Source organism: Benincasa hispida, chromosome 2 (genome assembly GCF_027475165.1).
Source record: "Benincasa hispida cultivar pf3 chromosome 2, pf3_genome.v1.1, whole genome shotgun sequence".
NCBI classification, from domain to species: domain Eukaryota; kingdom Viridiplantae; phylum Streptophyta; class Magnoliopsida; order Cucurbitales; family Cucurbitaceae; genus Benincasa; species Benincasa hispida.
In genome coordinates, this window is record NC_143479.1 from 1558971 (window position 1) to 1631059 (window position 72089).

Consider the following 72089-nt stretch of genomic DNA (forward strand, 5'->3'; position numbering starts at 1 on the left):
CTTATACGATAGTGCCATCGCACTACCAAATGTGTAACTTTTTTGGACCAATCTCCAGTCCTTAGGTCAATATCATGCAGTACGGGTTCAGTATTACAAGGCGATGGGATATCCTACTGAAAACCGAATTGTCTCATCACCCTGTCAGAAAGATGCCACTCACCAATGTGAAAACATATGAGAGGACTCATCGTCCGCCATATGTTTTGACCATTCGTACAAAAATTAGGCAAAGTATGCACAATAATTTTGTACGGCTCCCAAATAACCTAAAACACAAAATATTATATTAATACACCTTAAATTTTTCAGTAAAAAAAGTGTTTAGTTCGAAAGATTGTGTTGATATATATTAAGCTCAATTAGAAAACAATTTGTATGTGCTAAGACCGTTAGCAAAAAATTTTCTCCATAACATAGAGATGTTTAAAACTTTCGTAACTCAAAACAAATGACTTAAAGTTTCTCATAAAGAAAAAGCTCAAATTTGGCACCTACGTTTAGGGCACATCAATCTCAATAGGATTGAGAGGTTAGTGAAGAATGGACTTCTAAACGAGTTAGAAGAAAATTCTTTACTTCTGTGTGAGTCATGCCTTGAAGGCAAAATCACTAAAAGACCTTTTACTGGAAAAGGTTATAGGGCCAAAGAGCCTCTAGAGTTAGTGCATTTAGACCTTTGTGGTTTGATGAATGTATAAGCCAAGGGAAGCTACGAGTACTTCATCACTTTCACTGATGATTATTCGAGGTATGGGTACGTTTATTTAATGCAACATAAGTTTGAATCCTTTGAAAAGTTCAAAGAGTTCAAGGCCAAAGTTAAAAATTCATTAAGTAAAACGATTAAAACGCTTCGATCTGATCGAGGTGGAGAGTTTTTGGATTCTGAGTTCCAGAACTATATGATAGAATATGGAATCGTTTTCTAACTCTTAGCACCTAGTACACCTCAACAAAATGGTGTAGTAGAGAGGAGAAACAGAACCTTGTTGGAAATGGTTCGGTCGATGATGAGTCATGCTTTCTTACCGTACTCATTTTGGGGTTTTGCAGTAGAGACTACCACTTGCATCCTAAACTGTGTTCCCTCCAAGAGTGTTGCCAGAATACCTTTGGAGTTGTGGAACGGGTGTAATGCTAGTTTATGTCACTTCCACATCTGGGGTTTCTCACCACATATGCTTGAGGCTAATCCTAAGAAATTGGAACTACGTTCGAGGTTGTGCCTATTAACAAAGTATTTGTATCGACAAATGCTACTTTTCTTGAGGAGGATCATATAAGGGAGCACAGTCCTAGAAGTAAAATCTTGTTGAGTGAGCTTTCCAAAGAAACTACTGAAACTTCAACAAGAGTTGTTGAAGAGTCTGCTACCTCAACAAGAGTTATTGATGGAAGTTCATCTAGTAGATCAAATTCACCTCAAGAGTTGAGGGAACCTCAACATAGTGGGAGGGTTGTGAACCCACTTATTCGCTATATGGGTTTAACTAAAATCCTAGCTATGGTAGCTGATGGTGAGGTTGAGTATCCAAAGTCTTACAAGAAGGCAATGGAGGATGTTGACAAAGGGTTATACCCAGGTAGAGGGAGTTAACTATGAGGAGACTTTCTCACCTGTTGCCATGCTTAAGTCTATCCGCATCCTCCTATCCATTGCCTCATGTTATGACTATGAGATATGGCAAATGGATGTCTAGACTATTTTTTCTGAATGACAATCTTAAGGAGACCATTTATATGGTGCAGCCCAAGGTCAAAAGCAAAAGGTTTGCAAGCTGAATTGGTCATTTTATGGATTGAAACAGGCATCTCGATCTTGAAACATAAGGTTTGATATTGCGATCAAATCTTATGGCTTTGACCAAAACATTGATGAGCCTTGTGTCTACAAGAAGATTGCCAACAGTTTAGTAGTTTTCCTAGAGTTGTATGTAGACAATATCCTATTCATTGGGAATGACATAGGTTTACTGACTTCAGTTAAGAACTAGCTAGCGACCCAATTCCAAATTAAAGATTTGGGAGATGCTCAATTTGTTCTTGGGATTTAGATTTTTCGGGATCAAAAGAACAAAATACTAGTACTATCTCAGGCATCGTACATTGATAAGATGTTGATCAAGTATTGGATACAAAACTCCAAGAGGGGCCTATTGCCTTTTCGGCATGAAAGTTACTTTGTCTAATGAACAGTGTCCTAAGAAATCTCAAGAGGTTGAGGAAAAGAGACGGTCCCCTATGCATCTGTTGTTGGTAGTTTGATGTACACGATGTTATATACTAGACCTGACATCTGCTACGTTGTAGAGATAGTCAGTAGGTATCAGTCTAATCCATGACAGGGTCACTAGACAGCAGTCAAGAACATCATCAAGTATCTTCGGAGAACGATGGACTACATGCTTGTGTATGTTCTATGGATTTGATCCTTACAGGATATACAAACTCTGATTTTCAGACTGATAAGGATTCTAGGAAATCCACTTCAGCATCAGTGTTCACCATTAAGGGAGGGGTTGTAGTTTGGCGAAGCACCAAGCAAGGGTGCATTGCTGACTCCACCATGGAGGCTGAGTATATAGCGACTTGTGAAACTTCTAAGGAGGTCGTTTGGCTCAGGAAGTTCCTAACTGATCTGGAAGTTGTTTCAGACATATCTAGGCCCATCACTATTTATTGTGATAATAGTGGTGCTGTGGCGAATTCTCAAGAGCCTCGGAGTCATAAGCGTGGCAAGCACTTAGAGCGAAAATACCATCTCATCCGAGAGATTATGCATTGAGGGGACGTGATTGTCACGAAAATAGCTTCAGAGCACAACCTTATTGATCCATTTACGAAGGCTCTCACGGCTAAAATGTTTGAGGGTCACCTGCAAAGTATGAATCTATGGGACAGACCACGGCAGGAAGTGGGAGATCTTGTACTGGTCGTTTATGCTCTAGTTTATTGTTTTGTGTACTTGTAATGATATTATCTTGTACACTCCACTAGCTTTAGGAAAAGTGGGAGATTGTTGGGTTGATGTCTTAAATCTCGTAGGGTCTAGTAGTTTGTAAACACATGTATAAATAAACGTTTTGTGATTTATAATATGAGATATTTTATTCATTCCAGTCTATGAAATATGAGATATTTTAGTTGCTTTAACCACAAACCAATAAACTAAGATCCATGATTATCTTGTAACTTAAGCATGTATGTGAATACATACAGGTGGATCGTGCTTTAAGTGATAACCTAAATGGTTTGTAGTATATGGATAAAGGAGGGAAACCTTATCCTGGTGACATTACGAATGTGGCCCGCTTTGTAGGTGTTACAAATATTGTAAAGTGCTACAAAAAATCTGATCCTGATCATTCATGTATTAGACATACGAGCGGAGATACTCTATACAAAGAAGTTTGTATAAGATGAGACCACAAATTGTTTAGTCTTGTTATATAACTGCGTTCATAATTGAGACTTTCATTTCACTAGGATGACTATAGGTAACATGACCTTAATTTTGAGTGAGTTGTGAACTCTTGCCTATGAGGGCAGTCCTTTGATTTGTATAGGTGAGAGTGACCAGATCGCCGACTCAAACCTACCACTTTTGGGATTCGTCTGATTGGGGAGTTGAGAACTCAGCTACATAAGACGGAATTCACTTTTTCCTCGAAGTAGGGGTAAATAGATAAATTGCTCCTTTAAAAGCTGATTTTGGGGCTTAAACAATGTGACATCACACCTTCTCTTGGCCTAAGAAGGGTTTAATCATAGTGGGACTATGATATATTGTTCATTAGAGAAATCGGTGATACTTAAGAAGTTAGATGTAACTACAGGGGAAAAACGGTAAATTGGCCTGACTGTATTATGAGCGATTTGTGAAGGGTCATCGTACTATTGATTAGTTATATCCAATGGATGCAAAAATATATCTGTAGTGTGAAGAGTGTTGTTGTCAGTCTTTAGTGAAGTGCCCGACAGTTAACAGATGGTGGATTTTGTGCTTAAAAAGTTCAGTTAGTTATGTGGAGACATGCAAGTGGAGGCATCCTATACAAAAAGTTTTTAAAGACCATACCACAACATGATTAATCTCTCTTTATAACATCGTTGACTAAAAAGATTAACATTTCATAGCATGACCATAGATAACTCAATCTCAATCCTAAGTGAGTTATGAACTCCTGTCTATGAGGTAGTCCTTTGATTTGTATGGATGAGAGTGACCCAATTCGCCGATTTAATAAACCTATTATTTTGGAGATTTTTTCAAGTAGGGAGTTGAAAACATAGCTACCAAGATGGAATTTGCTCATTCCCATCTTTAAGGTAGATGAATTGCTTCCTTAAAGGCTGATTGTGGGTCTTAAACAATGAGGTTTCACCCTTTTATTGGTCCAAGAGGGATTTAGTTTATCGTTGGACTATAAACTGATTGTTCCTTAGAGAGATTGGTGGTACTTAAGGATTAAAAGGTAATTACAGGGGTCAAATAGTAATTTGACCCAGATGTAGTTACGAGTAATTCATGAAGAGTTGACTTATTGATAATTGGTTTTATCCACAGATACAAAAATATTCTACAGTGTGAAGAGTGTAGTTGTGAATCTTTAATAGAGTGACCCACATTTAATGAATATTGATAAATTTAATTAAAGAGTTTAATTAATTAATCTTGAATTATCGGAGCTTCTAATCTGTAGGACCATTAGGTCCCCTTGTTAGCTCACTAAGGATAAAATAAGGATTATTTAGTTTTGAAAAATTTTGAATTGTTCAAATTATAAGGGAATTTATGTTAATTGTGAAGGGATTGAATCCCAATACAGAAGTGTTTTATCGCTTTTTGTATTAAATTGGGATGGAAAAATCATTTAATTAATTTTACATAATTAAAATAGGTTATGCATATAAATTTTCAGTTAAAAAAAAATTACCTTCGAAAACCAATTTCTTCAAAAGAATCCTCTGCATGATCCTCCAAGGTCACGAACGAACACCATCAAGAGATCTTCTCTGCTATTCTCTTTGGACAAGGAGACTGTTGGGAACCTTTGTGGAATTGAAGGAAGAATTCAGAGAACCCTTTCTCTTTATGTGACTTGATGGAGAATTGGTGTGAGGTTGTGAGGGAAAGGCAAAGAGGGAAAAGGTAATTGCCCCTCTCCCATGTTTCCCTCTATTCCACTTTCCTACAATGCATGAGAGTTTAAAATTAAACTAATATAATGAAATTAATTAATTAATTAATTAATAATTAATTAATAAAATATATAATATTTAAATTAATTAATTTCAATCATATTCTAAATATGCATCTCTCACATAACCTATAGTTTTAATATGAATCTTATTCAATTAATTATAACCTATAGTTTTAATATAAATCTAATTTCTATTAATTTAATATTTGAATCTTATTCAAATATTAATACTCTCATGTTACATAGTTTAATTTTGAAACTAATTCAAAATCAACTATATATTATGCTAATTGTATTGATGCATGGAAAATGGAGTAAATAAATATGCATTTATCGTTCGTTCTCCATGCGTCGCTGGTCATGCATTGGACTAAGGGGTATGCAATATGCGTCGAAGAATCCAATCGATGACCAAATTCCTGCCATAAGTTTTCTTGCTCTCTCGCCAAGTATAACGAGATCGCAAGTTTCTCGGATGATCCGAGGTCAAACTCAGGGACTTGTAGCTAAATGTTATGAAGTAAAGTGTTTGCAACGAAGAATAAAAGAATATTGAAGGTTATGGGCTATACGCTACTCCTACTCCTAACTAACAGATTAAGCATTGGAAGTATGACTATGAGAGATAGAGACACGACAACTGTTAACGCGTAATAAAATGCATGGAAAAATAGATAAAATGGCAGGGATGACTTCACCGTATCACTAAGCTTGATCGCAAGGGTAACCCCAGTCAACATAAGCTATGCGATTATGTTACACACACTAAACAAAGACGCATGTGATATATATGCGATAGTGTCGAGAGGCCTTATGTCTAAGTCTCTATTCTTGCTCATGTGCTCCCACACATAAACAAGATGACCGCATACCACTATATCCTACTTCTGGATGCATGCGATGTGACCACATACTTTCATATCCTATCTATAGGGTGCACATGCTGTGTAATAGCAAACAGAGCTTATCTCTAAGCCTCTATTCTTGCCTATGCGATCCCATATGACTCTCTCAAGCCTAGATTTGGTTTTTAGACTACTCTCTCAAGTATGCCTAAATGATGAATGATACGCTCATAAGACAAGGTAATCACATAAACATGGTTGACATAAGATTATTCCTATCTCTAGGAACACTACTTATTTTGCTTAATGAGTTCCACCACTTACTCTCCTGGGCAGTTAGCTACCGCTGATCAGCTCATAAACAAGCATTGCTACAACATCACACTAAGCAAATAGGATTTTCTCACAATATTCGCGCAATGCACACCTCTCGGTGGTTTGCTACTTGCTTCATATGTCTATGCCGCATGATTAAGTATGCGATACTCTAGCAATCTTACTTAGTCTTTGTAGTGAAAGTAAAGGTGATAAGAAAATGAAGATGGAATCGAAGGAAATAAAGAAATGCATTGATTACAAAATGTATTAGTCTCTTAACCCACAATGTAATACAATATAGAGATAGAAGAGATATAGAGGGTCAGATGGGCAATGCCTTGCTTCCATCAGATATGTGTCAAGGCTATCGATGGTGCCATGGATGGGCGGTGGAGTAGTCTCTCTCGAGATCTATCTCCGGCGGAGCTCCGGTCATTATTTGGAATGGTAGGAGGAATGAAGAACTCTCAAGACTATCTTCTCACGCTTTCGTCTGGATCATAAGGGTCTGCTCGAAGGCAGAAGCTTGGATGATTTCAAGTTATGCTCTAAAGCTTCTATTTATAGAGCTTGATCGTCGACAGCATTAATGGTCCTTCTCTGAAATTCTGGAGCTAACGAGGTGATGGACCTGCTCTGAATCTCTACTGCTAACGGCGTGGTAGGTGAAATGTCAACATCACCTTTTGATACTCCCAAGGTATGCATTCATGTTTGGTTTCCGAAGTATCATCACATTCCACCTCCCTTGCGTTCATCCCTCTAACATGGCAATATGAGAAAAGTTTCTTCATAATCGACCCCTTCTATTTGGGTATAACCTTTTGTCACAAGCCTTGCTTTGAAGGTTTGAACCTTTCCATTTACACTTCTTTTCCTCTTATAGATCCGCTTACAACTTAAAGGTTTTACACCATTAGGTCGATCTATAAGATCCCAACCTGAATTGGAACATATAGATTCCATTTCAAGATCCATGATTCTAACCCATTCATCTTTATCAACATCTTCCATTGCTCTTTTAAAAGATAGTGGATCCTTAATGCCATTATTAGATATGATGACATGGACTTCTGTTAAACCCATATATCTCATAGGACGGGATATAAGCCTCCCATTACGATGAGACTCTTTCAACTCTTGAGAATGATTTTGACTAGATGTATTAGCACCATCAACAACTCTTGCTGATGTACCAACATTATCAACATCTTTCATTGAAGTATTGTTATTTTCATTGGAAATTTCACAAACTAATTTATTGCGTAGTTTGTGATCTCTTATGTGATCTTCCTCCATGAATGTGGCATTTGTCGATATAAATACCTTATTTTCCTTTGAATCATAAAAGAGACCACCCTTAGTTTCCTTGGGATAGCCTATAAAGAGACAAACCTTGAACATGGTTCAAATTTCTTTTGGTTTGTTGTCAGCACATGTGTTGGACATCCCTAAATTTTGAAATATCGTAAACTCCCTTCATTTCCTTTCCATAATTCAAAAGATGTTTGAGAAAAACTTTTGGATGGAACATTATTCAGGATATGTACAGTAGTCTCTACTACATAACCCCAAAAGGAATCAAATAAATGAACATAGCTCATCATAGACCGAACCATGTTCAACAAGATTCTATTTCTTCTTTCTGTTACACCATTATGTTGAGAGTTGGGATGTGATTCCATGTTCTATCATATAATATTGAAATCCCGAGTCCATATATTCTCCACCTCGATTAGATCAAAGTGCCTTAATTTTTTTACCTAATAAATTTTCAACTTTAATCTTATACTCTTTAAGCTTTCTAAGAGCTTCAGACTTGTGTTGCATTAGGTAAAGATACCCAAATCTTGAATAATCATCTATAAAAAAAAATGGAATATTCAAAACCTCCTCTTGCCAAACATTCATCGTACCACATAGATCTAAATTTTACAAGTTCTAAAGGTTCTTTAGCTCTATAGCCTTTTCCAGAGAAAGTTTTTTTAGTCATCTTACCTTTAGGCATGACTTACATACTAATAATGAACTTTCCTCTAACTCATTTAGAAGTCCATTCTTTATCAATTTCTCAATCCTATCGAGATTTATGTGACCTAGTCTTAGTGCCAAAGTTGGGCATTTTCTTTAGAAGAATGTTTCTTCTTTTATTTTTATTCATTGCCGTTTTGAATAATTTAGTATTGAGGGGCATTTTTTATGCTAATGGTCTTAGCACATATAAATTATCTTCTAAAGTTGCTGAAAAAAATCTCAACACCATTCTTGAAAATAAACGATTTATTTATAAAAAAAAAATGAAATTGAATACATTTGTTCGATAAGACAGCAACTGAAATCAAGTTCCTTTTGATACCAAGAACTATAAATACATTATATAATAATAAAAAGGATTATTAGACAGATAATTTTATGCTCCCCATGGCAATGGTTAAGACGACCCCTCCGGTTCTGACCCTCATGGTCATCTCAATAGCTTCCAGCTACCTCCAGAGCTAATTCCCTTCAAAGAAAAACATACATGTTCAGTGGCTCCTGAATCAATTGTCTAGGTAGAACTATCATTTTTCACCAAACAAGTTTCTAAGACAAGCAAATCATATTTACCTTCTTTGGCTTTCTTCTTTTTAGCCAAGTACTTTGGGCAGTTCCTCTTTCAGTGCCCATCTATGTTGCAATGGAAACAAATTCCCTTTGCAGGCTTGGTCTTCTTGCCCTTCTAGGCAACAGCAGAAGGGACAACTTTATTCCCCTTTCCAAATTTTTTCTTCTTCGACTTTTTTGAACTAGAAGAAGGTCCAGACTTAGTCCCAGAGGTCAAACCTCTATGAAAGCTCCTAGAAGAGCTAATAAAATTTGCTTCTCATGCTGCATTTTGACTTTCATATGGGACTCAAAGGTTTGTAGCTCATTGAGAATGGTAGTTAGGTTGTAGTCTAGCTTGTTCATAACATCATTACTATGGAATCGGAGGAAACTTTTTGGAAGAGTCTCAAGAATAAAGTTGATCTGTTGATAACGGGCAGAAATGCATGTTATTACAGCGCAAAGTTATAAAACAATGTAGGATTGCGTTGATAAAAATATACAATATTATGTTCAAAAGCATTAAGTTCACAACATTGCGATCGCATGCATCCATCGCATTAAAACAGATAACTTATGTATTTTTGTGCAGAAAATGCATTGACGCAAGGCGAAAATGCGATCCAAAGAAATTAATATCCGAGCGCATTAAGAGATTACGTTGACGCAAGGCTATGCGACCACTTGCGCTCGTGAATATCTGCTCAAGAAGGTTGCCGCATAGAGCCGGCGCATCTGGATGAAAAGCGTAATAAATCACGATGGGACAGAAAGCTGATGATGGTCGATTCCAAATTAAGTTGACAAGCTGTTAACGACCTACTGTAGCAAGTACACTCAACTTTTCGGTGACAAATATTCGGCACATCAGACAGAAAATTAATGACATCCGATCAGTGCAATCATAAGAGAGAATAAGCCTTTCACCCCAAAGCTCTATAAATACCAAAGGCCACCTTCAGTGAAGGAGTTCGTTCAGTTAGATAATTTTCCCTATAGATAGAAGTAGCCTTATTCATAGTTTTCTTTTACTTAGAAGGCGGAAGCGAGTGAAGGGAGATTATACTGAGAGATCGTTCCAGTGGACTTGGAAGAGTACCAGAAGTGTCGAAACCAGAGAGAGGGTCGATTTTTGCGGAAGCAAGAACATCTTTTGGGCAGAATAGAGGTAACACAGTGTAAAAACCTTGGAAAGCAAGGAATTGCTACCAGGCTCTCTACCATTATTTCCATTATCATTTTGTACTCTGAATTTATTTATAGAAATGAAAATTGCATCTTTATATTTTTTCACTCTCTGTACATTACGCGTGAGTAACTAAATATGTCGAATGGGTTGAGAAGCACTTAGCTAGCATAATTGGGGATCTTCATTCTATGCGATTATCTTGTATTATGTATGCGTCATTCGTCCATTAGAGATACTCGGAAGGGTAGTGTAAGGATAGAATCTAGGCTTGGAAAAGTCATATTAGAATCTAGGCTCGGAAGAGTCAGATTAGAAACGCATAATCAAGAGATAGAAGCTTAGGAATAAGCTATGTTTGCTATTAACGCATTGCATGCATCCTAGAGATAGGTTATGATTGTATGCGGTCACCATGTCCTTATGTGCATCTTGCATCATCACATAGGCAAGAAGTAGAGACTTAGGAATAAGCTCTATAGACATTATCGCATTCATCGCATGTGTCCTAAAATTAGGAGCCATCGCATTTGCATTGGAAAATAATTTGCTATCACATGAGTGTATCATGATCGCATAGTTTAAACGCATTCTCGAGAAACGCTAGCTAAAGACCTTCTCAACCTACATATTCAGTGCATCTATTGCATAATCACTCTTTTCTCAAATTCGCCGCATACTTTTTATACCTTAAACAACAAACCAACCAAACCATTGATTTAATTGTTACCGTAAAGTGATCTAAAAATTACCACCGCATATTGTTTTCCTTAGTCCCTGAGTTCGACCCTGGGCTTACTAGGAAACTCAGTAGGATTTATACTTGGGTCCTACTGAGAAAACTTGTTTACACAATGCATTTTCCACCAACGCAATCCTTTCTATTATTTCATCACATAAAATAACGCATCAAGTTTTTGGCGTCGTTGCCGAGGACTTCGGCAATACATCATGTTAACGGCAATTTTCTGATTTTCTTTGCAGCTTTCAATCTCTGGCGAATTACGACCCAGAGATTGAAAGAACGTTCTGACGAAGATTGAGAGATAGCCGCCAATAACAACAACAAGAGAAAGATAACATGGCGGAACAACCGGGAAATGGAGCACCAAATGAAAATAATGTCATGGCGAATCCCATCCAATTGGCGAACAACCGCAATAGGCCCATTCAGGACTATGCGTCACTTAATCTCTACGATTTCTCCCTAGGAATCATGAGGCCCGCTCTTGATGGATAAAGATTCGAAATGAACCCGGTGATGCTACAGATGATCCAAACTGCCAGACAGTTTGGTGGAAGGCGTGGCGAGGACTTGCACTCCTACCTCCGGAGTTTCATAAAGATCTGCAACACTTTTATGTTCCCTAATATCTCCACCAAGGAAGTTCGACTAACTTTGTTCCCGTTTTCGTTGTGTGACCTGGCACGAAAATGGGCGTACTCTCTCGAACTGGGGGAGATTACCTCATGGAACAAGTAGTAAAGAAGTTTATGAAGAAATACTTCCCTCCAATGGAGAATGCCGGAAGAAGGAAGTTGACGACTCACTCAGCGATGCTTGGGCGAGGTTTAAGAGGTTGGTAAGAGATTGACCGCATAACGGCTTACCAGACTGTTTACAAATGAAGATCTTTTATCACGAATTAAACCCCGCTTCGTAGACCACTGCCAATGCAACAGCAGCTGGAGGTCTGCTGGATAAAACTTATGATGAGGCCAAAAACATCCTTGATCGCATTTCTAAAAATCATGAAGACTGGAGAGAAAGCAATCAAAGATTGAGAATCAAGGACAGTGACACGAACAATGGTGTCATCGCATCCCTTCAAAGTCAAATGACTGCGATGATGAACTTGATACAGGGAATCACAATCAATAGCCCATCAACGCACGGTGGCAAAGTGAATGCAATCAACCAGACGATCGCAAGATGTGCTACTTGCGGTGAAGGACACACAATGGAGGAATGCCCGCAAAACCCACAGTCAATTTATTTTGTGAAGAATAATTCGTTTTCTAACACGTACAACCTTGGGTGGAGAAACCACCCCAACTTTGCATGGAATAATCAACAACAAAATTTTCAATCAGTGGCGCAAAAAGAAGGGCCATCTGAATTTTTTCCACGAACCAACGGTTAAACGAGTAATCAAGCCAACAATTCGCAGGCGCCGCAATCTTCCTCTTTGGAAAGTTAGTTAAAGCAATATATTGAAAAGAATGAAACAGTGCTTCAAAACCAAGCGATGTTTTTCCACAACCTGGAAATTCAGATAGGCCAGATTGCGGGCGAACTCAAGAACAGACCACAGGGGGCCCTACCAAGTTCAACGGAACTCCCACGCAACCCGGGGGAATAGGTAAAGAGCAATTTCAAGTGCTGATATTGCGTAGTGGAAAGACTGTGGTGGAGTAGAAGAAGAAGCCTAGCCGGACTGCTCCAATTGTGCTGGAACCAGAGATTGCGGCGACTCGAAAAGAAACAGAAGAAAAAGAAGCGATGAACCCAGAAATTGCGTCCATCTCGAAGCCAAAAGAATAGGGGACCATAAGAAAACAGCTGCCACCATTCCCACAGAGACTCAGAAAGAAGAAAAATGATGAGGTATAGTATTAACGCTTCATGACTATGTTAAAACAATTGAATATTAATATTCCATTCACTGAAGCAATTGAGAAGATGCCCGTATACGCGAAGTTTCTAAAGGATATGGTGACAAAGAAGAAAAGCACTGGTAAGTTCGCTATGGTGGCTTTGACGCGAGTTCAAAATCTATAATCCCACCGAAAATGCGCGACCCTGAGAGTTTCATTATACCTTGCTCCATTGGAGGATTATACATCGGGCAAGCGCTATGTGATCTTGGGGCCAGCATTAACTTGATGCCCCTGTTGATTTTCAAGCAGCTGAATGTGAGGCAACTTGCGCCCACGACAGTGACTCTTCAATTAGCGGATAGAGCTCTTGTGCATCCAGAGAGGAAGGCTAAGGATGTGCTGGTTATGATCGACAAATTTATATTACCAGCAGACTTCATCATCCTAGACTACGAAACTGACAAGGATGTGCCCATCATCCTAGGGCGACCATTTTTATCAACCAGTCGTGTCCAGATTGATGTGCACAAAGGAGAGATCACCTTGAGCGTGAATGGACAGAAGCTCAGGTTTGACATTATCCGAGCCATGAAATATCCTGATGAAGAAGACCTTAATGAATCCGACGATGAACAAAGTTTGAATGACGAAGAGAAGCCTGAAGATGAAAACGAAGATGAGGATGCGATCGCATCCATTGTAGCATGCAATGCGATCACGAAAAAAACAAACAAGGAAGATGAGATGATCATATCCAAAGAAGACAATCTGACACTGAATGAAGAAAGAAAAACAACAAAACCATCTTTAGAACAACCACTAACAATAGAGCTGAAGACCCTTCCTAACCACCTAAAGTATGCATTTCTAGGGCATAATGAAAAGCTACCAATAATCATTTCCTCTGCACTTAACGAAGACCAAGAAAATACGCTGCTGAGCATTCTAAGAAAGTATGTAAAAGCACTTAGCTGGACGCTCACAGACATTAGAGGAATCAGCCCCGCATACTGTATGTATAGGATTCGTCTTGAAGAGAATCACAAAGGATTGATTGAACATCAGCGCAGACTCAACCCTACGATGAAGGAGGTCATAAAGAAGAAGACAATCAAGTGGTTAGACGTGGGCATCATCTATCCAATAGCAGACAGCACATAGGTCAGCCCCGTGTAATGCATGTCGAAGAAAGAAGGGATGACGGTAGTCCCTAATGCAAATAACGAGCTGATACCGCAAAGAACCATTACCGGATGGCGGATTTGCATGGACTACCACAAACTAAATGCGGCAACAAAGAAGGATCATTTCCCGTTACCTTTTATTGACCAAATGTTGGATCGTCTAACTGGAAATGACTTCTACTGCTTCTTGGATGGGTATGCCAGTTATAACCAGATCATGATCGCTCCTGAAGATCAAGAAAAAACCACATTCACCTGCCTGTATAGAACATTTGCGTTTCGACGCATGCCGTTTGGCCTCTGCAATGCGTCGAGCATTTTCCAAAGGTGTATGATGGCCATCTTTTCGGAATATCTTGAAGACTCTATAGAAATATTCATGGACGATTTCTCTGTGTATGGGCACACATAGATGTCTGTCTTGACAACTTGGAGAAGATATTGAAAATATTTGAGGAGACGAACCTCATGCTTAATTGGGAGAAATGCCATTTCATGGTGAATGAGAGCATTGTCTTGGGCACAAGGTCTCTAGGGAAGGGTTGAAGGTGGACAAGGCAAAAATTGAAGCGATTGAAAAGCTCCCACCTCCAACGAGTGTAAAAGTTGTCAGAAGCTTCTTGGGACATGCTAGATTTTATAGACATTTTGTCAAGGACTTCTCAAAGATTGCACGACCACTGAGTGCATATTTGGAGGCAGATAGAAAGTTTAATTTCGATGACCAATGCCTCAACGCATTCATGATTTTGAAGAACACATTAATGACCATGCATGTGTTGAACGCACCAGACTAGACAATGCTCTTTGAATTAATGTGCGATGCAAGCAGTTATGCGATGGGAGTAGTGTTGGCACAGAAGAGAAAAACAATACTACATCCCATCGCATATGCGAATAAAACCCTGAATCCTACTCAAACAAACTACACCACCATAGAAAAAGAATTGTCTACGGTGATACGTTGGAGAAATTCAAAGCATATTTGCTGGGAATAAAAGTACTCATCCACACTGACCACTCGACGGTAAAATATTTGATGACAAAGAAGGATGCGAAGCCGAGGTTGATTAGATGGGTTCTCCTCCTCCAGGAATTCAATATGGAAATCATTGATCGCAAAGGGATGGAGAACCAAGTTGCAGATAATTTATCTAGATTAGAAAATCCAGAGGTTGACTGCAATCAGTCAGAAGTGAGCACAACGTTCCCAGACGAGCAGCTATTTCAGATTGAAGAATTACCATGGTATGCAGATGTGGTAAATTATTTGGTTTGCGAGAAATTTCCCGAAGATTATACCGACCACCAAAAAAGGTGGCTCAGACATGAATGCAGATCTTATTATTGGGATGAGCCAAATCTGTATAAGATGTGGTCTGACCAGATTCTGCAACTGTTGTACCGGATGCTGCTCACCAACGCATATTATCACAATGTCATGATTCACCATATGGCGGGCACTTTGGAGGCCAGCGCAGAGCAGCGAAAGTATTACAAAGTGGGTATTATTGGCCAACACTATTCAAGGATACAAGAGACTACACAATGAAGTGTGACTAGTGCCAACGCACGGGTAATATTTCATGGAAGCATGCAATGCCCATGAACATCATTTTAGAATTGGAATTGTTTGACTTCTGGGACATTGATTTCATGGGACCATTCCCACCATTGAATGGTCACAAGTATATTCTGTTAGTCGTCGACTACGTTTCCAAGTGGGTAGAAGCAGTAGCATGCGCCGTAAGCGATGCGGCGGTAGTCTCCAAATTCCTGAAGAAAAATATTTTCACTCGTTTTGGCACTCCACGTGCCATAATAAGTGTTGAAGGTTCCCACTTTGTCAATTACATAGTCAACAACTTGCTGCTCAAATATAATATCCTCCACAAAGTGGCTACCACAGACGAATGGTCAGGCTGAAGTGTCCAGCTGGGAAATTAAGCTGATATTAGAAAAGGTGGTAAAGCCTTCGCGAAAAGACTGGACAACAAAACTGGACGATGCGCTGTGGGCATACAATACCGCCTATAAGACACCTATAGGCATGTCTCTGTATGCGTTGGTGTTTGGTAAAGCATGTCATTTACCACTTGAGCTAGAGCACAAAGTGCTGTAGACGGTAAAAAAGGTTAACTTCGACTTAAAGGCAGCAGAGGAAGCAAGAAAACTCTAATTGGTCGAGCTGGATGAATGGAGAACGCAAGCTTATGAGAATGCCAAAATTTACAAAGAACGAGCAAAACGTTGGCATGACAACCAACTATGTGGAAAAAATCTCCACGTAGGACAAAAGGTCTTGATTTTCAATTTGCGGCTACGGTTCTTTCCCGGCAAATTAAAGTCACACTGGTCCGGACCCTTTATAATTAAAGAAATATTCCCGCATGGTGTGGTTGAACTGATTAATGAGGAAGGGACCCGTACATTCAAGGTTAATGGGCAAAGAGTCAAGGCATATTGCGGGGGTGATTTTCATCGGGAAAAAACCTCTGTAGACTTGAGAAATCCGAAATGAAGGAAGATCGAGTGGCCCCTGCGCTGGCATGTGACAGAAAATCATCTGGAGTGCAAGTCTTTTGGAATATCCTTTTCTTATCAATGTTTCATGAACTCTCACTACTCTTATGTTATTTCGATTGCCGTTATCTTTGCATCTTTATATCAAAAAAAAAAAAAAAATTTGTTAACTTTGTTTTTTTTCATTATTTAACCCTCTCAATGTTTTCTTTGCAACGATCGAGGTGAACGATTACGGAGGCACTACGCGAACGGCGCAATTACTTTATTCCGTCACTGCAATCAAAAGAGAACAATTCGCTGCAAAAAAGGATGCGTTCACAAATAATGCGGGCGACAGTGCAAATTTGGGGGTTGTATCTTTCCTTGACTTTATTTATTCCAAATTTTGCACTATCGCATCACATTTTAATTCTAAAGATTTTATCATCGCATCCTCTTTGGTCGGCGCAATTATTTAATATTGATTAATTTAGTAACTCACCGCATTATTTCTTTTTGTCAATTATGATTTCAATGATGAAACGTATGCCTCTATTTTTTCATATATGCTAGAGTCAACTTAATTTTAGGACAGTCACTTCATGAAATATTTATAGAAGTCAGTGGTCTAATAGCTTTCTTTCAAACTGACTTTTTACGAAACTTAAGAGCATCGCATGACTTCTTTCAATCTTTTAGCAATGAGGACATTGCCGCATTTTAAATTTGGGGGGTGTAACATTCATGTTTGACCTTGCTACTTTTAGCTTACAAAAAAAAAATCATAACGTTGCGATTAGATCCTACTCGTAGTTGGATGTCCGCATGACACCCGTGGGAGCAAGCCAAAAAGAAGGTAGGAATCGTGATCAACGCATAAATAAATGATCGCAACTTCGCTGTCAAATAAGCATGAGTTTGGACTGAGAAAAAGCAACTTGCTCATAGTTGGATATCCGTATGACACACGTGGGGGCAAGCCAAAATGAAGGCTAGGCACTTGGATAAACACAAGGTCATAGAAAAATAAATAAATATATGTCTAAAATATGCAAGGATAAAAATCATTTGAAAATACCCCAGTGAAAAAGTTTTTTTATGAAATAAATCATGCTATCCCCTAGAATTTGGTAAAGTCTTTTTGAAGGTTAAACTTGTGGTCCCTAAATTTTAGAAATATTTTAAGAAGAGACCTGGATAAAAATTAAGGAGATTTTGGTGCATAGGATTTGAATAAGGCATCTTCGAGAAATCTAGGAAAGAAGAAATCTTTAGTTTATGCTTGAGGACAAGCATTGTTTAAATTTGGGGCTGTGATAACAGACAGAAATGCACGTTATTACATTGCAAAATTATAAAACAATGCAGGATTGCATTGATAAAAATATACAATATTGCGTCCAAAAGCATTAAGTTCAGAATATTGCGATTGCATGCGTCCATTGCATTAAAACAGCTAACTTATGTATTTTTGTGCAGAAAATGCATTAATGCAAGGCGAAAATGCGATCCAAAGAAATTAACGTCCAAGCGCATTAAGAGATTGCATTGACGCAAGGCTATGCGATCACTTGCGCTTGCGAATATCTGCTCAAGAAAGTTGGCGCATAGAGCCAGCGCATCATGGTGGGCGCATCTGGGTAAAAAGCATAATAAATCACGATGGGACAGAAAGCAGGATGACGGTCGATTCCGAATTAAGTTGACAAGTCGTTAACGACCTATCGTAGCAAGTACACTCAACTTTTCGGTGACAAATATTCGGTGCCTCAGACAGAGAATAAATGCCATCCCATTAGTGCAATCATAAGAGAGAAGAAGCCTTTCACCCTGAAGTTCTATAAATACTGAAGGCCACCTTCAGTGAAGGAGTTCGTTCAGTTAGATAATTTTCCCTATAGATAGAAGTAGCCTTGTTCATAGTTTTCTTTTACTTAGAAGGCGGAAGCGAGTGAAGGGAGATTATACCGAGAGATCGTTCTGGTGGACTTGGAAGAGTGCCAGAAGCGTCGAAACCAGCAAGAACATCTTTTGGGCGGAATAGAGATAACACAGTGTAAAAGCCCTGAGAAGCAAGGAATTGCTACCAGGCTCTCTACCCGTATTTCCATTATCATTTTGTACTCTGAACTTATTTATAGAAATGGAAATTGCATCTTTATATTTGTTCACTCTCTGTACATTACGCATGAGTAGCTAAATCTGTCGAATGGGTTGAGAAACACTTAGCTAGCATAATTGGGGATCTTCATTCTATGCGATTATCTTGTATTATGTATGCGTCATTCGTCCATTAGAGATACTCGGGAAGGTAGTCTAAGGATAGAATCTAGGCTTGAAAAAGTCAGAATAGAATCTAGGCTCGGAAGAGTCAGATTAAAAACACATAATCAAGAGATAGAAGCTTAGGAATAAGCTCTATTTGCTATTAATGCATCGTATGCATCCTAGAGATAGGTTATGATTGTATGTGGTCACCTTGTCCTTGTGTGCATCTTGCATCATCGCATAGGCAAGAAGTAGAGACTTAGAAATAAGCTCTATAGACATTATTGCATTTATCGCACGCGTCCTAAAATTAGGAGCCATCTCATTTGCATTGGAAAATGATTTGCTGTCGCATGAGTGTAGCATGATCGCATAGTTTGAACACATTCTTGGGAAACACTAGCTAAAGACCTTCTCAACCCGTTCCGCCACATATTCAGTGCATCTATCACATAATCACTCTTTTCTCAAATCCGCCGCATACTTTTTATACCTTAAACAACAAACCAACCAAACCATTGATTTAATTATTACCACAAAGTGATCTAAAAATTACCACCGCATATTTTTTTCTTTAGTCCCTGAGTTCGACCCTAGGCTTACCAGGAAACTCAGTAGAATTTATACTTGGGTCCTACTGAGAAAACTTGTTTGCACAACACATTTTCCACCAACGAAATCCTTTCCATTATTTCATCGCATAAAATAACGCATCACCTGGCTGGCTTTGTCAATAACCGACCGGTTCATCTCAGGCACATTAAAGTGGATCATCATGTTAAAAACATGATCTCTAACAGAGGTCCTTTCTTGCATTCGGGCATTAAAGATGAATTTTAGGGCATCGTGCTTGATTTGTGTGGACGGCTATCCAAACATATCACGCAACAATTACATGATCTCTTGAGTAGAGACCATGTTCTTGTGCTTTTTGGCTAGAACTTCAGACAAGCTAGCCAAAACAGATGCACGGGCCTTTTTGTTGGCCTTAATCCATCTTTCATATGCCTCACGAATATTTCATGCAACATTAATAGAGGTGGGTATTTGAGGACATTCCTCAATTAAGACAAATTTCATATTGTCAATTATCAGCATGATATTAATTGTGTTTTTCCATGTTATGTAATTATCGTTAGTAAGTTTGTTAGCAGAAAGCAAATTTACTATTGCACTAGTCATTTTTTGCTGAAATAAGCAAATTTTAATATATGTTAAATAATAGCATAACTTTTTAAAACCCAATATAGTTTAGCAAGAATCATAATCAAAATCCTTAAACTCATATTATCTTGGAATGATACTTTAATGATCTAGAACAAAAAACCACCAAAGGGTAGTAAGTTATTCCTTCACTAAACTGAGACACCCTCAACCAAATAGTACTCTAGAATAACTCTTATTCCTATAGTGTTTAGTTACTATTATTTTAATCAAGAAAACTTTAACTGGTTTAATGGTTCTTGTGAGTGAAAGAGTTTGTGGGTCTCTTTCTAGAGCTTTCACGATGACCTAAGGTTTTATGTGAATGGCACAAACAACATTTGATGCATGATTTTACCGCATAATCATCAAAAGGATTGAAACGTGTTGTGGGGGTCTCAACCAAAATTTACAAAAGTTCAAGAGGTAGCTCACTTTTGTGGATGTAGTTGTTGCCTACTTCACTATGCATCCATTCAAACACAAGATCTTGTGTTGGGATGTATGCCTTAAAGTCTTGTAGTCAATATGTTATTTGAAATAATAGTTGATTATTTTATCATCCATTAAAGAAAGGTCCAACGTTATTTTATGAAACTTGAACAGTATGTGGTAAACATATAGGTGGATCATGTTTAAGTAATAATCTAAATGGTCTGTAGTATATGGATAAGATTGAGTGTCTTATCCTTGTGGCACTTATGGATACGACCCACTTTTTAATTGTTACACGAGTTGTAAAGTATTACAAATGATTTTATCCTAATTGTTCATGTGGAGACATGTGAGTGGGGGTATCCTAAACAAAAAGTTCGTATAAGACCGGATCGCGAAAGGATTAATCTCTCTTTATGACACCATTGACTGAAGAGAATAATGTTTTATAGGATGAACATAGGTAACTCGACCTCAATCCTGAGTGAGTTATGAACTCCTATCTACGAAGGAAGTCCTTTAATTTGTATGAGTGAGAGTGGCCCGCCTGGCCAACTCAATAAGCCTCCATTTTGAGGATTTTTCCGAGTAGGGAGCTAGGAACATGGCTATACAAGATGGAATTCACTCATTATCATCTTTAGGGTAAGTAGATGAATTACTCTCTTAGTGTTGACTCCAAGTTTTGAATAAGGAGACCCTTTCCTCTCATTAGCCTGAGAGGGTTTTGTTTATAGTAGGACCATAAACAAGTTGTTCATTAGAGGATCAATAGAACTTAAAGGATTCATATTAAAACTATAAGCTATATGAGAGAATACTTTATTTGAATAAGATTCAAATATTAAATTATATGAATGAGATTCATATTATAACTATATATTAAATTTAATATGGGTGAGATTCATATTGAAATTATAGCTTAAATTTAATGTGAATGATATTCATATTAAAACTATCGTATATGAGAAGAAAATACATTTGAATATGATTCAAATGTAACATTAATCAAATATATGATATATAATTAGTTACTATTAATTAATTGGATTAATTAATATTTATTTAATTTAAATAAATTAAATATGATTTAATTTAATATTAAATTAAATATTAAAGTTTAACTCCTCTGCAGTTACAGGGAGTTAACGTGAGAGTGAGGGATGTTATTTCCCCACTCACTAGTTTCTCAAAAGTACTTTATAGAAAATTTCCTTATGTGAAGTTACTTTTTCCTTCTCCAAAGGTGAGATCTCACCATCTCGATTTTTACTAGAGCAAGGAAGTTCAAGTGGTAGTGTCCAGTTCTTGACTGTATGTGGGCATTCATGGTTGTTTATGAGATTGGGAGAAGGAAGCATTGAAGAAGGTCTTCAAGGATAATGTTTCTTAAACAACATGCTTATGATTGTATGTTTATCCTGTTTTTGGTTTGTTTCGATGCTTTTCAAGAATTTTCAAAATGAATTTTGATGGCACATACGTCACGCTCTTCCATTGAGAAATTCAATTCCTTCAATTGATGCTTAAGTTTACCATCATTCCATTGCTTAGAATCACTTTTATCTTTCTATCATTTTTTGGTACTTGTAGGTCATTTGTGGTGGATTGTTGGGAATGACCCATATACACCTTAGGCCCAAGACCCACAAAAAAACACAAGGAGTTTCACCTTTCATTTCTTCCACATTGAGGAACTAAGAAGTGGCTAGAGGGTATAAAGTATAAGAGTACTTCTAGGAACTTGCAAAAGTGGAGGGAGTGAGAGTAAAGGGCCTTTCCCACACACACATGCTGCCACTACTGTCCATCCGATCAAAAGGATGGGCACCCAAGCTCGGGCAACCACGCTCATGCGAAAAAAAAAAGATATGTTTTTTTTTTTTTAATTTTTAAACCGCTGAAGCTTTAATTATTTGGATAAAAAAAACATTTTAGGGTTAATTATATGTCGCTAATTGTTTCAGATCTAGTATTATTTTTTTCACAAAAAAAACGTTTCAGCCATTTTCTCTCTTTTTCATCATCATCTTCTTCTTCTTAAAAAACTAGGGGGGCTACTAGATTTCCATCCATCATCTCTGTATGTTTTTTTATTTTGAGCATACTTTTTCTCTCGATTTAATTCTAAACCTCCATTCGACGAGTGCATGTTTGAAGATGGGTGTTGTGTTAACCTTGGGGAACAACCAACAAGAATGATTTGCACCATGGTGGTGATGAATTTACTTGCAGGGCATTGGTTTCCACAACACAACAAATTACTTCCAGATCCGATGACGATTAACAAGTAGTGCATGTCAAAAGAGGGTGACTAGGAGACCAGATAGATAGATAAATAAGCTTGAGATCAGATAGATAAATCAAATAAGCTTGAGATCAGATAGATAGATAAAATAAGCTTACTTCCCTTATAATGCCATAATTCATGGATATTAGACTCAGAATCACAGTGGCACAATGGGCATACTTCACAATCAACGATGAATCGAATAATCAAAGCATTACAGATTGGGAGAGAATTGAGGCAAGCATGCTATAAAAATAACTTTGTCTTTTGCGGGATATAAAGAACCCATAAAGATTTCCAAAATTTTTCCATATTGAAGCTTAAAGAAGAGGAAGCATCCGACGATAGCACTAAAGCTAACTTGTATCCACTTTTGATCGAGTAGATACCTTTTTTTTTTTTAATCGTAATGCCATAAAAAGCTATCTAGACAAGGAAGAAAACAAAGAGAAATCCTCTTGATGATCTCCACATCTTTAAGACAGAAAAGCTCAATTAATCAAAGCTGATTCCAATGTCTCTCATAAATAAAACCATTCATCGAACATATAGTAAGGGGACAAAAGTTCTTATTTCACCTTAAGTAGAAATAGGATTTTCAAAATGGTAACAAAAGTTCTTATTTTACCTTGAAAATGCTTATTTTACATTTAGACATACTCAACTATCTATTTGGTCTTAATATACATATGGTATGTATGGTGTCTATTTTCATTCATTATGGACGCTTCATAATTTTACAATGATATGAATTGGATCAACGTTAAAAATATTATAAAGATATAAAATCATTAATTTTTAGAGAGAGAAAAAAGATAAGATCATTATTAAACAAATAGGATAATAGTCAAATTAGACCTACCTTCTTCTTCTTTTGCCTTCCTTTCCATTTGTGTATATCCTCTTTAGTCAAGTTTTTTTGTTTCTATTTATCAAATATAATAAAGTATGTGGTGAAATTGATGAGCATAACGGAGCACAATGGGAACATGATATGGAGAAAATATTATATAATAGTATATAAATATAATAATAGATAAATAAATAAAATAAACAAAATTATGAAAAATGGATAATATGAAAAATTGAGTGGAACTTTGAAGTGAATTTCTCACCCATGTGTGTTATTTCAAGATCTACCAAACGCCACTAATAGCCAAAGTGGCAAGTAGGATGTGGTACACTTTGAACACTATGCATAAGTTGTTGAATGACACATGGGCAACATATGTGGTAATGGAAAAATGACATTTGGCATTGGACACTAAGTATGGGCATCTAAAACCTATTTATAATATTAATAATACTCCCCCTTAAATGGCCATTATAAATATATAAAATATGTCTCTTTAAAACCTTAATAGAAAAAAGCCCAATGGGAAAAAATCCTAGTGAAGGAAAAAGAGTACATAATTCATATAATCTAATAATCCTAAAAGCATATAATATATTTGCTCCCTCATGGAAACATCACTTTAGATCTCTGAATCACCGCATTCCAATGTAGTGCATTAATTTTTCAAAGGTTACGGTAGGTAATGCCTTTGTAAATAAGTCAGTCAGGTTATCCTTCGAACAAATTTGTTTTACAGTGATGTCACCATTTTCTTCGAGATCATAAGCGTAGAAAAATTCTACTGAAATATGCTTTGTTCTATCTCCTTTAATATATTCTCCTTTGATTGGGCTATACATACTGTGTTGTCTTCATATAATATCGTTGGAAGATTTTTATTAGAATACAAGCCATTGTTTTATGAATATGCTGAGTCATTGATCTTAACCATACACATTCTCGACCAGCCTCATGAATCGTAAGAATTTCAGCATGATTTGAGGAAGTGGCTATTATGGTATGTTTCACTGATCGCCATGATAAAACAGTTCCTCCATATGTGAATAGATGACCTATTTGAGATCTAGCTTTATGTAGATCAGCTAAAGATCTAGAATCTTCATAACCAACTAGATCAAAATTTGATCTATTTGAATAAAACAAACTCATATCGATCGTTCCTTAGAGATAATGAAGTATATGTTTAATTCATTCCAATGTCTTTTTGTTGGAGAAGAACTATATCTAGCCAATAACTTTATTGAAAATCCAATATCAGGTCTTGTATTATCAGCAAGATACATAAATGCACCAATTGCACTAAGATATTATCAGGACCAAGAAGTTCTTCGTATTATCTCGAGGTCAAAATATATCTTTCTTCACATCTAGTGATTAAACTTTCATATAAAATATTTTCAAAACTTTTCCTATATAAATTGACTAATGAACAAATATCTCATCTACTAAATGTTCAATTTGCAAGCCAAGGAAAAACTTTATTTTTATAAGATCTTTCATCTCAAATTCCTTTTTAGATATTTTATTACCTTTGAAACTCTTCAGGAGTCCCAATTATATTTAAGTGATCAACATATACAATTATAATAGCAAATCCTAATTGTGTTTTCTTTATAAAAACACATGGACATATTGGATTGTTTTTATATCATTCTTTCAACAAATATCCACTCAGGTGATTGTACCACATCCATCCTGATTGTTAAAATCCATATAGTGATCTTTGTAACTTTATTGAATACAATTCCTAGGAATTTGATTTATATGTTTCAGGTACCTTAAAACCTTATGGGATTCTCATATAAATATCATTATCAAGAGATCCATATAAATATGTTATGACTACATTCATAAGATGCATATCCAGACTTTCATACATAGTCAGACCAATTAAATATCTTTGTATAATTGCATCCACCACCAGAGAATACGTCTCCTCAATAATCAATACTAGGTCTATGTAAAAAAACCTTGTGCAACTAGCTTGCTTTATAATTTGCTACCTCATTATTTTCATTTCTTTTTCTCACAAATACCCATTTGTATCCCACAAGTTTGACACCTTCTAGTATTTGAATTATTAGTCCAAGAACTTGACGTTTTGAAAGTGAGTTTAATTCTGCCTCAATTGTTTCTTTCTACTAAGGCCAATCTTTTCTATTGCTAACATAATAACCTCTATTTGCAATGCTGACATGAATAGAAAAGATTTTGGTTCATGATCCTCATTTTTAGATAAAATATCAAGAGCAATATTATACGCAAAAATGTTGTCAATAACTACATTAATCTGATTCCATCTTTTTCCTGTCATGACATAGTTTATTGAAATCTCATTATTATATTTAGGTATTTCATCTTTTTCATTAGTCATGTCAAGGATTTCTTCATGGGTATTTACATCCTAAACCAAGTCTTTTTTACTATGATTTATTTTTCTTTTTTGAGGATTTTTATTTTTGAAACCCACTGGTTTACTATGCTTCTAGCATTTTCCAGATTCATTATTAAAAACACTCTATGTTGGGATATCAATTTTCGATGGAACATTTGCAACTGGTATATGTGACTTAGTTACTTTCTTTGCATCTATAAATGCATCTGATAATTACTTTAATATATTTTGAAAATGAATTATCTCATGAACTTCAAGTTCACATTGATCTGTACAGAGATCTAAATGAGACAATAACGATGTATTCCATGTAATTTCTTTTTCCAACTTAATTCCTCCCCTAATGTTGGAAAATTGGTCTCATTAAAATGACAATTAGCAAATTATGCAGTAAATACATCACCTGTCAAGGGTTCAAGATATTTGATTATTGACGGGAAATCATATCCAATATATATTCTTAACCTCCTTTGAGGACCCATCTTAGTAAGTTGTGGTGGAGCAATTGGAACATATAATGACCATAAGCTAATTGTAATGGTAAGTACTTATGATAAGATATTGACCTAATGCGTACAAGTGACGTTGCATGCAAAATAGCATGTCCCTATACAAATGTAGAAAGTTTAGCTCTCATAAGCAATGATCTAGCAATTAACTACAAATGTTTTATAAATGATTCTGCTAAACCATGTTGTGTATGAACATGAGCTTTGGGATGTTCAACACTTATTCCCATTGACATACAATAATTATCAAAAACTCAGGATGTAAATTCACCAGCATTATCAAGACGAATGGTCTTAATTGTATAATCAGGAAATTGTGCTCTTAACTTAATTATTTGAGCAATTAATCTTGCAAATGAGATGTCAACTTGATAATAAGCACACGTGTGATCATGTGCTAGATGCGTCTATTAATATCATAAAATATCTAGATGACCCACTTGGTGGGTTAATAGGTCTACATATATCACCATGAATTCGTTCTAAAAATGCAGGTGATTCAATTCCCACTTTGACTGATGATGGTCTAATGATTAATTTGCCTTGAAGTAAGCACCACATGATAACTCATTAGATTGAAGAATCTTCTGGCTCTTCAAGGGGTGTCCATTTGAATTCTCAATTATTCTTCTCATCATTATAGACCCTGGATGACCTAATCTGTCATGTCAAATTGCATATGTTTCAATTACTCGTATCATAGTTGCACAATGAACCATAGTTGCATATGTTTCGATTACTCGTATATGAGTAATATAATTCAGAAGATAAAACAGACAACTTTTCTAATATATGTTTTCAATTTGAGACAGTAGAGATAATGTATAGATACTCCACATTATTCTTACAATCGGTCTCAATATGATAACCATTGCAACGTATATCTTTAAAACTTAGAAGACTTCTCTTTGATTGACTAGAGAACAATGCATTGTGAATTGTACATTTTGTTCTTCTAGGCAAATTAATATTTGTTTTTCCAAACCCTTCAATTAGTTTTGCAGAACCTGATATTATATTGACTTTTGCTTCCAACATTGTTAGTTTGAAAAAATATTTTTTTACTTGTAAGTATTGTATGTGTAGTTGCACTGTTTGCTAGACATAGATCTTCTTTGCTCATTTTTTAATAACTCAATATATGAAAATGATCCAGGTTTCTTCATTAAAAGAAAATAATTATAATAAAAAAAACAACATTTGGAATATACAAATGTCAACATTTATTAAAAAAAAAAAATATAGATAGATAAAAGAAAACAACAACATTAAGTCTAGATATTCTCAAAGTCAAAAGAAATACTTGATGTTTCATCTACTATGTCAATCTTCTCTTCAGAAGATTCAAAGAAGTCCGCCACATCTAAATTTATCATATGGGATGTCAAATATATCATTATCTTGATATGTAAAATTTTGCTTCCACATTTTTCTCTTTTTCCCTTCAAGGAGGCTTGATAGAGATCAATTAAGTGTTCTGACGTATGAAAAATACATGACCAATGTTCATTATTCTGCATCAGAAGCATTTATTTTTAACCCTCTTCGAACTCTTATCTTGTGGAGTTTTTCCTTTGTGATCATCATTTTTCATGATTCTTTTAAATTTAAATGTAGAATGACCACCACGAAAATAATAATTATTTCTTCCTTCGTCACGGTCACGACCACGACCTTAACCACAATTATTAACATTCACAACATTCACTTCAGGGAATGATGTTGTTCCAATTGGTCGAGATTCGTGGTTCTTCATCAATTACTCGTTATTTTGTTCGGTCACGAGAAGACATGAAATTAATTCAAAATATTATTTAAAACCTTTATTTCGATATTGCTGCTGTAGGAGCATATTTGAGACATGCAATATAGAAAATGTATTCTCTAACATATTAACATCAGTAATTCTCTCCGGATAATAACAACTTTGAACTGATTTTAAATAATGAGGAATTGTAATCACTTACTGATTTAAAATCTTGTAGCCTTAAATGCGTCCACTCATAACGAGCTTTAAAAAGAATAACTGTTGTTTTATGATCATACCTTTCTTTTAATTTTTTCCACAAGATACGAGGATTTTTTATTGTAAGATACTCAATTTTCAATCCCTCGTGGAGATAATGACGAAGGAAAATCATAGCTTTTGTTTTGTCCTGATTAGATGTCGTGTTGCCTTTTTTATTTGTTTCCCCCATGTTCATAGCATCCAGGTGGATTTCAGCATCGAGCACCCATGACAAATAACTATTGCCATTAATGTCAAGGGCTGCGAATTCTAACTTCGTAAGGTTTGTCATCGAAAAAATATCACAAAATATTTTATTTATATTAGAAATTTAATATGTACTAAATATGCAAAATTTTAAAATTTTATTTTATTAATTATAATAAAGAGAAAAAACCGACCTACCTCCAGGACCTACCTTCAGCGAGGGAAGCGACAGAAGCTCATGCTGATAACGTATTGTGAAATTGAGAAAAACAATGGAGCACAATGGAAACACATATATGGAGAAAATATTATATAATAGTATATAAATATAATAATAAATAAATATAAAATAACTAAAATTATGAAAATTTGATAATATGAAAATTTGAGTAGAATTTTGAAGTGGATTTCTCACCAATGTGTGTTATTTTAAGATCCACCAAATGCCACTATTTATAGGCCAAGTGGCAAGTAGGATGTGGTACACTTTGGACACTATGTCAAAATTAATATCGTTGACCTATGCTCTTATATTGAAAAGACTCATTTTGACATTATATTATTTCACATTCCACGCTTTGTACTTAAAAATGTGTACTTTGGAAATCATACAATAAAATGTGGAAAATGCTATTAAACAACAAGAAAAACTAGAAATGCGAAACGTAGTTAAGTTAAATTGACATAATTTGTGTTAAAAGATCAAGATGTGTGGTTCAAATCTCACACATCTCTAATATTGAACAAAAGAAGAAATACTAAATATATTGATTATAGTTCGATTAAGAATAAAATACTAAACTAAAATAGCTTAATTTCTTTATTTGTGTTTAATAAATCATTAACTTATTTGAAAATTTTTAAAACTCACGACCACAAAATTGAAACTTCAAAGTTTTATTGAAATTGAGAAACAATTAAAGTTTTGTAACGTATTAAAAATTATGAGTCCAAATAGATATAAATACAAAATAACCAACATTTAATAATACAATATAAATAAGAAAAAAAAAAAAAGAGGCAAAATGACATTTTTGGTTGATAGGTTTTGAGTTTAGTTTGTCCTTCAATGTCAAAATGTTGCACTTTTAGTCTTTAAATTTTGAGTTTGGTTTCAATTTGATCGTTAGATATCAAAATGTTACAATTTTCTCTTGAAGTTCAATCTTTTTTTTCTTTTAATTTAGTCTATAGGTTTCAAGATTTATACTTTTATCCTTAATTTGTCTCTAAATACTCACTTTCGATCTTAGTGTCAATGCATTATTAATTAATTTTAAAGAAATAAAAGAATTATAATTAATTAAATTACATTATTTATTCTATAACTATTAAAAATTTTAAATTTTCATTTCATAATTTTCTTACATTAATTAATGAACATTAATGTCAAAATTGAAAGTAAGTATATAAGGAAACATCAATATTAAAAATGTAAATATTGAAATCTACAAATCAAATTGAAATAAAATTCAAAATTGGAAGACTAAGACTATAGCATTTTAAAATATAAAGATTAAATTGAAATCAAATTCAACCATTTTTTCTAGAGATGAAATTGAAATCAGATTAAAAATTTAAAGACTATGGAGTTAAATAAAAACTAGAACAAAAATCTAGAACAACAACGTACTTTTCTCAAGAAGAAAATACAAAGAAAATGCTTCGTAATTATTTTACATTATTTTATAATTATTAATGCAAGAGAAATTTGATTAAAAGACTAATTTTCAAGGCCAAATATGATTTTTGCCCTTATTTATTTATTCTCTTTCCGTTCCTCTTGTTTCTTTCTTCCCCGATAATTGATAGATCAATTGTAATGAACTTGAATCACAAACGTAATTGGATTGACTTTGATCATATTTACTTAAAATTATGAATTCTGTCAAATTTACCGTTACCTCTATCTCTAAGAGTCAAACATAAATGGTAAAGGTGTCTATAACAATAAAGATGTTAAAACTGATAATCGTAATTTTCAGGCACAATTGGATTGAGTGCTTTTTATTCATCAATCAGATTGTGTTATTTCATTACAGATTTAGATGTGGGGTTTATATATCATAATAAATACAAAGCACAAATAAACAACACAAAAATAATTAAATGAGACCCACTTTTTTTTATTTCCATTCAACTATTACATCTTCGATGGGATAAATGTGCCTAGAAGGCAACGTCTTCGAATTTAGATGAAGTGAAATCAAATTAAAAATTTTAATACTAAAGAGTCAAATAGAAACTAGTGCAAACTGAAATACGACCAACAACGTATATTTCCCAAGAAGAAAATACAAAAAAAATACAAAGCTATGCTATGCAACAAAACAGACCTTTAATATTAATATTGTTGTTTTCAAAACTTATTAGAGAAATATTGTTGTTTTGAAACTTATTAGAGAAATATTGTTGTTTTGAAACTTATTAGAGAAATATTGTTGTTTTGGGATTTCGAGGCTAGAAGTCGAGGGTTGAGGATTCGACTAATGTAGAGGTCGAACGTTGAGAACTCGACAAACAGAGAAAAACATGGAAACAATACGTAAATTAGGGTTGTCGAGGGTTGAAGTTTCGACATACATAAGTCGAAACTTCAACCCTCGATAAGGAAAGGGAAATCTCGCTAATTTTGTGATGAGGATCTCGCTCTAGAAGAGAATCTCGAAGGGAATCTCACTAATTTTGTATATTAGGTTGTCGAAGGTTGAAGTTCTGGCATACATAAGTTGAAACTTCAACCCTTGACAAGGAAGATAAGTGGGTGAAACAGATTGTAAGAGAGAGCGAGATTGTAGGAGAGAGCGACATTAAAAGCGAGATTGTAGGAGATAGCGAGATTGTAGAAGAGAGCGAGATGAAAAGCGAGATTGTAGGAGAGAGTGAGATTGAAAGCGTGATTGTAGGAGAGAGCGAGCTTGAAAGCGAGATTGTAAGAGAGAGCGAGATTGAGAGAGCGAGATTGTAGGAGAGAGCGAGATTGAAAGCGAGACTGTAAGAGAGAGCAAGATTGAGAGAGCGGGATTGTAGGAGAGAGCAAGATTGAGAGAGCGAGATTGTAGGAGAGAGCGAGATTGAGTCTGCCACATGGATTAAACGACCAACCAGTCAGCTGACGTGGTCTGCCACATGGAAATCGTCTTCACTTTATTTACTTTCCATAAGTCTGAAAAAGTGCATATATATCACCAAGCTGCCCCTGCTCTGATTCCCCTACACGATTCCCTGCATGCATTAACGTTATCCGATTCCCCTACTCCGATTCCATGCATTCATTGACGCATTCATGCCCCTCTGCCATAGCCTTAATGCCTTTTCAACTACCCTAAACCCATGGGTCGAGTGTTCAACACTCGACCTACATCCTTTTAAACCACCATCCTCTTCATTTTTCCTCAATCACTCCCTCGATAATTTTTGAAGACGTACTGCCCTTGATTTTGCTCACTCCTCTCCCCTTGATTTTCTCACTGCCCCTTCATAGCTCACTGCCCCTGCCCTCGAAAATAAGCCTTCGAAATCATCTTCCTCTCCTCCCATTTCCATTTCCATTTCTCTTCTTGTATTTTGTTTAATACAAATTATTCTCACATAATTATACTGGTTCGTTACTCTACTAAATTTTTATTTTTTAAGAATAATTATAAAATTTATTTTTGTTCTTATATTATTATTTTTTTTTTATAGATTCTAGTTTTTTTTTTAATATTTTGTAATTGTTGTCAGATAACAAATAACAGGAAAAAATGGTGAACGTTGTCACTTTAAAGGAAAAAAGAGAACTACCATCGAATTTGTGAGTTGAACTTATGATATTTGAAAAGTTTAATTTATTCTTATGATATTTGATTTATTTAGTATTAACTTTGATGTTTATAGTGTTAAAATGTTTAGTTTATTGTTATGTTAAGAAGTTGATATTTATAGTTTAATACAAAATTATTGTGATAGTTAACAAGTTTAGTATAATTTCAAAAGTTTAATATAGTTTGAAAATTTTAGTTTATTCATATGATATTTTATTTCTTTAGTATTAACTTTGATGTTTATAGTGTTAAAATGTTTAGTTTATTGTTATGTTTAAGAAGTTGATATTTATAGTTTAATACAAAATTATTGTGATAGTTAACAAGTTTAGTATAGTTTCAAAAGTTTAATAATTTTAGTTTATTCATATGAAAATTATTGTTGTTATGTTTATTGTGATAAGTTGATATTTTCTAGTATTAACTTTGAAAATATAGTTTAAAATAGTTTGAAAAATTTTAATTTAATTTAATTTTTTTATTTTGTATTAAATTTGAAAAAAATAATTTTAAAAGTTTACCTCATTTTAGTTTGAAAAGTTTGATTTATTGTTAGTTTTAAAAATAGTTATAAAAAGTTTAATTTATTATTATGTCCTAAAACTTGCAGTTTGTAAAATGATAAATATTTTCTATAGTCAATAAACTTGCTATTGATTTTATAAATTGTATACATGTCTAAATCCAATAAACTAAGACCCATGACTATTACATGAGTACTTGAACTTTATGTGGCGACGTAAAAGTGGATCAGGTTCGAGTAAATAGTCAAAATGATCTATAGTATATGAATAAGGTTGGGTGCCTTATTCTGGTAACACGGTGGGATGCGACATACTCTGTAGTTGTTACAAAGAGTTGTAATGTGCTACAAACAAAGTGATCCTAATTCGTACATGTTATGACATGAGGAGTGGGGGCGTCCTATGCAATGAGTTTGCATAAGATCAAACCAAGAAATAAGTCATTCTTACTTTATAATGTTGTTTACTGTATAAGACTGACTATTTTACTTAGATGACCTAGGTAACTCGATCTTAATCCTGAGCTAACTATGAACTCCCGTTTATTTGGGATTATCCTTAGATTTGAATAAGTGAGGGTTGGCTCAATAGCGTTGGCTCAATAAGCCTCCTAGTTCAGGGGTAAGATCTAATAGATAACTGGGGACATAGGATACAAGACAGAGTTCACACCTGCCCGATTTAGGGATAGGAGAAAGGTTGTTCTCTCAAGTACTGAATCCAGGTCTTGAATGAAGGGCCCCACCCTCTCACTGTTCTGAGAGAGTTTTGGTTTAGTGACTGGATCGCAAACCAGTTGTTCATTAGAGAATTAGTAGGAATTTGAGGAACAAGACATAATCTCGGGGGTAAAACAGATATTTGACCTACTCGTTATTACGAACAATCTCTGAAGGGTTGACCTACTAATTATAGTTAAATCATGTGGACATAATATATCTACAGTGAGGGGAGTACAACTATGGGCTTTAGTGGAGTGACCTATTAGTTAATGAATGGGGGTTAATTTGGTGTAATGAGTTTAGAAAATTAATCTCAGATCATTGGAGCCCATGATCTGTAGATCCGTGTGGTCCCCTTACTAGCTCGTAAATGAATTAGCTATAGAATAGCGTGATAAGTTAATTTGAAACGTTCAAATTAGAATTAAGGAAATTAGTAATTATATGAGATATAATTACATGTTTAATTTTAAGAATTAAACAGAATAGGAGAATTTATATTTAAATATGATTTAAATATATGAAGGTGGTTTTGTGTAAAAATCAATTTAATATTTGATATTAAATTAATTAGAATTATTTAAATTGTTTAAATATTTATTTATTAATTTTATTATAAAATTAATTTGTAAAATTAATAAATTTTGATTTTTGAAATCAAATGACATTAAAATCAAATTGGATAAGTTGAAAAACACAAAAAATGGAAAGCTAAATTTTTCCATTATCACCTTCTTAAATTGCTCACACAAAACTCATTCTTTAAGCTTCAATTACTCCAAGCATGAGCTGTATCTCATGCAACTATCTTCCTTATATGATGATCTACAATATATTGAAAAGATAGAAGTCAATTTGACGCATGCAATCAATAGAATTTTTGCTGAAAATTTCGTGGTGAAGAAAGTATTCTTCAACTAGATTGCTGTAGTGAGCTATTCTCAAAATTCCCTTGATTCAAGCTTGTTTTGAGTCCCACAACAATCTAGAGTACCAAGATAATAGTGGAGAAGATCTTGAGCTGGTCTTCAACAAGATTTGGAGAAGTTTGCAGCTGGAAACCGAGCTTTGAAGAAGTTCTACAAAAGTATGTCTTGAAACTCACTTGTTTCTACAAGAGCATGCTTTATATTCTTCCAAAATTAATAAATTAGAGTGCTTAATGATCCTTGTTGATTTCGCTGTTGCTGATACAATCCTACATTGGTATCAGAGCATCATATAAGCATTCAATTCGGTTTAATTTTGGTGTGGTGGGTGTTTTTCATGAGTTATATGAAACTACAGTACTGATATGATTTTTTGAGTTTTGGTATTTAGTTTCTCTTTGATTTCTCGATTAAATTCATAACTGGCTCTTGTTTGATGGGCATTTATGTGTTCTCAAGAGTCTGTAATTTATTCGAAGTCATTAGAGTTGAAATTAAGTTGTAATTGCATAAATAAGTGAAGAAGGTCGAGTTACGTTTCCAGCTTTTTTAGCTTCTGCTCAAAAATGGTCGTTGAGGTTTAAACGCTAAACGATCGTCTAGCTCCAGACACTAAACGATGTGAAGAAAAACTAGACAATCGTGTAGATACGGCCACTGTTCGTTGTGATGTTGGACGCTAAACGATGTGTACCTGCAGGAGCTAAACGATGCGTTGAAATGCTATACGATAGCACTACGCGATCGTGAGCTTTGTGTGGGAACTAAACGATGCGTTGGAAGTGCTATACAATGGAACTACACGATCGTGTAGCTGCGGCATGAGCTAAACGATGCGTTGAAGTGCTATGCAATGGTACTAAACGATCGTGTAGTTGCGGCGCTGAATAATGCGTTGAAGTGCTATGCGATGGTGCTAAGCGATTGTGTAGTTGCAGCGGACACTAAACAATGACAAGAAGTGCTATGCGATGGTGTTAAGCAATCATGTAGCTCTACCAGGGCACTATATGATAGACAGAAGACACTAAGCGATGGTATACCTCTGCCCAACACTAGGCGATTGTGTTAGACGATAACCTTCAGTGTTACACGATCAGCCTTAGCGACATTTTGAGCTTGGATTGAGAGAAGCTAGTTCAACAGGTTTTCTCGAGGTTCAGTTTGGTTCATCCTTAAAGGGTTTTTGGCTGGTTCAGTTCAGACGCTTCGAGTCTGGTTCAAGCTATTTGGGTTCGGTTCTGAGCGTTCGAGCAGTTTTGAAGCTATCTTATAATACTTATGCTTTTGTTTGCTTGTTTATACCAAAAATAAAATCATATCAATCTGAGTTTAATTATTTATGCATTTTTTGTATGTTATAATTAAATAAATCTTGTATGTGCATATAGTATGCCATGTAGATTTAAAATCCCACTGTAGGAAGCATGTTACATGTATTAAAAGTATGTTACAAAATGTTATAATATATAGTATGCATGTTAGGGTTTCTTTTATTTAATATAATTATTATATTAAATATTGAATTCCTTTAATATATGTTGTGGATGTTTAGAATGTCTAAAATTTTGTAAGTTGTTATAAAATTGGGTTAGACATTTAAAATCCATAACAAAGAACAGTTGCATGCTCACATAGGTTGACCACTCGTTTTAATAAGTTAAAACTTGTAAAACTAGAGTTATAAACTCAACCGGTATATAATCCTATCTAAGGCTGGGGGTACTGAAGTTGACGGTCTACGGAACACCTCCTACTTGGGGATTATGGCCGAATTATTGAACATTGTTAACCGATTTTATAAGCATACGTGAGCGATGTGAGATAATAAAATGGTTTATCACCTAGACATCGTAGGTTAAAACCCAATTATAAGTGTTATACTTGGATAAACCACATAGACTTAGGGTAATTTGTTTAGCTGAAATGAACCTAAGTATAAATTTACCCATTTAATAGAACACTTCAGTAGGAGCTTAATAACTTCTATATCATAAAGTTATTAGAACACTTCAGTGTGAGATTAATAACTTATACGATACGCTAATTTTAGCTTTCACGTCTCTAAGAGTTCACAATCGAGATTTAAGCGGTACTTTGTATCACCCTGGGAGTGACCTCCATACGGAAAGTATTTTTAGCATAAATCTAGATTTTGGTGAATAGGGGGAAGTTGTTCAAACATAAATCAATTATTTGATATATAGATTTCAACTGTCATGTCTCCACATAGTTTACACCATGAGATTCATATGACGCTTCCTGTCACCTCGAAAGTGACCTCCATACAGAAAGTGTTTGTATGAGTCAATAACAAGGTAAACGGAGGAAGTTGTTTATAGTAAGTGGGTGAAGGATATGTGTCAAGGATATGTATATGTTAAAATCGACTAAGGTTAAAGCCGTATTGAACATAGAGATATTTAAAATTGCTGAGACTCATAAGAAAAGGAAAATTTCTCCAAATTCCTATCTTTGGCATTTGAGATTGGGTCACATAAATCTCAATAGGATTGAGAGACTGGTTAAGAACAGTCATCTAAATAAGTTAGAAGATAGTTCATTACCACCTTATGAATCCTGTCTTGAGGGTAAAATGACAAAAAGATCTTTTTCTGGAAAAGGTCTTAGAGCCAAAGAACCCTTAGAGCTGATATACTCAGACCTTTGTAGCCCTCTAAATGTTAGAGCGAGATGAGGGTATGAATATTTCATCGGTTTTATAGATGATTATTCCAGGTATGGGCATATTTACCTAATGCACCAAAAGTTTGAAACTTTTGAAAAGTTCAAAGAGTATAAGGTTGAGGTTGAAAATCAATTAGGAAAAAAGATTAAAACACTTTGATCAGATCGAGGTGGTGAGTATATGGACTTAGAATTCTAGAACTATATGATAGAACATTGAATCCAGTCTCAACTCATAGCCCCTGGCACACCTCAGCAAAATGGTGTGGCAGAAAGGAGAAACAGAACCTTGTTGGACATGGTTCATTCCTTGATGAGTTATGCTCAGTTATTAAATTCTTTTTGGGGACACACACTTGAAATTGCAGTGTATATTTTGAACATAATTCCTTCGTGAAGTGTTTCTGAAACACTTTACGAACTTTGGAGAGGATGTAAAGGCAATTTACGTCACTTCAGAATTTGGGGTTGCCTAACATATGTGTTGGTGCAACATCCTAAAAAGTTGGAACACCATTCAAAAGTATACCTCTTTGTAGGCTACCCAAAAGAAATAAAAGGTGGTTTCTTTTACGATCCTCAGGAAGACAAGGTATTTGTATCAACAAATGTAACCTTCCTAGAAGAAGACCATATGAAGAATCATCAACCTCGCAGTAAGCTATTAATAGAAGAAATGTCTAGAAAAACAACAAATGTATCAATAAGAGTTGTTGATAGAGCAGGTCCATCAATAAGAGTTGTTGATGAAACTAGTACTTCATATCCTTCTCAAGAGTTGAGAATGCCTCATCATAGTGGGAGGGTTATGCAATAGCCTGACCGATAGATGGGTTTGACTAAAGCTTAAGTCATCATACCAGATGATGGCTTAGAGGATTCATCGTCTTTCAATCAAGCAATGAATGATGTGGATAAAGACAAATGGATTAAAGTCATGGACCTTGAAATGGAATCTATGTATTTCAATTCTGTCTGGGATCTTTTAGATCAACCTGAAGGAGTAAAACCCATCAGTTGCAAATGGATCTACAAGAGAAAACAAGACCAAGCTGGTAAGGTAGAGACCTACAAAGCAAGACTTATGGAAAAAGAGTTTACCCAAAGAGAGGGGGTAGACTATGAAGAAACTTTCTCTCTGGTTGCCATAATAATGTCAATTAGAATACTCTTGTCCATAGTTACATTTTATGATTATGAAATATGGCAAATGGATGGCAAGACAGCTTTTCTGAATGGCTATCTTGAAGAGAGTATTTATATGTCTCAACCAGAAGGGTTTATTCAACGGGATCAAGAGCAAAAGGTTTGCAAACTTAATCGATCCATTTATGGGTTGAAACAAGCATCTAGAACCTGGAATATAAGATTTGACACCGCGATCAAATCTTATGCCTTTGAACAAAATGTTGACGAACCCTGTATATACAAGAAAATCGTTAACAAAACTGTCGCTTTTCTGGTGTTGTATGTTGATGATATTCTACTCACTGGGAATGAGCTAGAATTTCTAGCTGACGCTAGGCTTTGCAATTCCAAATGAAAGATTTAGGAGAAGCACAATATGTTCTTGGAATCCAAATAGTTCAGAATTGCAAGAACAGAACATTAGCATTATCTCAAGCATCTTATATAGACAAGATGTTGTCTAGGTATAAAATGCAAAATTCCAAGAAATGATTGTTACCTTTCAGACATGGAATTCACCTGTCTAAGGAACAAAGTCCTATGACACCTCCAGGGGTTGAGAACATGAATCGAATTCCATACGCATAAGCAGCAGGGAGTTTAATGTATGCAATGTTGTGTACTCGTCCCGATATATGCTATGTTGTAAGAATAGTCAGCAGATTTTAGTCCAATCCTGGATATGATCATTGGACTGCTGTTAAGAACATTCTCAAGTATCTTTGGAGAACGAGAGATTATATACTTGTGTATGGTGCTAAGGATCTGATCCTTACTGGATACACTAATTCTGACTTCCAAACCGAGATTGATTCGAAGAAATCAACTTCGAGGTCAATATTCACTCTGAATGGAGGAGCAGTTGTATGGAGAAGCATCAAGTAGAGTGTATTGCTGACTCCACATTGGAAGCTGAGTATGTAGCTGCAAGTGAAGCAGCAAAAGAAGCAGTATGGCTCAGAAAGTTCCTAAAAAATCTGGAAGTAGTTCCTAATATGCACCTACCTGTCACATTTTACTGTGACAACAGTGGAGTAGTTGCAAATTCAAAGGAACCACAAAACCATAAAATAGGGAAGCATATCGAGCGAAAGTACCATCTCATCAGGGAGATTGTACACAGAGGAGACGTAATTGTCACCCAGATTGCTTCACAAGACAACTTAGCTGATCTGTTTACAAAGGCCCTCTCGGCTAAAGTGTTCGAGAGTCACCTAGTAGGACTAGGTCTACGAGTTTTTCATCACTAGGGCAAGTGAGAGAATATGGGTATTAAAATGCCCTAGTTTATTGTATTTATACGTTTTTTTCTCTTCGTGTAAACTCAACATTGTATATATTTGTATATATTGATCCACTAGAGTTTTAGTCCAAGTGGGAGTATTGTTGGGTTTTATGTCCTAAAACACACAGTTTGTAAAATAATAAACATTTTCTATAGTCAATAAACTTGTTATTGATTTTATAAATTGTATACATGTCTAAATCTAATAAACTAAGACCCATGACTATTACATGAGTACTTGAACTTTATGTGGCGACATAAAAGTGGATCAGGTTCGAGTAAATAATCAAAATGATCTATAGTATATGAATAAGGTTGGGTGCCTTATTCTGGTAACACGATGGGATGCGGCCTACTCTGTAGTTGTTACAAAGAGTTGTAAAGTGTTACAAACAAAGTAATCCTAATTCGTACATGTTATGACATGAAAAGTGAGGGCGTCCTATGCAATGAGTTTGCATAAGATCAAACCAAGAAATAAGTCATTCTTACTTTATAACGTTGTTTACTGTATAAGACTGACTATTTTACTTAGATGACCTAGGTAACTCGATCTTAATCCTGAGCTAACTATGAACTCCTTTTTATTCAGGATTATCCTTAGATTTACATAGATGAGGGTTGGCTCAATAACGTCAGCTCAATAAGCCTCCTATTTCAGGGGTAATACCTAATAGATAGCTGGGAACATAGGGTGCAAGATGGAGTTCACGCCTATCTGATTTAGGGATAGGAAAAAGGTTGTTCTCTCAAGTACTGAATCCAGGTCTTGAACAAGGGGCCCCACCCTCTCACTGGGTTGAGAGAGTTTTGGTTTAGTGGTTGGATCACAAATCAGTTGTTCATTAGAGGAGCAGTAGGAACTTGAGGAACAAGACGTAATCTTGGGGGTAAAACATATATTGACCTAACCATTATTACGAACAACCTGTGGAGGGTCGATTTACTAATTATGGTTAAATCATGTGAACATAATATATCTACAGTGAGGGGAGTGCAACTATGGGCTTTAGTGGAGTTTTCTATTACTTAATGAATGAGGGTTAATTAGGTGTAATGAGTTTAGCCAATTAATCTCAGATCGTTGGAGCCCATGATCTGAAGGTCCGCGAGGTCCCCCTACTAGCTCGTAAATGGATTAGCTCTAGAATATCGTGATAAGTTAATTTGAAACGTTCAAATTAGAATTAAGGGAGTTAGTAATTATATAAAATATAATTACATGTTTAATTTTAAGAATTAAATGGAATAGGAGAATTTATATTTAAATATGATTTAAATATATGAAGGTGGTTTTGTGTAAAAAATCAATTTAATATTTGATATTAAATTAATTAGAATTATTTAAATTGTTTAAATAATTATTTATTAATTTTATTACAAAATTAATTTATTAAATTAATTTGTAAAATTAATAAATTTTGATTTTTGAAATCAAATTGGATAAGTTGAAAAACACAAAAAATAGACTGGATTTTTCCATTATCACCTTCTTAAGTTGCTCACACAAAACTCATTCTATAAGCTTCAATTACTCCAAGCATGAGTTGCATCTCATGCAACTATCTTCCTTGCATGATAGTCTGCAATATATTGAGAAGATAGAAGTGAATTTGAGGCATGTAATCAATAGAATTTTTGCTGAAAAATTCGTGGTGAAGACTTCAACTGGATTGCTACAATGAGCTCTTCTCAAAATTCACTTGATTCAAGCTTGTTTTGAGTCCCACAACTCAATCTAGAGCACCAAGAGAATAATAGGGGAGATCTTAAGGTGGTCTTCAATCAGATTTGGAGAAGTTTGCAGTTGGAAATCGAGCTTTGAAGAAGTTATACAAAGGTATGCCTTGAAACCCACTTGTTTCTACAAGAGCATGCTTTATATTCTGCCAAAACTAATGAATTAGAGTGCTTAATGATCTTTGTTGCTTCCGTTGTTGCTAATACAATCCTACATTATGCATTAAAGACTAAATTACAACATGTTACTTAACAAAATTACAAGAGATCGAGAAGACAATACCTTTGAAGAATCCTTTCTTCACGTATTTTCCCCGATCGATCACCAACGTGTCTAACAGCATGAACGCAATGAGCAACTATAAGATCCTCGATCACCAGCGAGTACAACTCGATCCTCGATCCTCAAACAGAACTCAACACCACCACAAGGTTACCTTGGAATTCTCGATGTGAGAATCCAAGAGTTATAGGCTCTGTATGAATTTGGATAGAGGGATGGAGGAAGTAGAAGGAGTAAGCAATCGAGTAAAGAACAGAACGATCATGTAGAAGATATCAGTCTATCGCATAGACTTGATCCTCAATCGTGTAGTAATAGACGTTGTTGTATAGGGAACTCGATCTCTATCGTCTAGTCTTTCGAAAGTTATCTGATAACTTATTTCGTAAAGCGTGTAATGAATAATGAAAACTATTTTTCATCTTTATCCTTCAATTTTCATAAACCATAAAAAAACCACCCACTAAGGTAGTTATTGGAGAACAAGAAAATTAATTATCTCATAATTAATTATTTATAAATAAATACAATAACTAACTTATCATATTATATTTATAACCTATAGTTTTAATATTGCATCATATGCAACATATAAACCATAGTTCTTTTTCTATTTTATGGCATTTAATATAAATCACATTTATATTAATTCCTCCAATCAAATAATAATGTATCAAATACTTTAAATCAATTATATCATATATAATTAAATTATATCATATATAATCAAATTATATCATATATAATCAAATTATATCATATATAATCAAATTCTCTCTAGTTAATTTGAACATTTCAAACTAATCCAAAAACTGATTCTCAACATGAATCCATTGAGCTACTAAGGAGACCTTATGGTCTTGTAGTTTGAAGCTCTAACGTTACGTGAATAACTGAGTAAACTCTTTAATCACGAAATCCACCATCCGTTAACTGTTGGGCACTCCACTAAAGACCGACAGTTGCACTCTTCATGCTACAAATATATTTCTATGTCCATTGGATATAACCAATTAACAGTACGATGACCTTTCATAAATCCTCATAAGTATAGCTAGGCTAATTTACCGTTTTTCCTCTATAGTTACATCTAATTCCTCAAATATAACTGATTCCTCTAATGAAGAATATATCATAGTCCCACTATGACTAAATCCTTCTCGGGCCAAGAGAAGGTGTGGTGCCACATTGTTCAAGCCCCAAAAATCAGCCCTTAAGGGAGCAATTTATCTACTTACCTCTACTTCGGGGAAGGAGTGAATTTCGTCTTACCCCTACTTCAGGGAAGGAGTGAATTTCGTCTTGTGTAGCTGAGTTCCCAATTCTCCAATCAGACGAATCCCCAAAGTGGTAGATTTGAGTCGGCGCTCTGGCCACTCTCATCCATGCAAATCAAAGGACCGCCCTTATAGGTAAGAGTTCACAACTCACACGGGATTAAGGTCATGTTACCTATGGTCATCTTAGTGAAATGAAAGTCTTAATTATGAACAGTGTTATATAACGAGACTAAACATTTCGTGGTCCGGTCTTATACAAACTTTTTTATATAGAGTATCCTCGCTCGCATGTCTAATACGTGAATGATCAGGATTAGGTCATTTGTAGCACTTTACAACAGTTGTAACACCTACAAAGCGGGCCCCACTCGTAGTGTCACCAGGATAAGGTATCCCTCCTTTATCCATATACTACAGACCATTTAGGTTATCACTTAAAGCACGATCCACTTGTATGTCTCCACATACATGCTTAAGTTACAACGATAACCATGGATCTTAGTTTATTGGTTTGTGGTTAATGTAATCAAAATATCTCATATTTCATATACTGAAGTGAATAAAATATCTCATATTATAAATTACAAAGCGTTTGTTCATACATGTGTTTACAAACTACAGGACCCTATCAGATTTAGGGCATCAACCTCAACAAATACATGAACGAATCAAGATCACTTTGTTTGTAGCACTTTATAACAAATTGTAATAACTACAGAGTGGGCCGCATCCGATAGTGTTACCAGAATAAGGTACCCAATCTTATTCATATACTATAGACCATTTTGGCTATTTACTAAACTTGATTCACTCTTATGTCTCCACATAAAGTTCATATATTCAAATAATAGCCATAGATCTTTAGTTTATTGGACTTAGACTTTACAAGTTCAATTCACATATTCAACAACAATTTTATTAAATAAACTTCAATAACATCTTTATTGATAATAGAATAGGTTTAATATTACAAACTGCGAGTTAGGACAACCAATTGAAAGTGAATCAATTAAAAGATACCATTTAGAGCATGAGAGGAATGATACATGATGGGCTTTTGAGATTTTGGATTGGTTTAAAAAAAATGGTTTTAAAAGGAAAATGAATTTAATATATTTTATGTTTGTGTCTAACGACTAGTTTTGAATAATGTTTTTTGTTGGGTTTTAAAAGATATATATTATTATATATATTTTTTCGTTTGTATTTAGGAGTTTAAAATCTCTACCATTGATTTTTGTTTTCTAAGATCCAATGGTCTAAATTGAATGTGGTTTTCATCAATTTTTTCTCTTTATTTAAACCCATCTTCTTCTCCAAATCATGACAACAATTTTACACTAATTTTTCAATCCTCCATAACTCAAAGCCACCATTGTTATTTTCTCTCTCTAAGCTTCAATTTTCTTCTTTTCATCTTCTTCTTGAGAGAGTTATTTTATGTCATGAAGATTGATTAGTTGTGAGTTGAAATTTGTAGATCCACTTTTGTAGAGAGTTTGTCAAGTGTGCTATTTATTATTTCAAACTATTGTAAGAGTTGCTCTTGATCCCGAAAAAAAAGTCATTGTAACGGTTTGATCCTCAACCGTGGAAAGGATCGAGTTTGTTCTTGCTCCAAAAAAAGAACGTTGTAGCAGTTCGACTCTCAGTCGTGAAAAGAGTCAAGTTTGTAGTGATATACCTAAGAGAAGCTTGGGAAGTGGAAGTAGGTAGATTGTGTCAAACCACTATAAAATCACAGTGTCAATTTCTCTATCCCTCTCCTATTTAATTTTGTAATTAATTTATTATTATTTTTTATTTTCATGAAATTAATTGCTATAATTTATCCTTGAAATTAATTGCTCACATTTGTCTATTTAGGTTGGTTGAATTTATCTTTGCACATTTGTTTTACCAATCTTATTATTCTTAGCTTCTTTGGAATGAATTATTTTACATGAAATTATTGTTTAAATTATTTGATAGTCAAAAGTATATTGGTTTTCTTATTTGGATCCACACTAGAGAGAATTTTTTTATTAGTTTTATTAAACCCTATTCACCCCATATCAGAGCTAGGAGCTCTTCTTCGTAAATTATTTTTTAAAATATTATTTTGATATTTAAAGTATCTTATTAATATTTTAAAAAATTATTTGAAAAGCTTAATTGCTAGAGTTATGGCAACTTTGGAAGATCATTCTATTGATAGACCTCCATTCTTGGATGGTAATAGAAATTATGATGTTTGGAAAAATAGAATGAAAGCATTTATGCTTGCTATGAATTTCAAGATTTTGTATGTTTGTGAGAATGATTTGGCTGAATTGGAATTGGATAATGAGTTGCTTACTTTAAACATTAAAGCCATAAATATCATATATTGTGCATTAGATAGACAAATATGTTATAAAATTTTACATTTTGATTATGCATTTGATATTTGGAATTTTCTTGATAATATATATAGTGTAAAAAATTCTCCTTGTAGTACTAATGATTTATTTGATGTGAAGGAGAATTATAACTCTCAAAATCAAGGAAACATCCATAGAATAGAGAAAAATAACTGGGATAGATCCTCATTGTGCATAATGGCTCCTTTGGAGAACGAATATGAGATGAAAGTGACAAAAATGACATAAATCATATATCCCTTTCTTATGATGAGTTATATGATACATTTGAAAGCATGCAACATGATTTAGAAAAAGTTAGCTCTAAATATTTGAAACTTTCAAAGAGGTTTAAGGTATTGTCTAGTGAAAATAAATCTTTGATAGATGAAAATCAATGTTTGAAAAAGAGAGCTACTAATGATATTTTGCATGATAATAATTTTTGTGATGATGAGATACATGCTTTGATGGATAAAATTAAATTTCTTGGAGTTGAAAATGAATAATTTAGATTTTTCTCATGTAAAATGAAAATTGATTTGAATGATTTTGGAAATGAAAATGAGAAAATTAGATCTTCTTCTTTGAAATGAAATGATGAAATTACTAGTTTGAAAAATAAAATGATTGATTTGGAATCTAGTACTATAGCACTAGAAAAAGAGAAAATTGCTTTTGTTGATTAAATTTCTTGAATGTGATATTAATGAGAAAACAATCTTTTGCATATGTTTAAAGAGAAATAATGACTTACTAATAAAGAGCTTGAAATTGCAAGAGTCTATAAAGAAATTGACTATTGGTGCACAAAAACTAAATAAGATTATTGACATAGGTAAACCTTGTATGTCTCAAAATGCTTTGCCTAATGTATCTAATGTTGTTGAAGCTAAACTTATGCCAAAGCATGAAAAAGTTAAACATAGTCATGAGAATTCAAAATTTGTGCATAAACATTCTCATGGTAGATCAAGATGTGCTCATAATGTGAGTTTTGTGAATGAGCATGAAAAGGCTAGAAATGTATTTGAAAAATCAAAGTTTATGTCTAAACATTCTTATGTCTTGCTAAATTTGTGCCTATTCATAGAAATGTTAGAGATATGCATGTGAAATCAAAGTTTGTACCTACATGTCATTTTTGTGGAGTTAAAGGTCATATTAGACCAAATTGTTTTCAATTGAAAAATGCTCAAAGGAAAAATATTATTTGAGAAAAAGATTGTGAAAAATCAATTAGTTAAAAAAAAAATCTTACCTAATGTTGTATGTTATTCTTGTGGAAAAAATTGATCATAAATATCATACTTGTTAGTTGCCAAAAATGAATGCTAGTAATTTTGGAACTAATCTGAAATGGGGTTCCAAAGTCTTTGCTCACTAACGATGAAGGACCCAAGAAATGGGTACCAAAATCTTTTAGTTGAACTTTACTTGTAGGTTGATTCAAGAAACAATTGTTGCTTGAATTTCAAATGATGAATTAATTCAAATTGAAGCAACTAGTATAGTTTACTTAAATCCAACAAAGAAAAATTGCACATTTGGTAACTCTTAGTTTTTCTTTTCCTTTTTTTTTTTTTAATTTATGAAAATTATTTCTCTGGAATGGTTTTGGAAAGTTTAAATTTGTTTTCTTGAATTATATTGTATATAGAATTAAGTGACATGAGAAACAATTGAATATCTATCTATTTCACATTTATCTATATTGCTTATTATTTGGCTTTTTGGTCAATTATATGTTTGTTCTATCCTTGTGTTTTTCTTGAAAAATATTGAGGAAAGAGGATGTTGAGTTTTTCAAAAAAATTATCTTTGTTTTGATTGATTAATATATATTGCTTATACTATTGGATGAAATTGATAATTGAGCATATTGTTTGGAAACATTGTTAATTTTTTTCCATTGATAGAGTATTTATAAAATTGATATATACTTGAATCCCTTGAAAAAAAATTTTCTAAATTGGTGTAATACTTTATTGTGTTTCTACCATGCTTATATTTGATTGATAATATATTCTCTCTTTTGGTAGCACTGAATTTTCTAAAATAGATTTGTTATTATTGGATGTCATTATTTGTTTTTGAAATAATTGGAGTTTATATTATAATATTTGATATTTTAGTATCTCATTTGTTTGAATTTTACTTGAAAGACTTTATCTCTTTGGTTGGTATCAGTATTTCTTACTAAAAGGAGAATGCCTAATTTCAGAGGAGATTATACATTTTTTTTTATGTGAATTTAATATATTTGATGATATTGATTCTCCATAGTGTCTTGTTATGTTAGTGTATCCCTCTTATGCATATTGTTTATCCTTTTAGGGGGAGCTAATGTATTTGGAGTAATATGTTTTGAAAATTTATTTGATATTTTTACCCTCAAGTTTAGTTATGTGCTAAATGTCTTTTTGCCCCTTATGTTCAATTGATTTCAAAAGGGGGAGAAATTTGTGAAATTGATCTTAAAATTTATATGGTGCCTCCTGAATTTACAATGTTGTTGTTTATTTTTAGTAGGCATGTTGATAGGAGAAGAATTGCGAAATTATGTGTTCGTGATTTAAGGAGAAGGTTTCATGCCTTTATGATATTTTTCTTAATTATCCTTTTTTTATTTATTCCAAAAGGGGAGAAGTAATAAGAAAAATAAAATCATGTTGCTATTGAATATATTCTTTGTGTTCAAGTGAATTGAAATTATATATATGTTAATGCATCAAGAACATATTTCATATCACATACTTATTTAGATTTCATTTTTCTTGACTTGTTTATCATTATCAAAAAGGGGAAGATTGTTGGCTTTTTTTGGCCTTTAATCTCAAATTAATTAATATTTTGATGCTAACAAATTTGTTTTTATTTATTAACAGTTTAAGTATTTTTTTTTTTTTAAGTGTCAATTATGTAGAGCTTGGAACAATGGTTCCAATGCAATTTGAATCACTCAAATTGGAGTTCAAACGAAGAATCGAAAAAAACTTAGCGGAAAAATCTCGAGTTGATGACGTAGCAAAATTTTTCGGTAAGAACACATGGTGGGCTGAGATTTTGGATTGGTTTCAGAAGGAAAATGATTTTAAAAGGAAAAGAATTTAATATTATTTTATGTTTGTGTCTAACGGATAGTTTTGGATAATGTTTTTTTATTGGGTTTTAAAAGAAATTATTTTAAAAGATATATATTATTATATTATTTTTTGTTTGTGTCTAACGGATAATTAAGTTTAAAATCTCCACCATTGATTTTTCTTTTCCAAGATCCAATGATCCAAATTAAATGTGGTTTTCAACAATTTTTCCTCTTTATTTAAACTCATCTTCATCTCCTAATCATGACAACAATTCTACACTACTTTTTCATTCATCTACAACTCAAAGCTATCATTGTTGTTCTCTCTCTCTAAACTTCAATTTGTTTCTTTCATCTTCTTCTTGAGAGAGTTATTTTATTTCATGAGGATTGATTAGTTGTGAGCTAAAATTTGTAAATCTACTATTGTAGAGAGTTTGTCAAATGTGCCCTTTATTTTTCCAAACTATTGTAAAGGTTGCTCTTGATCCGAAAAAAAGAGTCGTTGTAGCAGTTGGATCGTCAACTGTGGAAATGATTGGGTTTGTTCTTGCTCCCGAAAAAAGAACGTTGCGATTTGACTCTAAGTCATGGAAAGAGTCAAGTTCGTAGTGACATACCCAAGAGAAGTTTGGAAAGTTGATGTAAGCCGGTTTTGTCGAACCACCGTAAAATCATGGTGTCAATTTCTCTATCCCTCTCCTATTTAATTTTGTAATTAATTTTTTATTTTTTATTTGCATGAAATTAATTGCTATAATTTATCATTGAAATTAATTGCTCATATTTGTCTATTTAGGTTGGTTGAATTTATCTTTGCACATATATTTTACCAATCTTATTATTAAAATTCAATATGGTACTTAAAGTGTTAATTTTAATTTCTTAGCTTCTTTGGATTGAATTATTTTGCATGAAATTATTGTTTAAATTATTTGATAACCAAAAGTATATTATTTTGCTTAATTGGGCCCATACTAGAGAAAATGTTTTAATTAGTTTTATTAAACCCTATTCACCCCCTCTAGGGTTGTCATACCAGTCTTACATAAGAAAAACGAGAGGCATTTTCATTCATGAAAATAGAAGCAGAGACAACGTTTAAAACAAATAGATCATCATCAGACAGATATTCCTTACCAACAAAGTTACCAGGTGATGATAACTTTATCAGCTTCAAATACAATCCATGTTTAACAGATTCCCCGATACCAAATTCCTTTGCACAGAAGGAACATATAATACATCATTAAGGGATAGAGTTTTTCCATAAGTAAGTTTTAATAAAATCTTCCATTTTCCAAGAACGCTAACAGTTACTGAATTTCCCATGAAAATACATGCGCCATTGTTGGTAGCCTAGAAGTCATGGAAAAGGTCCCTTCCCATGAAAATACATGCGCCATTGTTGGTAGCCTGGAAGTCATGGAAAAGGTCCCTACACCAGTGTCCTTTTGTCTCTTCAGTGTGCATGTGACCATCATTCTTACCGTGTTAGATCTTTCTTTTTGTAACACATTTGTTTGAAGAATCTCACACATTTTCATGCCCTCAGATAGTACATTTGCCACTAGGTTTTCATATTCATAAATATGCTTCATGACAAGTTTATCAGGGAATCCGCCATGTGTCCTTCCACAAACCGTCTTTTATTGAAAAGGATGGTAGCAATGCACATGTAGGGAAAGACCCTTTACTCCCACTCTCTTCACTTTTGCAACTCCTTATAACTGCTCTCATATTTATACCCTCTATCCACTTCTTAATTCTCCAGTATGGGACAAACAAAAGGAAAATTATAGGAAATTGTTAGGATTGATGTCTTAATTCTTCCGGAGTCTCGTTGTTTGTAAAGATACACATTGTTTGATGAATAAAATAAATGTTATTTCATTCTAGCATTTACTTATATCCAATAAACAAAGCTCTTTGGTTATCTTATGCGAACTTAAGCATGTATATGTGATATACAAGTGAATCATGCCTTAAGTAATAGCCTAAATAGGTTTGTAGTATAAGGATTAAGGTGGGATATTTGATCCTGGTGACACTACAGATACGGCCCACTTTGTAGAGGTTTGAAACTACTACAGATAGTAGATCTTGACCATTCATGTGGAGACGTGTGATTGGGGGTGTCCTATACAAAGAGTTTGTATAAGACCCGGACCACGAGATGATTAGACTCTGTATATAATGCCGTTGATACTAGAGACTTACATCTCACCTAAACGACCATAGGTGACACGACCTCAATCCTGAGTGTTTTGGGAACTCCTTTTTTTTAGGGTGGTCCTTTGATTAGTATGGGTGAGAGTGGCCAGATTGCCAACTCAACATGCCTACCTTTTTGGGGACTTGTCTGGTCTGGGAGCTGGGAATTCAATCCATAAGATGGAATTCACTTCTTTCCCGAAGCAGGGATAAGTAGAGAGATTGCTCCCTTAAGGGCTGATTCTGGGGCTTGAACATAGTGGCCACAATTTCTCTTTGGAAGAGAGGACTCAGTCATAATAGGACTATGACTTATGTTCATTAGAGAGATCAGTGGTACTTAAAAAGTTAAATGTATCTACAGGGGCATAACGGTTATTTGAGCTGTACTTACGAGCGATCTGTGAAAAGTTGTCGCACTTCTGATTAGTTAAAATGGACACATAATATATCTGTGGTAAGGAGAGTTCAGCTGTTGGTCTTTAGTGGAGTGTCTGGCAGTTAACAGATGGTGGATCCTGTGACTAAAGAGTCTAGTCAGTTATTCACATACTATTATTGGAGCTTCGAGCTACAGGTTCATAAGGTCCCCTTGGTAGCTCAATGGATTCAGTTGAGGATCAGTTCTTGGTGTTGATTTGAAATGTTCAAATTGACAAGAGGTAATTTGATTATATATGATATGATCGGTATGATGTATGAGATACATCTAGTGGAGGATTAATGTAAATAAGATTTACATTAAGTACCATAGAATAAAAAAAGAACTATGGTTTATATGTTTCATGAGATGAAATATTAAAACTATAGATTATAAATATAGTATGATAAGTTGGTTTTCATTTGTATTTATAATAATATTAATTATTGAATAAATAAATCTTTTTCTCTAATAACCAATTGAGTGGGAGATTATTGGTGGTTCATGGTAACCGTGAGATAAAAGAAAAATTGTTTTCCTAATTTTAGTAAGTTTTGCAAATATTGAATTGGTGAATTTTCTCTCGGAAAAGTAGTTGTCAAGTAAATACGATTTACTAAGCAACAACTTGAGCGAGCTAGACGATCGTGTAGTGTTTTGTAAGCGATAGACACGGAACTAAGCGATGAGCTAAACAATTGCTTAGCTTTCGCTAAACATTGGGCATCAACCTATACGATAGATTCAGTCATCTCCCACTTGCCCAATCGTTTACACGATTGTTGTTTCCTCTATTCTTCTGCCTTATACCAAGTCCACACAGAGCCTACCCTCTGGATTCTCACACCGAGAATACCAAGGTAGCCTTCTTGGTGGTGTCATACTCAACTCGACACCGTCGAGGTTCTGTGGAGGTCGTTCGTGTTGTTGGGGTGTTCATGATCGAGGCGATCGCAGAGGTCGAGTGCGCGATGTTTGTGTTGTGTAGTGGTCATGTTGTTTAAGCATTCGAGGTTGCTGTGTTCGAGCGTTCGTGATCAAGGAGCGTGGAGACGAGTCTACAAATGTGTGTAGAGATTTCTCTTCTTGATCATTTGTAGTTTCATGCTGTAATTTCTATATTGATTGCATAATTGTATGTTTTTGTTCACGACTATAATTGTAATGTTCATACATGATTGTAATTTGGAATGATCTATTCCGCTGCTCATGGAAATCCTCGTGTTTGATTTCCTTCAGAAATGTCTATTTAAAAACTCAAGGTTGAAAAATGCCTACTTTGTCTTCAATACTACAAAAATGCCTTATCAATTTTTAAATAGGAGTGTGAAAGATTTTTTTTTTTTTTTTTTTTTTGCTATTATATTCCTGGTATATATGTCAACTACAAGCATGTCATCCCTATTATATCTAGGAGGTAGTTGAAAAATTTTTGTTACATGTGATTTTATTTATTTTTCTTTTCTATTTTATTGCTATTTTGTGCTTTGAAATTAGTAATTTATTGGAATAGAAAAAAAATAAGAGATTTGGTGTATTTGTTTAGATTTTGCTTTGTATATATTTTGGGTTTTCCATTTCATGTATATGCTGATATTATTGGTGAAGGAAATCAGATATAAGGATTTCCATGAGCAGCGGACTGATCGTTCCAAATTCCATTCAATATTGAACACTAACAATTATAGTCAAGAAACGGAAACTAACAGGTCATGCACAATAAGAAATTACAACATGCTTTACAGTGAGATTAAGGATAAACTATACATACCTTTGAAAACTCATTCTTCAAACTTCTTTGATCACGAACTCCAAGCATCCAAGACAATAATACATGAACATTCGAACACAACGACCACAACATAGCACGATCAATAACAAACACCACAGGAGCAACGCAAACACATAACGAATGGCCTCCAAAATCTCGAACTCAGTCGAGTTGAGTGAGAATACCACCACAATAGTTACCTTAGTATTCTTGGTGTGAGAATCCAAAAGTGTGGGCTGTATATGGACTTGGTTAGAGGTAGAAACCGGAGGAACAACAATCGTGTAGACGATTGAGCGAGTGGGAGATGAGAAGGGTCTATCGTATAGACGACTGCTCAATCGTGTAGAAAAAGGCAGCCTATCATATAGACAATACCTTACGATCGTTTAGCTACGACCAGATGAGTGAACTATTGTATAGTAACACTCTACAATTGTTTAGTCTCTCTATCAGCTATCGTTTAGTGAAACAATTTCACTTGATAGTAATCGTGAGTACTTTTCGAATTAAGAAACTCGTCTAAACTTAGGAAAATATTTTTCCTTTTTATCTCACGGTTACCATAAAACCACCAATAACCTCCCATTCAATTGGTTATTAGAGAAAAAGAGATAATTATCCAATAATTAATGTTATTATAAATATATATGATAACCAACTTATCATATTATATTTATAACCTATAGTTTTAATATTTCACCTCATGAAACATATAAAGCATAGCTGTTTTTCTATTTTATGGTACTTAATGTAAATCCTATTTACATTAATCCTCCACTTGATGTATCTCATACATCACACTGATTATATCATATATAATAGAATTTTCTCTTGTCAATTTGAACATTTCAAATCAACAACAAGAACCGATTCTCAACTAGAATCCATTGAGCTACCAAGGGGACCTTATGGACCTATAGCTTGAAGCTCCAACGGTACGTGAATAACTGATTAAACTCTTTAGTCACGGGATCCACCATTCGTTAACTACCGGGCACTCCACTAAAGACTAATAGTTGCACTCTTTTTACTACAGATATATTTTGTGTCCATATCAACCAATCAACAGTGAGATCACCCTTCACAGATCGCTCGTAAGTAAGCCTGGGCCAATATATCGTTATGGTTCTGTAGTTACATCTAACTCTTTATGTACTACTGATCCCTCTAATGAACATAAGTCATAGTCCTACTATGACTGAGTCCTCTCTTCCAAAAAGAAGTTGTGGCCATTATGTTCAAGACATAGAATCGGCCCTTAAGGGAGCAATTTATCTACTTACCCCTACTTTGAGGAATGAGTTAATTTCATCTTGTGTAACTGAGTTCCCAACTCCTAAATCAGACAAATCTCATAAAAGGTAGGCATGTTGAGTTGGCAATCTGGCCACTCTCACCCATACTAATAAAAGAACCGCCCTCAAAAGCAGAAGTTCCCAAAACACTCAAGATTGAGGTCATGTCATCTATGGTCGTTTAGGTGAAATGTAAGTCTCAAGTATCAACGGCGTTATATAAAGAGACTATTCATCTCATAGTTCGGTCTTATACAAACTATTTGTATAGGACACCTCTACTCTCATGTCTCCACATGAATAGTTAGGATCAACCATCTGTAGTGGTTCACAACACTTGTAAACCTCTACAAAGCGAGTCGTATCCGTAGTGTCACCAGGATCAGGTATCCCTCCTTAATCCTTATACTACAGACCTTTTTAGGTTATCACTTAAGCCATGATCCACTTGTATATCTCATATACATGCTAAAGTTTTCATACAATAACCATGGAGCTTTGTTTATTGGATATGAGTAAATGCCAAATAAACTAAATTTTATTTTATTCATAACAATGTGTACAATTTACAAACTACGAGACTCCGGGAGAATTAGGTCACCAATCCCAACAATCTCCCACTTGTTCTAATGCCTCAAGAGACTAATGTACAATACATGAAAAATACAAGTACAATATACAATAAACTAGGGATACTCTATAACCCAGTATCATCTCCCACTTGCCCTAGACAAAATGCCGCATGTCCTGTAGACCCAGACTTTCCAGATGACCCTCGAACACTTAGCCATGAGAGCCTTTGTAAACGGATCAGTAACGTTATGCTCCGACGCGATCTTCACATCATCGTGATGCACAATCTCCCTGATCAAATGATATTTTTTTTCGATATGCTTGCCTCTATGCAGCGGAACAGTTGAAGACGCTCTTTAAGCTATGGAACTCAATGCAGCGGAAGACCTCAACCCGATCAACAAACGGCCAGCAGATGCGTCGGCTACAACAGCACGAACAACCGCAAATAAACGAACGTAGCGAGGACGACACCTCCAGTAAAGAGCCCTAGGTATTCTCGGAGTGAGAACCTAGAGCGTGGTCTTTAGTGAGTTTATTAGAGGTAAGAGGAAGAACTGATCGTGTAGACGATAAGTAAGTGGGAGAGAATGAGAAACTATCGCATAGCTAGATGCTTATCGCTTAGAAGAAACTACACGATCGTGTAGATTTTACTGAACGATAATTTAGAAATAGGTAAGCGATCGTTTAGCAAACATGACACACTATACGATCGTTTAGAAAAGCTAACCGATCATTTAGGAACTAGTGTGCGATCGTTTAGGCATTAGGTAAGCGATCGTTTAGGCGCGAGGTATGCGATCATTTAGGCGCTGAGTCACTATAGTATAGGCTCTCGACTTTAAGCTATCGTTTACGTTTCCACACCAATGCAAAACCTTCCGATCTTTTTCCGAACCCTTCAAAATGAAACAAAATTTCATTTTTATTCTTCGGTTACATTAAGCGACGCTAATTTCCCACTAACGCACGTCCGAGAGAGATTTTAGGTTAATTATCACAATTAAATTATTAATAAATATAATCATATTATATTTTTACCCTATAGTTTGATATCATATATCTACTATAGTAATTTCTCCTCTACTTGATATTAAACATGTTTATATCTAATTTCCTCCAAAATAATGTATCTCATACATTTAGTCAATTATATCATATATAATTAACCAATCCAATTATATCATATATAATCGAACTTCCTCTTATCAATTTAACATTTCAAATTAACCCAAACACTGATTCTCAACTTTGTCCAAGCTACCCAGGGAATCTAATGGACCTGTGGCTCAAAGCTCCAATGGTACGTGAATAGTTGACTAAACTCTTTAGCCACGAGATCTACCATCTGTTAACTATTAGACATTCCACTAAAGACCAATAACTGAACTCTTCTTACCACAGATATATTTCTGTGTTGATCGGATATAACTAATTATGAGTACGATGACCCTTCACAGATGCTCGTAAGTACAGCTGGGCCAAATTACCATTTCGCCCATGTAGTTACATCTCACTCCTTAAGTACCACTGATTTCTCTAATGAACAATACAACATAGTCCAACTATGTGTGAACACCTCTCAGGCTAAGAAAATGTGTGTGGCACCACATCGTTCAAGTCCCAGAATTAGCCCTTAAGGGAGTTATCTATCTACTTACCCCTGCTCGGGGAAGGAGTGAATTCCATCTTGTGTAGCTAAGTTCCCAACTCCCAAATCAGGCGAATCCTCAAAATGGTAGGTTTGAATCGGCGACCTAGCCACTCGCACCCATACAAATCAAAGGACCGCCCTCAATGACAGAAGTTCCCAACTCACTCAGGATTGAGGTCATGTTACCTTTGGTCATCCTAGTGAAGTAAAGTCTCTATCATGAACGATATTATATAGCGAGATGTTAACACTTCGTGGTCTGGTCTTATACAAACTCTCTGTATAGGACGCCCCCGCTCGCATGTCCCCAACATGAATGATCAGAATCAGACCGTCTGTGACAAGTCACAACACTTGTGACCATTCCACAAAGCGGGCCGCATCCGTAGCATTACCAGGATAAGGTTTCCCTCCTATATCCATATACTACAGACCATTTTGGTTATTACTCAAGACATAATTCACTTGTATGTCACCACATACATGCTTGAGTTACATACAGATAACCAGGGATTTTAAGTTTATTGGTTTGTGGTAAAGCAAATAAAACATGCAACTGAGCAAAATACAAGATGTCAAGTAAAATATCATATATTATACAACACAAGCGTTCGTACAAACTGTTTATAAACTACAGGACACGAGACTTTAGGGCATCAACCCCAACACCTTTGAATTTTCCACAACCCCATTGTTATCACAATAAAAAGTGATCGACAAATCCATATTTGGAACAACTTTCAAATCTATAAGGAATTTCCTCAGCCAAACAGCCTCCTAAGATGCTACACAAGTGGCTACATATTCGGCTTCCACAGTGGAGTCCACGATGCATCCTTACTTGATGCTTCGCCATACTACAACCCATCCATTCAGAGTGAACACTGACCCCGATGTCGATTTACGAGAATCTCTATCAGTCTAAAAGTCAGAATATGTGTATCCTGTAAGAATCAAATCCTTATCTCCATACACGAGCATGTAGTCCCTCGTTCTCCGAAAATACTTGAGGATCGTCTTGATTGTCGTCTAGTGATCTAATCCTGTATTAGGTTGATAACGACTGACAATCCCTACTACATAGCAAATATCGAGTCTGGTATACAAAATTGCATACATTAATCTTCCAACAGTTGAAGAATAAGGAATCTGTCTCATCTCCTAAATCTCTTGAGGCGTCTTAGGACACTGATCCTTAGACAATACGATTCCATGCCTGAAGGGTAACAAACCCCTCTTGGAATCCTGCATCCTGTACCTAATCAACATTTGATCGATGTACGATGCCTGAGATAAGGCTAACCTCTTGTTCTTACGATCTTGAATGATCTGGATCCCTAGAACATACTACGCATCACCCAAATCTTTCATTTGGAATTGGGCAGCTAGCCACTTCTTAATGTCAGTCAAAAACCCTACATCATTTCCAATGAGTAGGATATCATCCACATACAGTACCAGGAAAGTCACTGAGCTGTTGATGATCTTCTTGTAAACACAAGGCTCATCAACGTTCTGATTAAAGCAAAACAACTTGACCGTACTATCAAATCTAATGTTCCACGATCTAAACGCTTGTTTCAGCCCATAAATGGACCTATTAAGCTTGCAAACTTTTTGCTCTTGATTTGGAACTATGAACCCCTCTGGCTGAGCCATGTAGATGATCTTCTCAAGATTACCATTAAGAAAGGCAGTTTTGACGTCCATTTGCCATATCTCATAATCATAAAATATGGCTATGGACAGGAGTATCCTGATAGACTTTAGTATGACAGTAGGCAAGAAAGTTTCCTAATAGTCCACCCCCTCGACCTGAGTATAACCCTTTGCCATGAGTCTAGCCTTAAAAGTTTGCACCTTTCCATCTACACCTCGTTTTTGCTTGTAGATTCACTTACACCCTATAGGTTTTACCCTATCAGGTTGATCCATAAGTTCCCAGACTTTATTGAAGTATATAGACTCTATTTCCTAGTTCATGGTCTTAATCCACTCATCTTTGTCAACATTCTCCATTACTTGCTTATAAGACAATGGATCCTCGACCCTATCATTAGAAATGATGTTCTAGGCTTCAATCAAACCCATGTAGTGTTCAGTGGGTTCATAACCCTCCCACTACATCAAGGCAGTCTTAACTCTTGAGATGGTTGACTAGATGCACAGACTTCAAAAACCCTTGTTGATCTGTCAGTCTGTTCAACAACTCTTGTTGAACCCTCAGTAGTCTTACTAGAAGTATCACGTAAAACAAGCTCACTTCGTGGCTTATGATCCCTGATGTGGTCATCTTCCAAGAAGATGGAATTTTTAGAAACAAACACTTTATTCTCACTCGGGTCACAGAAGTATCCACCTCTCATTTCCCTAGGGTAGCCTACCAAGAGGAAAACTTTCGAATGCAATTCCAACTTCTTCGAGTTAGTCACAAGCACGTGGGCCGAACATCCCCAAATTCTGAACTGGCATAAACTACCTTTACGATCTCTCCATAGCTCAAAAGGTGTTTCAGAAACACTTTTTGAGGGAACGTTGTTCAGAATATAACATGTAGTCTCCACTGAAAAACCCCAAAACGAGTCTGGAAGATGAGCATAACTCATCATAGACCAAACCATGTCCAACAAGGTTCTGTTTCTCCTTTCTAAGACACCATTTTGCTTAGGTGTATCTGGGGCTGAGAATTAAGACGTAATTCCATGTTCTATCATATAGTTATAGAATTGGAGGTCCATATACTCTCCACCACGATCAGATCCTAGTGTTTTTATCTTCTTACCTAACAAGTTTTCAATGTCAGCCTTATACTCCTTGAACTTGTCAAGGGCTTCAGGCTTACGTTACATTAGGTATAGATACCCGTACCTTGAATAATCATCTATGAAAGTGATGAAATATTCATACCTACCTCGAGCCCTAACACTCATCGGACCACAGAGGTATGAATGTACAAGCTTCAAAGCTTCCTTGGCTCTGTAATCTTTTCCAGTAAAAGGTCGTTTAGTCATCTTGCCTTCGAGGCATGATTCACACACTGGCAAGGAGTTTTCTTCTAAACTCTTTAGAAGTCCACATTTCACCAACTGCTCAATCTTATTGAGGTTTATGTGACCTAACCTTAGATGCCAAAGATGGGCATTTTCCTTAAGAGAAACCTTTGGTCTTTTAGTTATTGTCGCCGTACTGAAAATTTCAGTATTAAACAAGGCTTTTATGACTAACGGCCTTAGCACATACAAGTTATTTTCCATTGAATCAAAACCAATCTCCATTCCATTCTTGAAAATGAACACTTTACTCTAAGAAAAGGAGACGATATAGCCTTGTTCAATGAGACAAGAAACCGAGATTAAGTTTCTCTTGATATGAGGAACTACGAAAACATTATCCAATAATAGATAACGTTTCTTGTCCAAAAATAACTTCAACCTGCCAAAAGAAATAGCTGAAACAACCTCAACAGTAACCGACTCGAAGAATCAACTCTCTTTGTGGTAATGTTTTCCAGGAACTGAATCCTTGATAAGAGGAATTGGCGTGAATAGTAGCACCCGAATCAAGGATCCAGACAGAATCATCATTCTCTACCAAACACGTCTCCAAGACCAATAAATCATATTTACTGTCTTTAGACATCCTCCTCTTTTGGAGAGTAGTGGGATCAGCATCAGAACACTTAAATAAGCTCCAAGTTCCATTTCAGAGAACACTTTTCGTCGATGAACTTTAACAGAGTTAGCAACACTTGTTTTCTCTTTCTGGAGTTTAACTTGGGAACTGACACTACTGATTTTTTCATCCATCCCTCTGTGCTCAAAAAGTAAGAACTGACGTTCAAACAAATCTTGCAACAAGTCCGGGATCTCACGTGCAATGACCATGTTCTCAACCCTTTTGGCCAAAGCATCAGGTATGCTAGCCAAAATGTGAAGTTGGGCCAATGAATTAGCCTTCATCCACACCTCATATGCATTACAAACACTTTACGGTACATCAAGGTTCGAGACTTGAGGACACTCCTCAACCATGAAATATTCGAGGCCGATTACCACGAAATACGTTTTAACGGACTCATTCCACTATATGTAATCGATCAAACTAGAGGCATTTAACGAAAAATAAAACATGTTACTAAAAACAAAAAAAAATACATTGACCTACGTTAGGTTTTAGCAAATACTCGTTGAAAAAACATACAACATCCAATACGGTTTAACAAAACTAACATGAACCCCGTGTGATATCTAGTTTCGCAATGAGGCTTCAAAGGTTTAGGAAAAAAGCTGCCAAAGGGTGGTCAATTTATCCCTCCTCTAAATTGAGACATTCTCAACTAGCTAATAATACCAGAACAACTCTTGTTCCTATAACAACTAGCCATCATTAATTTGGTCAAGAAATCATTAACTTACTTAACAATTTTTCGTAAGTGTGACCCATCATTTTAGGCCCTAGAGTTCCGCCCCAAATAGCCAATTTGAAGGGAAAAATCCGATTGGGGCAAAAACTAAAGTGATCCTATCCATTTCTGGAGTTCACCTTGATATTCACCAACTGCACAAAGCCCATCAGAAGGAAGACGCTCCCACGGTGCCACGAGGGAATGCAAGAATGATCTCACGGTGTGAACCAATGAAGGAGACCGCAGGACGTGTTGATACACACCCTTCACCCACTTACTATAAACACTCTCTCCGTCCACCTTAATATTGACTCATGCAAACACCATCCGAAGGGGGATGCTCCCAGGGCACCACGAGGCCAAGCATGAATCTCACGGCATGAACATTCAGGGAGAAACGTGAGTGGAATCGTTGACATATCATATATATCTCTTCCTCCCACTGAGTATTTTATAACCTAGGGTTTAGTTTACTTAGAAAAAAAACACGGATAAGGATTTTAACTAAGTGACTTTTTAGGTTTTCCCAAGAGTAACATTTACCTTGGATAGTTGAACAACTTTTGATCATTATCCATTAAACTCTTTAACGGAGTCTTTGACTAACTGTCGCATGTTTGTAGAAAATCTATCTAATTCACCTTTCCAAGTAGGTTCCCAGGTAGAGGTGTTCAGTTTTCGTCAGCTTAAGTACCCCAACCTAGACAGAACCCACCTTAGACAAAAGGTCCCTTATAGATAAATTTAATACAATTTTAATCTTTTATACCAATCAATTTAATCTTATTAAACTGATTTAAAAAGATTAAAATAGGTTACTAATCCCATTAGAACCTTACACTTAGGTCTATCTCAATCCAATTTTAAAACACTTTTAAAACATGAGTTTGCCTAAGTCCGCATGCAACTCTTTCTTATCGATTTTAGTTCTAATTTCTATTATACACTTATAACAGAAACAACCAAAACGCATAACGCAAAGCAAACACATATAAGGCATTCATAACTTTTACAATTTAGCCTAAGTGTCATGCTCCATGTATTATTCACTCGTTGCTACTTTTATATAACACTTATACAAATAAGCAACGAACCAAGCACACATGCTTCCATTCACCCTTATATTATAACGCTTATAATATAAGATGATGTATGAATATGCTTACTGCATGCATAAATATAACTTTTATATTTCATGATGCATGCCCATGCTCTCTTGTAATTTCATCATGCTATATTATAACACTTATAATACATGGTGCATGAATAATTGCACAACCTAAGGTGGGTTTCAAATCTATATGTCATATAATATGCCATATAAACCACATACATCTCATGTATATTAAACAAAAGTTGATTAACCGAGATAATTTGCCTCAAACCCTCAAAACCAAAACTAACTATTACAAATTGCAAAGAGTCTCCGGTTCAAACAGGCGAACTGGGTCTTGAACCATCCAGGCGAAACAATGCGTCTCCACTGATCGTGTACCAAACTCCGAGTGATCGCCTACATGAAAAAGTAAATGCTTTACTCAATCGTTTACCAACGGTTCCAGAGCTAAATGATCGTGTATCTTTTACTATGCGATGAAGCATGAGGACGCGATCGTGCAGTGGGCAATGTATAATGCAAGCCTTAAACGATTGTCTAAATGACAACGATGTGGTGAAGCACAATTGTCTAAACAATCGCTGAGCGAGCACCAAAGTATCACATATCGCGTGATTGTGTAGTCAGTGACTATGTGATGAGGCATGCTAACTACACGATCGTTTAGTGCACATGCCTTTTATTAAACGATGAGCATCATATGCTCCCTCTCAATCGTTTACCTCTAGCATCTACGCGATCAGGCAACCAACACTATGCGATAGAGTAAACACTTTACCCTATCGTTTAGCATTAGCTAAATGATCATTAGCAAATACTACATGATCGCGTAGAAAAATCTACATGGTCATTTAGCCAAATCCCAACGATCGTTTACCTTACGCTACATGATATGACCAACCCTTGGTCTTCTTCCTAGCTGAAAACTGCATCTCCATGCTTCGAAACTTCATCACAAACGACTCAACAAACTCAAACACTTTGAATTACAGACTCGATTGCATGTTAATTATGCCTCAAAACACAGGGGCCCTTACAAATTAACACTTTGTAATCAAAAGAAAGCTTTAAAAAAGGTAATTAACTTGTAAATATTCATCAACATCATCCACAAACGTATTTAACATTTAAACTCAATGTAGAAAACCCACCACGACTGTAAAAGAAGTTCAAAACATAAGTAAAATTTGGAATATCAGAACAACCTGGCTCTGATACCAATTGAAGGAAATCAAACATGAGGATTTCCATGAGCAGCGGAATGATCATTCCAAACTCCATTCAACATTTAACACTAACAATTACAGTCAAGAAACGGAAACTAACAGGTCATGCATAGTACGAAATTATAGCATGCTTTACAATGAGATCAAGGGATAAAGTATACATACCTTTGAAGACTTATTCTTCAAACTCTCTTGATCAAGAACTCCAAGCGTCCAAGATAGCAATACATGAATGCTCGAACACAATGACTGCAACACAACACGATCAACAGTGAACACCACACGAGCAATGCAAACACATAACGAATGGCCTCCAAAACCTCAAACTTAGTCGAGTTGAGTGAGGACACCACCACATGTTTACCTTGGTATTCTCAATGTGAGAATCCATAAGTGTGGGCTCTGTATGCACTTGATTAGAGACAGAGACCGGAAGAACAAAAATCGTGTAGACGATTGAGCGAGTGGGAGATAAGAAGTGTCTATCGTATAGACGAATGCTCAATCGTGTAGAAGAAGGCAGTCAATCGTATAGACAATGCCCTGCGATCGTTTAGCTACGACCAGCTGGGTAAACTATCGTATAGTAACACTCCACGATCATTTAGTCTCTCTATCAGCTATCGTTTAGTGAAACAATTTCACTTGATAGCAATCCGTGAGTACTTTTCGAATTATGCAACTCTTCTAAATTTAGGAAAACATTTTTCCTTTTTATCTCACGGTTACCAATAACCTCTCACTCAATTAGTTATTAGAGAAAAAGAGATAATTATCTAATAATTAATATTATTATAAATATATATAATAACCAACTTACCATATTATACTTATAGCTTATAGTTTTAATATTTTATCTCATGAAACATATAAATCATAGTTCTTTTTCTATTCTATGGTACTTAATGTAAATCATATTTACATTAATCCTCCACTTGATGTATCTCATACATCACACCGATTATATCATATATAATCGAATTTTCTCTTATCAATTTGAACATTTCAAATCAACACCAAGAATTGATTCTCAACTTGAATCCATTGAGCTACCAAGGGGACCTTATGGACCTATAGCTTGAAGCTTCAACGGTACATGAATAACTGACTAAGCTCTTTGGTCACGGGATCCACCATCCATTAATTGTTGGGCACTCCACTAAAGACCAATAGTTGCACTCTCCTTACAACAGGTATATTTTGTGTCCATATCAATCAATCAACAGTGAGATAACCCTTTATAGATCGCTCGTAAGTACAGTTGGGCCAATATACCGTTATGGCCCTGTAGTTACGTCTAACTCTTTAAGTACCACTGATCCCTCTAATGAACATAAGTCATAGTCCTACTATGACTGAGTCCTCTTTTCCAAAAAGAAATTATAGCCACTATGTTCAAGATCCGAAATCAACCCTTAAGGAAGTAATCTATCAACTTACCCTTACTTCGGGGAATGAGTAAATTCCATCTTGTGTAACTGAGTTCCTAGTTCCTAAATCAGACAAATCCCTAAAAAGGTAGGCATGTTGAGTTGGCAATCTGACCACTCTCACCCATACTAATCAAAGGACTGGAGTTCCCAAAACACTCAAGATTAAGGTCATGTCACCTATGGTCGTTTAGGTGAGATGTAAGTCTCAAGTATCAACGGCGTTATATAAAGAGACTATTCATCTTGTGGTCCGGTCTTATACAAACTCTTTGTATAGGACACCCCTACTCTCATGTCTCCACATGAATGGTCAGGATCAACCATCTGTAGTAGTTCACAACACTTGTAAGCCTCTACAAAGCAGATCATATTCATAGTGTCCCCAGGATCAGGTATCCCTTCTTAATCCTTATATTACAGATCTTTTTAGGTTATCACTTAAGGCATGATCCACTTGTATTTCTCATATACGTGCTTAAGTTTTCATACAATAACCATAGAACTTTGTTTATTAGATATAAGTAAATGTCAAATAAAATAACTCTTATTTTATTCATAATAATGTGTACAGTTTACAAACTACAAGGCTCCGGGAGAATTAGGATACCAATCCCAACAATGGACAAATATTAAAATTGATAATTTTGATTTTAAGATATTAGTTTGACTCCATGTCTCTCACTATTTCCTAATATGTTTCATCAACTATCTACAATTTGAGCTGTGAGTTCCTAGCACTTCACTCATATCTACCTCATTTATATGAACATGTGTTTTTTATAATCTCCTATCGTCGTTTTCTATATTTTAGTTTCATTTAACGATGTTTAATCATAAGATAATCATAAAATTCTGATTTTTGAAAATCACTCAGATTTACTTGTAAATATAGTTAACAGTTTTTAAATTTAAAAGCCACCTTCTATATTTTAGCTACTCTTAACAAATTTATAGTGATTAGATTATTATTTTTTTAATATATAAATTATATTTACTTGTAAATACATTTAATAATTTTTAAATCTAAAAGATATTTTCTATATTTAGTTGCATTACACGATTTTTTTTCAATATTTCCAATTTTAATTTCCCAACCTTCAACAAAATCCTTAAAATATTGGTGGGCAGTTAAGATTTTAAATACAATTTTTCTTTTTTGAAATTGAAGTTATACGAGAAAAACAATTTTTTTCTTCAAATCTAGAATCCAAAATTCATCAACAACTAAAGTCGCAACTTCCAAATCGTTGATAAACCAAACATCTCAATCAAAAGTATCATGGAGACAAAAATACTTTCATTTTATGATTCCAGTCAGTAGATGAAGATAAAGACACTTTAGGTAGGATGTAAAAATGTAGATAAAGATCATCAGAGAAAAGAGTTGGGGGAGATATAGGAGCGCACGAAGATGAAGAAGAAGAATAAGACACCCAATACTTTTTTTATAGTGTATATGTCTTAGACAATGGGAGATTTTCATAAATTTTCATTTAATGGTTGCAGGTAATTATTTCTATTCATCTGTGCTTTTTTTTTTTTTTTAATACACTTAACATACAAAGGATGTTGGTGGTTTTGATTACTTTTATGTTTAGGGTTCCAATTCTTTACATTTTTTCCTCAATGCTAAATGTCTAACGTTTCGCAAGGGAGGGAGTTTGGGTATATACTTGCATATATATTATATGGATCCTTGGGTGTACTTAGTTATTGGTGTATATTCCATGAGACCAAAAGTTAGGGTATATACTTACACTTACATTATCTAGTATCTTTAGTGATGTACCTAGTTATAGGAGCTCACTTAAATAACCTTGTGCACTTATTTTCACTTTTACCATCAAATTCATTGAACAGTTGGGGTGTATTTGTTTACTTTTGAGTTTTCCGATCACTTATATACCACATAAATAATTATATTTACAACATTTTTTCTTTTGAGACTTACGCTACATAAAAGATGTATATGTAAAATAGTTTTAAATACTTTTCTATGACTAAAAGTTGAGGGTTTTCCGTTTTATGACCTTATACAAAGTAGTTACATCAAGTTTTAAAGTTTTCATTCAACTTATCATTATTTTGAGTCATTCAGTACTTCCCCACACATAAGTTACAGTTTATGTTAATTAGAGTTTTTATATCCACATTTTGAAACACCAACATTTATGACATTAGTAGGGTTGTTGACTCGAATGATGATTATGTGATTGTGGATTCATTGTGAAAATTTGAAAATTTGTATTTTTGCATTTGTTATTATTTTCGTTTACATAATGATTATTTTATATTCAATTGTAGTTTATTCAGTAGGTATCCTTAATTGTAGGGATTGGGTTACTTGGTTGGATGTTATTTAAAAACCAAAATTTGAAAGTACGGGTAGTTTTGTCTTATGGAAACTAAGAAATTTTTCTAAAATGTCGGTTTAGGCATTTTTGCTATAAATTTTTGTTTTAGGTATTTTTGAAATTCAACCTTCTAAATTTAGGCATTTTTGTGCTTGACCCCAAATGAAAAATGAAACTCCCCATGTGTCTTTGTGAGCCTTGAGCCTAAGGTGTATGTGGGTCATTACCTAACACTACTTTAATGTTCCACCTCTCTTTTGCATGGCCGATGAGGTTTTTGTCCCAGCTGGAAATCAAAATATTCTTGCTCATTACTTACTCAATTTGGCAGGGATGCAATCTTCTTATTTTCAATCAACACATCCCATCTAATTTTGACCCTATTTGGTAGGCTTTGAATTTACTTGAATCTCTTTGAAGAAAATGTAATTCTCTGATACAACTTATACAAGGAATTGTGAGGTATAAATACAAAATTGAGGAACCAAAAATAGGCTCTAGAAAAACTAATCCTACAAAAAACTCTAATAAGTCCTACAATAACTTTAACAATAAAGACTGAATATATATATTTACACTCTCCCTCAAAATCAAGGTGGTAAGGTAGGAACCAACTTAAGTTTGTTAAGCAGCGAGGAACAAGGCTTTCGTGAAAATATCAGCAAGTTGTTCATAAGTAGAAACAGCTCATAAAAGAAGAGTGTTACTCTGGAGATGATGTCGAACAAAATGATAGTCATTATCGATATGCTTGGTCAGCTCATGAATAACATCATTATGTGCAATATGGATGGCACTACGATTGTCACAGTGAAGGATAGTGGCACATAGCTGAAACTCCCATATCAGCAAGAAGCCAGCGAAGCCACAACAACTCTAACATAGCATCGGCTAGGGTGTGGTATTCAGACTCCATACTGGATCGAGAGACAACACTTTGTTTCTTACTTCGTCAAGATATAAGAGAGTCACCAAGATAGAAACAGTAACCGATGGTAGAACGCCGGTCAGTAGGATCACCAACCCAATCAGCATCAGAGTAGCCAGATAAAGTCAGGGATGACTAGGTTGAGAACTAAAGATCATGTCCCAGAGTCCCCTTGATATAGCGAAGAATCTGAAGAACAATAGTAAAGTGAATGGTTCGAGGGGAAACTATGAACTGACTTACAATGTGAATAGCATATGCAATGTCGGGAAGAGTGATCGTTAGATAAATAAGACTACCAAAAAGTTGACGATAGAGACTAGAATCTTCGAGAGGAACACCATCAAACGGAGTCTGGCGAATATTCGGGTCAAGTGGTGTTGGAGTTGTAGCAGAGTCAGTAATCCTGGAACGAACCAATAAGTCCGAAGCATATTTTGCTTGAGACAAGGAGTAACCATCAAAGCTCATCGATACTTCAAGACCAAGGAAGTAACTAAAGGAACCCAAATCCTTCATTTCAAAGTGCTCGCCAAGGTAGTATTGCAAATCAAAAATAGCCTAGGGATCATCTTCAGTAATAATCATATCATCAACATACAAAAGAAGAAGAACAATACCACGCTCCGTCTGACGCGTAAAAGGTGTTGTATCATGAGAACTAGACGTAAATCCAAGTTGAATAATGGCGGAACTGAAGGTTGCAAACCAAGCCCGCGGGGCTTGCTTCAACCGATATAACGCTCGACGAAGGAGACACATCTTCTGAGGAGGAGGAGAGATACTAGGGGTGGTTGCATATAGACTTCCTCAGATAAGGCTCCATTGAGGAAGACATTTTTAACATCTATCTGAAAAAGTTGTCATTGTTTGCCTGCAGCAATGGCTAAAAAGCTCCAAACGGATATCATCCAAGCCACAGGTGCAAAGGTTTCTTCATAATCAATCCCATATTCTTGAGAGTAGCCTTTTGCCACCAACCGAGCTTTATAACGCTCAATAGAACCATCAGAACGAGTCTTGATCTTGTATACCTACTACAAGCCAATGAGTTTCTTACCAGAAGGCAAGTCAACATAGTCCCACGTGTGCATCTCGTCTAAGGCCTGAAGTTCATCACTCATAGTTTGCTGCAACAATAGGTTAGCATTCGCCTCATGAAAAGAGGTAGGTTCAACCAAGGAACCGATAGTGGAAAAATAGTGAAAATCCTGAAGATAAGTAGGAAGTGCCTTTACCAGAGTGAAGTGTCAAACAGAATGAGCAGGGTCAGGAGGAGGTTCAAACTCCACAGTTGCGACAAGTACTGGGTTAGGATCAATAAAGATGAACGTAGATTGTTCAAACTCAGTATCACAAGAAGAGACAGACGAAGGAAAAAGATCAACGAGGCTATCAGGAGGAAAGAGAGGAGGACCTGAAAGAGAAGCATGAAAGACTGAGAGACTAGAAAATATTGTCGGATACCATAGGGATCTGATAGGGACGAAGATTTAGACGGAATGATTTAACCCTTGATTTTGGACTCTGATACCATGAAGAAAATGTAATTCTCTGATACAACTTATACAAGGAATTGTGAGGTATAAATACGAAACTGAGGAACCAAAAAAGGTTCCAAAAGAACTAATCCTATAAGAGCTCTAACAAGTCCTACAATAACTAACAATAAAGACTTAATATATACATTAACACTCTTGTTATGGAAATGGATATTTTTTAGAAATTTGCTAATTGCCACAGTAGCGCCTATGCTCGTCCTTGAAAGTCGTTGGCGTGGTTGGATGAAGCAACCCATTTTTATTTTATATTTATTCACATATTATTTATTTTATTTTTATTTCTTTAATTTTCCATGTTTATGTTTGCATATATTTTTAATTTTTAATCTTGCAATATGTATAGTTACATTTTATTTAATTTTGTCATAGGAATATTTATATATTATTTGAATGATAAATTTTAAATTTTGTAATATATACATCATTTTAATTTTTAATTTTCTTTGACCATGGATAGAATAGAGAATATTCGAACCTTTGACATCGGGTCGATAGTACAAGTTTTATGGCAATTAAACTATACTCTTTTTCACTTTAAATTTGAATTTAAAATTTACAATATGTACACTCTTTTTTCTACCACAACATTTACATAATAATATAATTGAATTAAAATTAAGTTAACATCATTTAAGGTAAATACCTCAACAATGATCGAAAGATATAAACATTGTCAATATTCTTATTAATTTTGTATTGAGATTGATTTCTATTAGATACGGTAAGTTTTTTATAATTTTTTTTAATATATTTGTATGCATATTATGTTTCTTTTTTAATATTACATAATTAATTATATTTAAACCTTAGAAAGAACAAAAGAAAAAAAAAAGTTGTCAAAACAATTTTTTGTTTATTTTCTTAAAAAAAGAAAAAAAAATTACTAAACATATTCTCATTCTAGTTCTTCAAAGACAAGAAACAGAATACATAAAACCAAAACGTTATTAAATGTGGCCTTTTAACATCTTATCTGCTAACTCAGAGTCTTTCAAGGTCTGTTCAGAGCTTTGTTCTGTGTTCTACAGCAAGTTGCTGTCTCAATATCCTTCTCATAACCTTATTTGTTGCAGTCCTTGGAAGAGACCGGTAAGGAACCACACGGTGAACCTACGATGCACATCACACAATATGAAGTAAACTCATCAACACTAATTACTCTTTATCTTTTAACATAATGGAAAATGAACTTAACTGAAATCCTACCCTGAACAATGGATTGAGGTTCTTCTGCAGAGATGAATTTAAAGACAACTTTAACTTATTTAAATCCAAGCTAGTTTCACTTGGATTCTTGTATACAATTGCAATCACCAACTGTTCAGGGCCACCGCCCTGTGGCGATACCCCAATGGCGGCCGTTTCAAGGATGCTGTCATCGACCATATTGCAGACACGTTCAATCTCGATTGAACTCACCTACATGAACGATACAAATCTTGTTATGAACAAAATGTTTTCTTTGGTTAAGATTTGAAATCTGCATGAGGCGAGTGCAAAGGACAGCAACACTGGCCAAAGAACAATATCATGGTGGTAACTTGCAGTATATTAGAGTATTGACTACATGACGATTATACTTTAAAGAACTGTCTTTGATTTCCTTTCTCAGTAATATGTAAGTATGTGTCGAGGTTTTACCCTCTTTTGAAAAAGTAAATGTGTTTATGGTATTTAGGCTTTGTATCCGACAATCAACGAAGAATTTTTAAATTCCATAAATTCCATAAAAACATATTAGAGTTGTTTGGCCCCCAACTTGAAATTGGTAGAGTGAGTTATTATATCCCACTCCATGTTTGGGGCTTCAAATATAACAGTTGTATTTACAATTATTTATAACCTATAATTAATTATAATAAATATTATTTCAAAACCCTTTGTGTTACGGTATTTATTATTTTCCACTCATTCTCTCCCTTCTTTGTTATAATGTTTACTATTTTCTACCCAAACTCAAACAGTTTGAATCCCACACAGTTTGAATCCCACACAAAGACTAAAATAGTCCGCACCTCAAATATTGACTATTATAACTCACAAACTATAATAACCAAGTCATGACTCAAACACTCCCATCATTTTGGAGGCTTGTTAATCAACAACAATGTCAAAGCTCCTTTTTCCCAAGTCATGACCATAGGTTGTTAGTATTGAGCCTCAACTAAAGAGCATCCTTACCATGAGAAGCTAAAATAAAACTACCTTTATGCCTCCAAGATTCATTGTATCATCGGCACGACCATGTGCCCGATAATATCCTCGAGAAGAACGCTCAAACACATCTCCATGCCTTCTCAATACCTACGAAGGGAATTATGTGGTAAGATCAAAGTGTTAGACATATCTCAAGTAAAAAGGTAACATCAGAAGAATTGCCTACCATTCCGTTCCAACAGGGCATTCCCTTAAAATAGACATCATAATGGTCTGCATTCAAGAGAGTACTTGAAGCCCCAAACAGTAAAGGTCCAAGTGCCAATTCACCAATTCCTGGCATATTCTGTGGCTACAGGGAAGTAAAAAAATGAAAGAAAGAAAGAAAGAAAGAAAAGTACAAATGGTGAGCTTGACAACGTAACTAACAATTTTCAATATTCACTATTCAGACCC

The 72089-nt window shown here is 35.0% G+C and overlaps 2 protein-coding genes across 3 annotated transcripts in view; one reads left to right on the forward strand and one right to left on the reverse strand.

Moving 5' to 3' along the window:
* The first annotated feature begins 12935 nt into the window (after positions 1-12935).
* Positions 12936-49129, forward strand: LOC150037574 (uncharacterized). Its single transcript, XM_090310758.1, has 2 exons — positions 12936-13265; positions 48995-49129. Exons 1-2 carry the CDS (start codon positions 12936-12938, stop codon positions 49127-49129), a joined length of 465 nt encoding a protein of 154 aa, XP_090166884.1.
* Positions 49130-70309: 21180 nt separating this feature from the next.
* LOC120072352 (putative acyl-activating enzyme 17, peroxisomal) overlaps positions 70310-72089 on the reverse strand; it is a 9050-nt gene continuing 7270 nt past the window's right edge. Inside the window, exons 11-14 of one of the 2 annotated variants that reach the window (XM_039024835.2) lie at positions 71860-71979; positions 71682-71780; positions 70683-70895; positions 70310-70586 (exon numbers count right to left, since the gene is read on the reverse strand). In XM_039024835.2, coding sequence (XP_038880763.1) covers positions 70479-70586; positions 70683-70895; positions 71682-71780; positions 71860-71979 — 540 coding nt within the window. In that variant the 3' untranslated portion in view covers positions 70310-70478. Of the gene's footprint in view, positions 70587-70682; positions 70896-71681; positions 71781-71859; positions 71986-72089 lie in introns of both variants that reach the window. The other variant, XM_039024834.2, reaches the window with a different exon arrangement.

Bases quoted from the DNA above. Each gene is read 5' to 3' on its own strand.
- LOC150037574 (XM_090310758.1), top strand. From the start codon at position 12,936: ATGCGCGACCCTGAGAGTTTCATTATACCTTGCTCCATTGGAGGATTA. The intron at 13,266-48,994 runs GTGCACAAAGGA...ACTATTGTAAAG, and splicing joins CCAGTCGTGTCCAGATTGAT to GTTGCTCTTGATCCGAAAAA.